The sequence below is a fragment of the Nelumbo nucifera genome, chromosome 5 (genome assembly GCF_055504915.1).
Source record: "Nelumbo nucifera cultivar China Antique chromosome 5, China Antique-T2T, whole genome shotgun sequence".
NCBI lineage: Eukaryota > Viridiplantae > Streptophyta > Magnoliopsida > Proteales > Nelumbonaceae > Nelumbo > Nelumbo nucifera.
The window spans coordinates 17,185,058-17,256,642 of NC_142653.1; the positions used below are offsets into that span (position 1 = coordinate 17,185,058).

The window sequence follows — 71,585 nt, forward strand, 5'->3', positions numbered from 1 at the left end:
GTCAAGCGGGATGAAGTCCTTGCCGCTACTCCAGAATGTGAGATCTGAAGGTAGAGGGGGGGGGGGGGGGGAGGGGGGAGAGGCACTCACAGATGAGGTCGCCGACGTAGAAGGTGTGGTTGGCCCAGAGTGTATAGTTGATTCCAGGGTCCCAGCCGCGGTTGGCTCCGACGATGTGGTCGGTTCGGATGACGAGGTTCAGGATGAATACAGACGCAGAAGTTTTCTTCCGTTAACGAAACCTCGAGCCGAGCACAGCCCCGTTTACATCACGTTTTTCTACTAACGGCTCTCGGCGATTATTGTTAACGTTGCGAGCAAAAGTTTGAAGCTCAAACGGGTCAGATCGTTTAACTGGTCGAGGGTGTTGTGCACTAATGAGGAACACATGTGATTACATTGTTTTGGACGGCTCCGTGCTTAGCTCTGATTCAGTTGTGAGGTTCAGGATGAATACAGACGCAGAGGAAGGCGATAAACAGTGTCATTGTCCACTTTTGTTATTTTATAAAAATATTATTTTTTATTGGTATTCAGGGCAAAAAAATTTCCTAAAACCCTGAGACTCGCCATGCATATGATGTGTGAGTACAGATGATGCTGAAATGTTCTTAGAAAGAATTTTCTTTTGTTCAACAAATTTTATCAAGACCTGATCATGGGCCGGGATTTGGGCCATACTTTACACTGTTATGTTCAGATTTTGGATTGCGTCTATTCAAATTTTGACAAAAGTTAAATCCTAGACTCCATGAACTCATTGGTGGGTATTAAATATCCCAATGTCTAAAATAAAGTCAATTCCACATCAGCATCACAAATGAGGATTTGCAGTTGGAATGTGAATCAAAATCTCTTTAAAATTGAAATCAGAATAGTCTATTCCATAATTTATTTGGTATAAATAGCCATTCCCTCAAATGGGATAATGCTATAGAATAGAAATGGGACTCCGATTCCACCCAAAAAAACACTGAAATCGAAATGACCTGATGATTTCAGACTTTATTCCCATGAACCAAACGGGGACTTGATGTTGCTGGACCAATTATTAAAGTCCACATCAGCCAGATACATGACATGACATGTATGATGTGTCTGAAGCTAGCTGACGCGGTTATCATATAGGCCCAGTATTATCACAGGAAGTAGAACTGTAGACGATTTGAACTCCACGCGTAAATTTTCAAGAATTGTCAACCACGACACGACCAGCTCCGTTGATTGGACTCGACGGCCAAGATTGATATCCACGATACCAATCAATTATTGGTGAGACACAGAGAGAAGAATCAGAATACGTGTCTGTCATCCATCGGTCGACGGCCGACGGTCCGAGTTAATGTAAAATGATCCCTTTTTTTCTTCGTTCCAACTCCGCCCACCGCTGCTTCTCCAGTGGATTTGTAAGTGCTTAGAACTTAGAAGATGTGTTTGGATCAGCAGCGATTTCTTTTACCCGAAGAATTCATCCCGTCGAGGGCTCGATCCGCGCAGGAGAACGCAGTAGTGGAAGCACTGAGAGATCGCTTGGCCGAGACCGAAGCCCGGCTTGAACGAGCAAGAGCTCGAGAGGCGGAGCTCAATCGCAGGTTGGAGGAAATGAAGCGCTTCATATCCGTCATGGAGATCCTCGAGACTTACCTCAAAAGGCGATTTCGCGAGCGACAGGCGCAGTTGTCTAGTCGGATTCTTTCGGTATCTAAGAGCTAACCATCCTGTTTCTGGTTTCGGCGATCATGTCTGTTCATACCCTTCCTCTTTTTTTCTTTTTCCTTATTTTCTCTTTTAACTTCAGTTTCGTGTCTCCCTGTCGTCCTCAATTGTTAATATTCAGAATTCCGATGAGTATCGTTGTTTTTCAGTGATTAATTTTCTTTCCTTTTTGTTATTGTTTCTGTATTCCTCTTTCAGTGATTGTTCTTCTTCATGAAGATTAGGTAATTGTAGAATCAAGTGAAGTTTTATCAATAAATATCAAAAGTGACCGACTTGTAGTGAAACAGCGACCTTTAGTGTCACTGCTAGTTTTGGTGGAAACGTGGCTTTTAATATTACATGCACTAGTTTGCTAATGCAAGATACTGTGAATGGTATTTTGGTTGTTGGTAGGTCTTTTGGGTTGGAGCAGCCATGGACCATGAGTTTGAATGAGGAAGAAATGGGTTTCGGCATGGGAGATAAAAGGTTGGTACTAGAGGACAAGCTGTGGGCAAGGTCTCTATTAGAGGTACTAGTCTGGTTTCAGTTAAAGGTTCTACTGCGGCTATCATGGTTTGGAAGAGAACTTAGGAGGTGTCTATGGCTATCATGGTTGCTGGGTTGAAGCAACCATGGACTGTGAAGTTTGAATGGGGAAGAAATGGGTTTGGTCATGGCAGATAAAAAGTCTGTACAAGATGACAAGCTATAGGAAAGGTGAAAGGTCTCTATAGAGGTACTATTCTGGTTTCAGTTAAAGGTTCTACTATGGCTATCATGGTTTGGAATACAGGTTAGGAGGTGCGTGGAGGGTCAACGATTGAAATCATTCTATTTTATGGTTTTTCATTTTTGAACCCACAAGTTCATCTTTGAAAATTAAGCTATCTTAAGATGATGCAGACACAAATTCATTTCTTGAAATCCTTCAGTGATCTCATTTCTGTTTCTACTAGCATTCCTCTAAGCAATAAATTTTAGATGGTGATGAACTCCTGTCCTCTGATGCAAAGAAATATGGAAGTAATATGGTTTTGATCCAATTGGTTTCCAAGGCCAGGGATTATAGAATATGCTGGACAAAGCAGAAGAGAAAATGCTACTGCAATTGCTCTAAGGGCAAGATTCTGTTAACTATTTTTCAAATATAATTCTAGATCTTTATTACCTTCTGGATTTTGGGTGTGAGCTCTATCTTGATATCTTGACTTTGGAGTTCCTGAACCAATGAAAAGATCTGTTTATGGTTCAGATGTTATCTTTTTTGTTGATAGTTGTGTTTTACAGTGATGAGCATTCTCAAGCATTTGGAAATCAAGTAGGAAACAATACCTGAAAAAGTTTTGAGAAACAAGATTCAAATGGGATTATTAAAGAAAGATGAGGTTTTATGACCCAACATTTGGGATAACATCCAGTGTCTTCAATAAGAAACCTTTAAAAGTAAAGAAAACAAAGATTTCCCACTATGATTCCCTAGAAAAGGTGCTATAGTCTTTACATATTCCAATAGAATGTTATAGTTAGCTCTGGCTAACCCATGTGGCTACTGAAAGCAAATAGAACAGTATGTGATATGTTAGGAAAGAATACTGAATGGCTGATAATTCATGGGAACAAGCAGTGCATGTGTAAATAGTGATTGGTGACAAACACTGAACTATGATTCCACCCTAGATGGATTTCAGGCAGTTGGGGAAGAAGACCAAATGATTGATGATTCATGTGAACATGCAATAAATTTACAGTGGTGATTGTTGAACACTGAACATGAGTCCACCTAGATGGATTAGGCACCACATATGCTTTTAACATGACAGAAAACAGTTCATTAATTCTGCTGAAGCTCATGGAGGCTTTATCATATCTATTCTATATATTTAAGACACAGCTGTCCACATCAGCTTATTCTCTCTCCCCCTTAAACCGCTTCCAACAATCTTAGGATTTTGTAGGTTTTTATTAAAAAAAATAAAAAAATCAAATATAAGGATATTTAAACTAATAACCAAGTCAGTTTCTTTTTATTAGGAAACTGAATGCAGTCACTTCACTATAGAACATGGGCATCTTTTAACACCAGTCCATGCATCACACAGGTCTCTTCTGGTTTTAATATAATCCCAATGATAAAAAAAAAAAACTATGGACTTAGAGATGATAAATATAAACAATTTGGCTGGTCAGAACGCTTTTATGCTAATAATTGTGTCTTTTTGGAATAAAGTTTTTAAATCCAGAGAATTTATGGCTGTACCATGAATTTTGTTAATACCACTTTAAGGGGCTAGATGTGCAAGTGGATGAGATAGTGCTTCCTAGTCACATCTTAGAAACAGAGGCAAGGTGCATCTTCAAGTAAAGAAGACAGATTTTCTACTATGATTCCCTAAAAAAGGTGCTGTAGTATTGACGTATTCCAATAGAATGTTATGGTTAACTCTAGCTAATCCATATGGTTACTGAAAGAAAATAGAACAGTATGTGATCTGTTAGGAAAGAAAACTGAATGGCTGTAATTCATGGGAACAAGTAGTGCATGTATAAATAGTGATTGGTGATGAACACTGAAAGATGATTCTACCCTAGATGGATTTCAGACAGTTGGGGAAGAAGACCAAGTGATTGATAATTCATGGGAACAAATAGTAAATGTATGACAGTGACCAGTGAACACTGAATATGAATGAGTCCACCTAGATGGATTAGGCATCACATATGCTGTTAACATGACAGAAGACAGTTCAGTGCTGCAACCATGAACATGAGCATGAGTTCGGCTGTATCATAGTTTAATATAATACTAATTATCATAAAAAAAAGGACATGGAAACAAGAAGTATAAACAGTTTGACTGGTGAGAAGGCTTTGTATGCCAATAATTGTGGCTTTTGAAATAAAGGCTCAGTTTGGAAGGAGTACAAATACAAATATGTAGAGTGCAAAACTTTATATTTTGTATGTATTTGTACTGTACATATTTGTATTTGCACTCTTTCCAAACTGAGCCAAAGTTTTTGAATTCAGAAAATTTATGACTGTACCATGAATTTTGTTAATACACTTTTAAGCACTTGGAATCTGCTGCTTGCCATGCTGTGTGTACAGTATGTAATCAGTCACGAGTGAACACACAAGTGTTCCATACACATGGCATCCACACACTCATGTGTACAGAACACTGGTGTGTTCACTCGTGATAGGTTACATAGCTTTTTACACAGTGCAGTGAGCAGTAGATCCAGGCTCACTTTTTAAGGGGCTGGATGCGCAAGTGGATGAGACAGTGCTTCCTATGTTGCAACTATTTGTTAAGCAAGATGCATCTTCGAATAAAGAGGGGAATGTTGATTTACCAAAAGATAAAGAAAAAAAAAGAAAGAAAGAAAAAGAGGAGGAGCATTGGAGTGATGCTTTGTAAAAGCGATCTTCATATAGCATCTTGTAAATGCTATTTCACAAAGAATGAGACCTTAACCAGTCCAAGTAACTCCAGATATTCTTTTTAATGTACCATAGATGTTCCATTGTTTTAAGGGTAACCCAATTACCCAATGAATGAAAAGAAAGAATAATCCTGCTAAAAGGTTGTGGCCATTTATCCCTTATTCTTGCATTGCAATATAAACACCAATGGTGGGTTCGACCTAAGAGATCAGCTACACAAAAGTTCTGTATGTTCAATTTTTTTTTTTTTCTTTTTGGTAGAGTATGATCAAATTGTTTGGGACCCATTGATCCGTATGAACGTTTAAAGCTCTTGGGGCTTTTTTTATTTGAGTTTTCTATCATACAAATAAAAAGGTTAAAACAGATGCTTGAGATCATCAAACCATGCTGATTTGCGACCTTAATGCTAGGTCCAAGCCCAGAATTTGTGGGTGGATCAGGCTGGTCTGAAAATGATCCCCTAGCCTTAACCCTTTAAGTCCCTTCAAGTTGCAACATATCACTTATTTTTTGGGTGCTACAGCCTACAGATAGTCTTCTATGCAAGTGATCAAACCATATTGGTCTATTCAAGCATTGAAATCGGATTTTCCTTCTCTTTTAGAAAAAGCAGTGTCATATGGGTAAAACAAAAGACTTCTACATTGCCAACTGATTTATTTCTACTGCCTACTGGGCTGCAACCTGTCGCATTGATTACATGGAGGTTGTTGCACCCTGCACTCTCCTAATACTAATACAAATACAGGGGAGGAGAAAAAATAATTGCAAAAGCAGAATTCTAAGTTTTATTTTCTGGAATCAATGAATGAATCTGGCCTCCTTAGAAACTAGAAGCTGCCGAAAAAAAAAAAAGCAGCAGACTATGAATCAATTCACTTGATCACTTGATGCAAAAGTATTACCCGCTAAAATTAGAATTGCTCCTTCACTATGATCGAGAAGTGGGGGCACATTACAAAATCTTGGATCAATATCACAAGTTTAATTAATGAAAAAACGATGCTAATGCTATATCGAATTTAGGTAACTGGATTCACGGATCAACCTGTGCTGCTGTAATTTATAATCTGGAAAGGACAATTGACCAGCAATCAAGTTGTACGTGAACGTAGCAACTTTGGAGTTGCCCTGGCTTGAATTACCGTTTGGAGTCGCTATAGCTCAGCTCCAGCTTGTTAATCCAGTTTAGTTCAAAATAACTCCGACTCGATATACACAAGAATGATTCGCCGGAGGCTTAGTTGACGTAGAAGGCGAGGCATGTGTGTTCTTCTAACTGAATCACCATCTCTGTCGCATCAATTGGACTTCTCTAACCCTACTTCATCTATTTTGCTTGGCACGAAGACTAGAAGGATCAATTTGCTTTCTCTCGCTCTCCCTCTCTTCTTTTTCGATTTTCACTGTTTTTGTCAAATGTTCTTTTCTCAGCTAGCTAGGGTTATCGATAGTTATAATTTTTTGTTTTTTTGACCCAAAAGGCCAAAAGAAACTAAACAATAAACCTTCTAATTTTTCCCCATCTGGTTTGTTTTTGTTTCCCGAATACTGTGAAGTGTGAATGGAAAAAAAAAAATGAAAATCTAATATCCCGAGTCGTGCCCCACCTCACTCACCAAGGTACTCGTCCGAGTTACTGTGTCAAGCGGTGAGTTTTAAAACTGCCCAACTAACGAGTCTCCAGAAACTTGAAATGTAAGAAATCGTTGGAGGTAAAGCAAAAAAGAAAGGATGACTGGATGAGAGTTCATACTCTGGTACAGCAGCAGCAGTAATCTTCCGGAGAATGGTTTCCGACGGGCTTCCATTGGCATTCTTGCAACTTAAATCACCTGGAAACTCCAGTTGATGGTAACCGGCGAGCTTACACCAAACCAGAGAGGCAAAGAAAACATACCTCACTCTCACTCTCACATCACTCCTACTTCAGAGACTAACCAATGATGCTCTCCACTCAAATCCTGTTTCACGACGTCGACTATAATATCTGTTCCTTTCAGATCTAACATCTAACCTTACCCTTTTTTGTTTCTAATATTATACTCCTTCGTTCCTGTCTTTTTCACATACAAGCTGACAAGCGCATCTTCAACCGACATTTTGATGACTTGGAGAGCTTCTTCTGTCTTCTTCTTCTTCTTGGTCTTAAGTGTGTGAAACACAGTGAAGTCCATTTTGTTTTATGTTTTGTTTCTTTTTGGGGAGTAAGAGACAGAGGAAAAACTTCAGTGGAAGATAGTTCGGGCTCAGCGGTACAGGTGAAGGATGATATGCAGAAGAAGGGCAGGTCGAAACCCAGGATTGAACCATTCGTACCAGGAACTGATCACAACCCAAAGGAGATGAAATCTTGGGTCAAGAGGACCGGGTTCAACACTTACTTCTCCGGAGAAATGACCATCAGTGTCAATGAGAGTGACCCGAATGAGAAGAATGATAATGCTGGATTTGATTTGGAGAAGGGTCTTAATTGGAGAGGTGGGTATTCTCTAAAAAATGAGTTTGATCCCATCTCGGGCCGTGCTCGAGGGAACAGGGAAGATGAGATTCAACCGGATTCTGTGTCTGGCAATGAGTTGCGGAAGAATGAAAGTAATGCTGACTCGGTTTTAAAGGATGCACCGGGAAGAACTGAAATTCAGAAGAAGAGAAATGAGGTTGACCCTGTTCTGGGGCCTAAGGATGACCACGGGAAAGTTGCTTTGAATGGAAATGGAATTTTACATGTAAACGGTGAGGCGACTCCAGCAGTTCCTCCAGCTGCTGAACCCAAGAAGGAAGATAAGAAGGCCAAAGGCGAAATGGAAATTGATGTGTATCCAGAGGCTGAGCAACCTAATCATCCAGTGTGGTGTAGACCATCAGTGATGAAGTACGGTCTGAGAGACAATCCTGGTTTTGGTTAGTATACTTTCACTTTCTCGAATGCAAATTTGCTATTGCTCTTCATTTACTACAGAGATTCAAACACATTTTTCCAGGATGCTTTCTTTTTATCGTATTATGGAAATTAACCTTCTTCTCATATTACTTGTCCAGGGAAACTGAGGACTTACAGAAAGCATAATGGAGACAATAAGCAAACTTGAATGAATTGATTGCTGAAAAATAAAGTAACTTGTATAAGTAAAAGTCCTAAATTGGAAACGCAAGCCAAAATAATAGTAATACATCCTATATTTCTTTTTCTTCTTTAGAAGATTCCTAAGCTTTAAACAGTTCAGCCTATATAACTGATCCTTCTAAAATACAATAACCTCTAAAAGCAAATAGATTTCCTATTGGCTTTAAATAATTGTAATAATTTACCTCGGATAGAAACAAAATACCTTTCTGTGCTTCCATTTTGTCAACCCCCATTGATTGACACCATATTTAACATATTTAAGTATCATATGCAATGACCTTCAATAATAAACCCTAGCTATCAATTGAAGTATACTGAAGCGCTCTTAGACTGTTATAGAGCAAGGCTATAATTTTACTTTGAAACCAAGGATGCTATTCTTCTCGATCTACAATCAGAAAGGAGGTGTGTTTAGAATTTTACAGATTTTGAAGAATTTCAGAATGATTTGTAAGAACACTTGTTTATTTTCTTGATTGTTTTCTGCATTTCCAACTGCAGTCCCCCTTCTTTATTACAGCCTGCAGCACTATTTATCATTGGCCGGTTCCCTTATTTTCATTCCATTGGTCATTGTGCCAGCCATGGGTGGAACTGATGTAAGCATTTTGTTTTATCATTTTTTTTTTATTTACGGCACCATTTAAAGAGGATGATCATGTTTAATTTGTTCGGGTAATGAATACAGGGGGATACTGCCACTGTGATTTCCACAATGTTGTTGATATCTGGTATTACAACAATATTGCACTCCTACTTCGGAACAAGACTCCCTTTAGTTCAAGGGAGCTCATTTGTATATTTGGCCCCAGTTTTAGTTATCATGAATTCTCGAGAGTACCGGAATCTTGCTGAAAATGTAAGTTGCATTAACTGGAAGTCTCGTTTCACCAGTCAACTTTAGCATGGATAGGCATTTTTTATTTGTCAATATACTTTGGACTTTCAAAACTGTTGCAGGTTGTTTTTATTCTTTTTGGAGATACAATCCTATGGCCTCCTTTGTTGCCCTGGACATTGTGGCATTACCTTTCTTCTGAAGGTTGAGAAAATCCAACCAGCCTAAACGTAGAATCTTCTCAATCAATCATCACTTTCTATAGTCTGTGCATGAATTAGTTTGAAATTGTCTCTAACTAGGAAACCCTGCTTTCTTTAATTGTAATTGTGCTCATTATGAGTTATGCAATGGACTCCTGGAAATTTGGAATTTAACATAAGGACCATTTTCTACTAGATTCTTTTAGAAAAAATCTGTTCACTCTTTCAATATTCCAAATAACTACCAAGTTCATACTATGATTCTTGTAGACATCGTGATGGAACCATGACACTAATAGAGTAATTAATAATAGTAAATGTTTTCTTAAAACAGAATAAGTTAAAAAAAAAGGCTTTGTCAGGGCATTTAGTTTCTAGCATTAGGAGTTTGATTTCTGCAATATGTGCATTTTGTCAACTTTCAGACAGTAGTTCCAAAATTTCTTCTACATCAGCCAAGCACTTTTCTGTACTCAATGAGCAAATCAAAACCAATAATTGCTTATCAAAAATGAACATAAAAATATAAAAAGAAAAATAGTTGCATAGTTTCAGATAATCTTGGGAAATTTTCTAAGATTTCATCAGAGTTTCATATGGTTCTATACTAGACAAATATTTACATTGTCCATATTCTAATATATGTTTTCCCTGGTTTTACTCACATAGAAAAATTCCTGATAGAACCAACTGAAGTTTAAAACCGGAATTTGTATTTTGACGAGAATGAACATTATAATAGCATATCCTAATAATCCTTGCAGATTATTTTTTTCTTTCAATTAATTAATCCTAACTCGTTGCATGACACATCTTATGCATTTAATTGATTGCAGAAATTTAAGGATATAATGAAGGAACTGCAAGGGGCCATTATTGTTGGTGCAATTTTCCAGAGCGTCTTGGGATGCAGTGGTCTCATGTCTCTTCTTTTGAGGTACTAGGTTATATATCCTTAGAAAGATTTTGCTAGATTATCTTTTTGTTCTATTTGTTGTTTCTTCACTTATATCTTCAACTCTACAAAGGTCTCTGTTAAGCACCCAAACATGTAATTGTGGCCTAGTGCATTTTCTAAATTTATTTATCATGAATATGTTTTAAAATGGGATATGAATCTCAATAGGTTTCTGTCAGAGGTGTTAGCAGAAAGTAACTTCATCTGGATATGCATCACTGTCCTCAAACTCTTGAGAATAAGATATTCAGAGTGTTTAGGTCACAATCTCCTTATAAGCTTCCATTTTTTCTATTACTTTCCCCCACTCCATGTCATTGCCAGGGCCTCCTGCACCCACCTTAGACAATTCAGCTCTTCTGTGAGGGAGGCTAGAGCTTTCTCTTTTAGGAACCACATACCCACTGAACTCCCAAAACAGAATAGTAACTTTACCACAACTGTATATAAAGAAGCCTCTGTTACACATGAACACAGGTTACTCAAAGTGTATCCATTAAACTGAGTATTCAGAGGGTGCCACTTAGCAGATTTACCATATCAAGTGACTTCTGGATGAATCATATATTTCATAGTACTTTGAATAGCTACTGTTCCATCCAATTTTAGTCGCATGAGCACCTTGATTCCATTTTCTAATATGTTTTGTTGCAGGTTGATAAACCCGATTGTTGTTGCACCAACGATTGCTACAGTAGGTTTAGCATTTCTCAGCTATGGTTTTCCTCAGGCCAGTAGTTGTGTGGAAATAAGCATTCCACAAATACTATTGCTTCTTATTTTCACCCTGGTAAGCAACTTCACAAAAAGACTTATACAAACCAAAATCTTTCAATTGTAGTTACAATATTTCTGTAATTCCATCTTAGCATGGTCATTGGCCTTGTTAAATTCTCTTGATTTTGTGTTCTTTTGGCTCCTGCAAAGGTGTTCATGATATGCTTGAAACAAACATAGTTTATTCTGTTTGTATTGGTTTCAGTACCTTCGAGGAGTCTCCTTTTCTGGGCATCGAATATTCCAAGTATATGCGGTACTGAATTTCTTTACCTTTCAAACCTTTAGTTGTTTACACTGTTGGACCTTTACATTTTGGAGCTCACTGTTGGACCTTTACCTTTTCAATGAGAAAAAGACTCTTCATTAATGGTTTTAATGATATTTATAGAATTTTCAATAAAAAGGAGTTCATTCTAAAATTCCTCAAAATTGGGACACTCTTTAACTTAATAAATATTGGGCCCTGCAATTCATGGTGTTCAGGTCAACTGAATGTGAGTTTTTTTAACCAAAATAAAAAAGAGTATGGTTGCCTGTCCCATATTGTTAGCATTTTTCATATATCAAAGATCCTCTAAGGCAAATGTCACAAATATTAGTGGATCTAGCACGTCTAAAAAAATTGAAATCTATAAGAATATCAAAAACTCAGAAAATCCTATGGGGGCATAATATATTCCCACCATAGGCCAGTTATTGCTTTACTGGCCCATGTCAGGCTCAACTTCTTAACCATTTTGATGCTCAACTGCAGGTCCAAATTGAGGAACATGAAGATCATCAGGAATTGGCTATTATCCATCTGTATCACCACATCTATTGGAAAATTGGAATATGTCTATTGCATGAAGTACCAATAGTGGGGACATTAGAGCTTAAAATTCCTTTTGGGAGCTCATAAAGTCTTCAGTTATATGAGAATGAAAATCAGAATAATCATTTTATGCTTAAGCAAATCACAATTGCCAATAGAATAAATGACATTAAAATGGTACAGACTTCCTTATTTCCCTGATTACCTTTGCATAATGGTAATAATATTATTTTTGACGGCTACATAACAATAGCAACATTTAACAATCTAATGTATATAAATTCACGTTTTAAGAATTGCATCATGCCCCCTGCCCCCTAAGAGAAGTCTCCCTCGAGCAAATTATCTTAATTTATTAATCCATCCAATTTGTCTCCATTATCTCCTAAAGTCTGACTTAAAAACACCTTGCACTAAGTCTCATTAGTTTATTTTATCTTGTTAAAACTATTGACATTGCAGGTTCCACTTAGCGTTGCAGTTGTATGGGCATATGCATTCTTTCTGACAGATGGTGGAGCATATGACTACAAAGGCTGTAATCCTGACATACCCAGTTCAAATATTCTATCTGATGCATGTAGAGAACATGCATTTACCATGAAGCATTGTCGAACAGATGCTTCCAGTGCATGGAGAACTGCTGCTTGGGTTAGAGTACCCTACCCTTTACAGTGGGGTATCCCTACGTTTCATTTGAAGACTTCCATTATCATGATCATTGTGTCGATGATTGCATCAGTAGATTCAGTGAGTAGCTTATTGTTCAGATGTGCCAGAACATTAACACTGACATATAAAGTCATTGTTTATAAATAATAGTAGAAAACTAAACATTAATACCACGAAAGTTTAACAACAGTGCATCTTCTGCAACTCACCCAGGTTGGAACCTATCACTCTGCATCTTTACTTGTTATTTCAAGGCCCCCAACACCAGGTATTGTCAGCAGAGGAATAGCAATGGAAGGTTTCTGCAGTATTCTGGCTGGACTATGGGGAACAGGATCTGGGTCAACAACCTTAACAGAAAATGTGCACACAATTGACATAACAAAGGTGGCAAGTCGAAGGGCTGTGGAACTTGGAGCATTATTGTTGATTCTTTTCTCTTTTTTTGGTAAGGAAATTCATTCAGAAGAAAGGTTTTATATATTATATTCTGAAATACACTATATTTGTATGCAAATCCATGCTTATCTACTTGGTGTTTTTTTTTTTGCATATTGAATTTATTACTTCCATTTGGTAGGGAAAGTTGGTGCTCTCCTTGCTTCAATACCTCAAGCCTTGGCTGTTTCTGTCCTGTGCTTCATCTGGGCCCTGATTGTGGCACTGGGTTTATCAACTTTGCAGTATGGCCAAACATCAACCTTTAGAAATATAACAATAGTTGGTCTTTCCTTGTTCTTCTCCTTGTCAATACCAGCATATTTCCAACAATATCAACCAGATTCCAGCTTCATACTGCCAAGCTACCTCGTCCCTTATGCAGCAGCATCAAATGGACCAGTCCACACTGGCAGTAAAGAAGTAAGTGGAAGATATCTGCATTTAATATTTATCTATAAATACACAGATAAACATATTAGCATATGCAGGGAGCAAGATATGGGGCTAGAAGATCCATACTAGGTGATGTAGGACAAGAAAGGGAAAGTCCTATAAATTTTTGATGGGAAGAATGGAAGATATTCGCAGGTTTTAGCTATATAAAAATTCAATCCTCATAATAACGTATCTGGATATGTACCATCAGTTGTACATCAAAAACATGAGTACATAACTGAAGGAGGTTTTTAATATTGAACAAATACCATGCAATACTCTATATGTGCTCCCCACAATCCAGATTAATCTAATTTCCTAGCCAACTGTTGGATCTATTAATGTGGATTGGGGAAGGAAGCTACGACAGCCATTTCCAATATGAAACTTATGCCATGCTTTGTGGACCTTTACTCATTACTGCCTAAAGGGTGACGGATTATGATATTAGACATAGGAATGCCTCCTCTCCACGGAATGGCATCTGCCATGACTCATGAGGATGAGTCTTTTCTAGTACCTTTCCCACATGTAGTGCTCAAGAGGTGCATCAGCATGAATCAATTTATTGTGTGGAGATGCCCCACATTCCACTCCATGGGTATTCGACAGTTTTAGTGAACTTATTGGTGTATACACATATCTTCTTCTTCTTCTCTATGGTAGAGAAATGCTGACTTGCTGCCATGTGTTATTTGAATGAATTGTGTTCAGGTTGATTTTGCAATAAATGGTCTTCTATCAATGAATATGGTGGTAGCGTTTTCAGTGGCATTTATTCTAGACAACACGGTTCCTGGAACCAGACAAGAACGGGGAGTGTACGTATGGTCAAATGTGTTAGACTTGGTAAATGACCCAACCCTTGTTGCAGATTTTTCACTTCCAAGAAAAGTTGCACTCTTCTTTGGCTGGGCTAAATGTATTGGAGCATGAAAATAAAATATATACATGGCCTGAGCGACTGTTTGGGAAAATGCTGATTTGGTACCCTTTGGAAGGGGGGAGAGAGGCTACAGCCATGGTTTTCAAAACCGGACCGGACTGGATGGTCGGACTGGAAAACTGGGAACCAGTCAGGTGATTGGTTCCATTTTTCCCCAAAACCGGATATTTGCAAAAAGAAAAACGTTGGTTTAGTCAACAAACCATTGATTTGGGTGGTTGAATCGTTCAAACCGTTCAACGATTTTGGCCATTTTTTATTTTTTTTATCAGAATAGGCCAACCATTTGGTTTGAACAATCGGACCGTTTGACTCAGAAACCAAACTCCTTTACCGGTTCGGCTTCGGGTCGGTTTTAAAAACCTTGGCTATAACTGTTCTTCACGTATTCGCACATCACTTGGAACTTTACCAAACAGGAGGGAAAATTGACATGGCCAACACAACATATAGAAATTATTTCTTTATTTGATATGTTTTGTATGCATGCATTTATGGGCCCCATTCATTGAGTAGATAGGTACCACTATCAATAGTGCAACATTATTAACATTTCCACTGGTCCAACGTATTCAATCTTTGGCACCAAAAAATCAACCCTCTAAAACTAAAACCAACTACAAGATTAAATAATTCTTCAAATGGTCAAAAAGAAAAGATTGTTTTATTTGCAAAGCAATGGTTAAAGGCATCCAAGCAAACTTTATTTGGACCCAAAAGACCTCTTACATCACGTCTACAGTAGTATGCATGGTTTTTAAAAAAGACCCGGAGACCGAATTGGTCAGGGTCCGGTTACCGGGTCGAATGGTTTGATTGTTCGAATTAAATGGTTGGCTTGTTCTGACAAAAAAATAAAAAAATTAAAAATCGTTAAAACCGTTTAAACAGTTAACTGCCTGAGTCAGCAATTTGTTGACCAAAATCAATGATTTTGGGCAAATTTCCGATTTTGGAGAAAACCGAAACCAATCACCTAACTGGTTCCCAGTTTTCTGGTCCGATTTGATTTTGAAAACCATGGTATTATGGAATGGTTCAGTTTGAAAACAACTGCAGTTTGCGGTCTCACATAAGCTAGGTACAGTTGTACCTATGCCTTATGGTACAGAAGAACTAGGGCTACCCAATACTTGTAGTACAGAGGTGCTAGGGAGGGTGCTCCACTATTAGAGAGTTTTAACTCAATTATAAGTTTCAATAATATACTAATTGTTATTGGTTATTAGGTACTAGCGAAGACCCTTCGATGCAAGGAAAAATCTGAAAAATTGAATCATTTTATTTACTATTAATTGTTTGATAAATTAATAATCAAAATTTGCTATTAATTAACTAAAAATATTTAAATCTATTGTTAAAATTTAAAATTTTAATAATTTTATTTTTTATTTAATGTTGATTTATAGAAAATAATTATTGTTAACTTAATATGAACAAATATTTTTAATAAATTTAATTTTATTAATCATTTTTAGTAATTTTAATAATTGTTATTATTTTTAAATGAAATTTTGATTGACTTTAAATAAATAAAAATAATTACAAAAACTAACATTTTTATTAATTTCACTAATAATTAACAATTATATAGGAATGGCAACAAGGCGGGTTTAGGGCACTCCATCCCTACCCCATTCCTAGTGTCAAGTGGGTTCAGGGCAAGGTTCCCACTCCCTATTAGGGATGGGGAATCCTTGAATTTCCTCACCTTGTCCTTAGTGTCAAGTGAGTTCAAGACAAGGCACCCATTCCTCATCAAGGATAGGGAATCCTCAAATTTTCATTGCCCCATCCCCAATGTCGGGCAGGTTCAAGCCAAGGCACCCACTTCTTGTCAACCTAATATTCAATTTGATGACAAAAAAGATCAAAAAGATATACTAGTATCGGCCACATGGTAAATTTCTAAAAGTACACTAAATTATCTTTAATTTTCAAAAATGTAAGTTTATGAAAACTATGGAAAATCTATTACATTTGTGTAATTTTGAAATTTTATTTAAATTTATTTTTAGATTGTTATTAAATAACTTATTGATGGTGTGCGATCTAGCTACTCCTAGCTGGAGAGCAACCCGAACCTCAAATGGGCGGCGAGCTGGACCGATCTACAAAATAGTGGATCAGAGAACCTAGGGTAGCTAACCCGACGAGGTCGCTCCGATGCTTAAGTCAGTAATTATACTGTGAATGTGAGTTGAATGCTTGAGAGCTTGAGTGCTAGTGAGTAGAATTATCATGCGTACCTTTGCCTTGAGATTTCAAGTCTTTATATACTAGAGTAGTCGTAGGCCTTATGAAAGAGCTCCGGGATCTCCGGGCTATGGAGATAAGTTGGTTCCATTTTTTAAGGAGAGCAGTATGTTGATAAGGTTTATCATCTACCTCCGATTCAGGCGGAACCGGGATGAGTTCTTAACGTGATCTTGCAAAATTTGGGATATGTTGGCTCATCGTGACCTCAAGAGATTCAGGATCTGTTGGGGAGGCCTTTGGAGTTTCATTAACTCCGAGCTGAAACTTCGATTCTTTAATCTTGAACTGGATTGGGTGTCGAGGTGCCTCTACACCGAGGCAGATTTTGGGCTGAGGTGGCTGAATACTCGAACTCCGAATGTTGTGAACTAGGCTTGCCTGGCTAAGTTGTCATCCATCGATCAGATCGTGCCTACATGTCCCCTTCTTGCTAGGTTGTGCCAAATCACCCTTCATCACTTATTTTTTAGGGTAATTGTCCAAAATTCACTGACTTTTCAGCATTTCTCTTAAACCCACCATAACTTTTTAAAAGGTCTAAAACTCACATGTTAGTGAGTTTTTCTTTCCAAAACTCACCTTCTATTAAAGCACCGTTAATATTCACCAACAGAAGTTGTCCACGTAGCATAAATACAGTTTGCATGACCAAATTGGCCCTGGCAAATTAGAGAAAAAAAATGCTCATTTAGGGTCTCTCTCTACCGATCTTCACTCTTCCTCTGTCGCTCAGAACTTCCTGCATGCCCTTCTGGGTAAGTACGATCTTGGGGTCAGGAATCCGACCAAAAACACTTTCGTCGACGTTGCCTTGGCTTTGCCCATGCCGGACTAGAATGATACGTCGAGGGTGAAGGTGTTAGGGTTAGCATATCAGTCTTGTCGGGGTAACCAGCCAACCCATTAAAGGAAGCAACTTGGGCTGCTCTGGACCGTCAGAGGGTGTCCTCACAGCAGCGAATCAGAAAAGAATGGAATAGTTTCGGGTGCAAAGTAGGGAGAGATGAGGGGCAAGTAGTAGGGCAGATGACATGTATAGGCGTAATGGTTGCCATTAACGCAATGGAGAAGCGGAAATGAGAGAATATGGCAAGGTGGGTGGTGGGTAAGCGAAAATGATGGAGTCATTTGTAGTCCAACTCCAGCATTAAGAAAACAAAAATAATGGTCGTTAACGTATTCGTCTGCTATTCAATAACTCTGTTTCTCAGTCTGGTGAGAGAGAGAGAGGCAGAGAGTAGTTCAATGAATGATACAGTCTTAAGAGCAAACGAACAGGATGAGTTTCGTACGTTTTTTATCAACCATCGTTACATAAACTATGCAAAGGATGGACCCTCCTCTTAAGTAAGACAAAGGAATTAGAGAAAGATTCATTGTACCATCCGCGTGGGTTCTAATCTATCATCTGTGCATTCAATCTACTCAATCACTCCAATTCCCAGCAATTATCAATTAATTTGTTTAGAGGATTAGTTGTTTAATTATCAATTCTCCCATTCAATCTCCGTCTGACGCCATGCCAGAGCAGAATGAAAGAAAATGGACAAAAACGAAGAGTGAACCAAATAAAAGAACATGGCAATACCAAGTTATAAAATCAGATAAAACATAGCCTTATTGCATGAGGATTCAGATTTCAGAAGAGATCGTACACATCAAGGAGGAGAGGAGGTTGGGAAAATGTTTGGTTGAGGCTGATTTCTCATTTCGTTTGGAGGAGAGAAAGAGGAAGCGAGGGTTTTGAATCCTTAACTTGTATGGCATCAACTGCTATTTTCTCCTCTTTGCGAAGAAGAAGAACACCGTCCTCAAAGGCTTTCTTGGCTCCGGTCCAGCTCAGCGACATCATGCTAGTTCAAATGCTCTCTGTCGTTGCTAATGAGATTGAGTTTCTAGAGGAGCGCGCATCTACAATAACGAAGGGGATGTTGAGCCAATTGTACCAGTACTCAATGGCTTTCTTGCGCTCACTAGATATTGCAGATTCTTGCTTTTTGGATATGTGGAAGAAGAAGAAATGAGTTCTGGGTAGGGTGGCAACGAGCCGAGCTTTTCACGAGCTGCTCAAGCTCGGCTCGTGAGGCTTGCGAGTTGGCTCGAATATATATATATATATATATATAATAAAATATAAAACGATCCGAGCTCGAGCTTATGAACTCTTGACTCGAGCCAAGCTCGAGCTTAAGGTTCTGGCTCGAATCGAGCTCGAGCCTGGTACTATTCGGCTCGGCTCAGCTCGAATCCACCCTTAGTTCTCGGAATCAAAAGAAGGCATGGAAGGGTCTTATTTATCAGGAAATTGGGGAGAACTTCCTTACAATTTCGAAGGATTTCTGTTGCCCAATCTGATTGGATTTGATGAGAGATCCAGTTATAATCTCTATTGGGCAGACACGATCGATCATTGATTTCTCGGTGGATGGAAGGTCACTGTACCTGCCCAAAGACAGGGTAGATGCTTTCTCATACGGGTATTGTATTATTTGTTATTTATTTAAAGGGTAAAATGGTAATATATTAACAACCGTTAGTTTGTTTAAGGTTAAGTTAGTGGCATGGTGAGTTTTAGACATTTTGAAAAGTTATGGTGGGTTTAAGAGAAATGTTGAAAAGTCTTGGTGAGTTTTGGACAATTACCCTATTTTTCAAATGCTTTGCTTACATAATTACATTAATTAAACTTATATTTTTTAATATAAACTAATCAATAATTTCATTTTTCCAATGTTATACTAATTTATCTTAATAATTTGTGTAATTATTGGTTCAAATTACAATTTTCCCTTTTCCACACTCATTTACCTTTAATAGTTTACAATAAAAATTACATAATTTTTCAATAGTTACTCAAAATCTATCAAATGTAATAAATTTTCCTAAAATTTCCAAAATATTCAAATAATTATTTAATACATTTTAAATAAATTTTCAAAATTTTTCCAAAAGTACAATATTATATCTTTTAATTTCCAAAATGTTAGTTTACAAAAATGTAGTTTTGCAAAAATTTTTGAAAAATGTATTACGTTTGTGTAATTATGGAGATTTATTAAAAAATATTTTAAATATTTATTTTTATTAAGTAATTTACTAACAAAATTACACTAATTTATCTTTTATTTTACAATTTAAATTAATTAATAATTTCATTTTCCAACGTATAATATTTTATTCCCTCATCTGCATTTGGTTATTAACTATAATAATAGCAATAACTAAAATTTTATAATTTTGATAATTGCTAAATATAATTCTCTATTTTATAGAAATTATTTAAAGAGGTTTCAATTTCTATAAAATGTTATTAGCATGAATATAGCAGTAATTATCCAAAATACTTTAAAAAGTAAATGATGAATTAATTAATAATAATATTTATTAATTTTTGATAATTTACCAACCGCATTTATTAGCTTTTGTTAATAACACCATTTAATACCCAACAAGTTCATTCGGACTATGATAGCAAGTTCATTTGGAATCCGAAAGTTGGCACTTGAAGAAGGGAGAGGCAAATGGGAACACATAATGGTGTTAATGCTGATAGGGCTGCAAGGGATTGGACGAAAGTTTTAGACGCAGTTGCTAAAATGCTGGGCTTAGAAGGTGATGCAGTAGTTCTGCCTTTTGATGAGAAGAAAGCCATCCTCGATACAGGTGATGAAAAACTGAGTTTCAATACAGTCCAAGTAGATGGAGGACTGATACAAATACAAAACTGGGTTCCGTTATGCAACGAAGTTGTGCTAAAGGACTGCAACTTCTGGATCAAACTCCTCATACTACCTTTTAATCTTTGGAATGAACAGACCTTAGGAGGAATCGTTAGAGCCCTAGGGGGTGTCCTTCTAGAGCTGAAGTTGAGAAGTTTGCGTGCAGCGGAGATTAGAATTGCAGGGCTGAAGCCTGAGAACTTGCCTCGTGCTCTCGAAATTCTTTCAGAGGGAGCCTGGTATAAGGTTTGGCTGGCGACGGAAGTTGAGGCATCTCTTTGGGAGAGACGACCAGAGGTAGGGGATGATGGTGTGGCAGTTGGCTGGAGCACACATGGCACCCAAGGATTAGAGAAGCAACCTGCTACGCGTGATAGAGTAAACGGAGAAAATGAACAGTCACAGGGTTTTTCCACCTCTCCAAGCCTTCCTTTAAAATCAATTAATTCAATTTTTTTTTAATTAAATTCAAGAGTTTTAGGTGGCCATTCCTATGCTGATGTGGCCAAAAGAGTTTGCAACTCGGTGCGTCTTAACAGGGTCACCACTTCTGAACCGGATGTTAGAATGGCCGAACCAATTTTTGGTCCATTCACCACCGTTAGTGGGCCACGTGATGACTTAAAATGTTTGTAGACGGAAATGTCCGCCAATCTTCTTCCAGAAAAGAGGAGGCTGATCAGTGTGATTCTCATGGCTATCAGAAAACGCGAACAGGTGGAGGAAAGCGTCCCCTAAGCTGGAACATTCGCCCGGACTGTGGCGAGCAGATTTCCAGTGTTGATGATCGCCCAAACCCACGTTACTGTAGGGGTAAATTAGAAGAGATAGAGGAAGAAGACAAAGGATGGATAAGTTGCGCCACGGAGAGTGATGAAGAGGGGGAGTTCAGAAGACTGTGCAAGTTTCGATGGCTAGGCAGAAGAAGGTCCCCAGGCTGGACAGATCAGAGAGGAGTTAAATCTAGAGCAGATCTTTCTTGAAAATCCGATGGGCGTACAAAAGACAGATTTGGAGACTCCGGTAAACTTAAACAGTGTAGACCAAAGCTCAATTTCGAACAAGCCTTTACCAAGGTTTAGCCCCTTGCAAATAGCCATTAAGGTGTTTGATTACGCTAACCCAGATCTGAACAAGGGTACATCACAGAGAGGTGAACAACCGGGTAAAGAAAAAGGCATTTGTGTAAACCATGTGATGGGGAATATTTCCCTCCAACCCGATGAGACAGAAAGCTCCAGTTGTTCTTTACAGGGTTTGAAAACCATCCACCCTCCTCTGCCCCTTTCCTACAACCCTCAGTTGAAACTAGGTAAATCTGACAACTCTGTCAATTCAGTTTTTGTTACCGATGAGTATTCTGTGTCCATTATTCTAGATTCCTTTTCAAGGCCCATGGACGGGAAGCCACAATGAGATTACAAGGGGAGGAGGGGGAGACAGTAGTGGGAATGCATGGTACGGATAAAAGGATATGGGGGATAATTGAGAGGATAATGGGTGAAGTGGAGAGGAATGAACTGCAAAAGGAGGGTATAAATGGGACAAAAAGAGTGCCTAGTGGAGTGAAAGGGAAAAGGAATGAGGAGAACTTGGAAAGCTAGACAAAAAAGGAGATTTGTAGGGAAGATTCAGTGACAGAATTTGTGAGAAAGCTGGGGTGTAAACTGAAAAACCCAAATGATTTAAAAGCATTTCTACAAAAAAAATGAGGATGGAAAGGTCAAGAAAAGAAAATTGAGCAAGGTTGAGAGATTAAAAAGAGATATTGAGGGGGATAAGAAGTTTGGGGCCAGAGGGGACAGAAGGAAAGGGCTCAAATAGATTTTGGTGGTGATAGGGCAGATTCTTGCAAAATTATAGTGAGAATCCTAAGTTGGAATGTGAGGGGGCTAGGTAGTGCTAGAAAGAGAACAACAATCAAAGATATGATTAAGAAGTTCAATCTGGATGTAGTATTACTTCAAGAATCCAAAAGAATGGATTTTGATTGTAAATGGGCAAGAAGTCTGGAGAGCTAAGGGGATTAAGTGGGTGGCTGCTCCGTCGTGGGGATCCTTAGGTTGTATTGTAACCTTGTGGAAAGAAGACGTGCTTATAAGATTGGAGGAGTTGATAGGTGATCATTCTGTTTCTTTGAAGTTCAAGCAGGTGGAAGATGGTTTCAAATGGGTACTAACAAATGTTTATGGCCCCAATGACTATAGGCAGAGAAAGAAACTATGGGAAGAGTTGAGTGATATTAGGGGCCTTTGGGAATGACCGTGGTGTTTAGGAGGAGATTTTAATGTAGTGAGATTCATAGAAGAAACCAACAACCCTAGACAGAGAGTGACAACAAGTATGAGGAGCTTCAATCAGTTTGTGGATACGCTTGAGCTCAAAGAACTTCAAATGCTTAACAATACCTTATCTGCTCCAACCTCCAATCAAGCCCAATTTGATCTAAGCTGAACAGGTTTCTCTTTTCAACAGATTGGGGGGAACATTGGGGTAACTTAACATCTAGGGTGCTTCCAATGCTTACCTCAGGCCACTGGCCTATTGAAATGTATAAGGAGGAATTGAGAGGCAATGGTCCTGCCCCGTTTAGGTTTGAAAACATGTGGTTGATCCACCTAGGATTCATTGAGAAAGTCAAGGAATGGTGGCAGCATTATAATCCACCAATACAGTGGGAATGAATGAGGTTTCATAAAAAACTTCAGTTCTTAAAATCCCAAATAAAGGAGTGGAACAGGTTAGAATTTGGGAGAGTAGAGAAAATGAAACAAGTGTTGGTAGAGCAGATAGAAGAGTTGGATATGAAGGAAGAAAGGGGTCTTGTTGGAGAAGAAGATAGAGAAAGGAGATGGAGATTAAGGAAGCGATTGGAGGATCTGTTGATTAAGGAAGGGGATAAAAACATCGGGTTCTTTCACTCAGTGGCAAATGGTAGAAAAAAGAAGAATTTCACTTCAAAATTGGAAGTTGAAGGAACAGTCATTTCCCACCCGATAGAAATAGCAGAAGCCTTCGTTAGCCACTTCAAATCTATTTTTAGAAGACGTTTAAATGAAAGGATTTGGTTGGAGGGTTTGGATTGGCCGATTCTAAGTCCAAAAAAAAAAAAAAAAGAGAATGGTTAGAAAGGAGATTTGAATTGGAGGAGATAAAGGAATCAGCATTTTCAATGGATAGAACAAAAGCTTCAGGTCCGAACGGATTCACAATGGCTTTTTATCAAGATTGTTGAAGTATTATAGAGAAAGATATTGGGTCAGTTTTTTAAGAGTTTCACAGAAGGGGAATAATCAACCCGGGCTTGAACTCCACTTTCATTGCTCTGGTTCCTAAGAAGAAAGAGGCATCACAACCAAGAGACTTTAAACCTATTAATTTGGTGAACAATTTGTACAAGATAATCACAAAAGTGTTGTCTCTATGATTAAAGAAGGTTCTTCCTTCCATAATTGCACCTAACCAATGTGCTTTTGTGATGGAAAGACAAATTATTGATCAAATCTTGATTGCTAATGAGAGTCTGGAGAGCTTTAAGAGGTCTAAGAAAAAGAGAGTGGTGTGTAAATTGGATTTAGAGAAGGCTTATGACATTGTTGATTGGTCTTTTTTGTTGGAGGTGTTGAAAAGTTTTGGCTTTGGAGACAGTTAGTGTAAGTGGATTTGGGGTTGTATTAGAATCTGCCACTACTCTATCTTGCTGAATGGAACTGTGGTGGATTTCTTCCCCGCCTCGAGAGGAATAAGACAAGGTAATCCACTATCCCCTTTCCTCTTCACTTTGATTGCTAATGTTATTGTGAGATTGATTCAGAGAGCGGATTCAAGGAATTTAATAAAAGGATGGAGAGTAGGAAGGGAGGAGATACCTCTTACTCATCTGGAACCTAAAATTGGCAATACAACTCTTTGAGCGGGTATCTAATCTCAAGATGAATTTGGATAAGAGTAGTTTGGCGGGTGTGAATTTGGAGGAGAGGGAGCTTAGAGAGTACGCAGATGTGTTAAGGTGTGCAATCTCGGATTGGCCGATGGCTTACCTAGGCCTTCCCTTGGGGGATAACCCTAAAAAGGTTAGCTTTTGGAACCCGATAGTAGAGAGATTTGGGAAAAGGCTTGCTTCTTTAAGGAAAATTTATTTTTCCATGAGGGGGAGAATCACTTTGATTAGATCAACCCTAGCTAATCTTCCTATGTATTTCCTATCAGTGTTTAAGATCCCCACAAAGGTCTCTAACACTTTGGAAAAGCTTATGAGGGATTTCTTGTGGAAGCCTGGAGAGGAGAAGCAGGACCATATGGTGAGTTGGGAGGTGGTTACTAGAGGTAAAAATCTAGGAGATCTAGGGATTGAGAATGTTAGGAAGAGGAACAGGGCTTTGTTAGGGAAATTGTTATGGAGATTTCCGTTGGAAAGAGACAAGTTGTGGACAAAGATTGTGACTAGCATACATGGGTTGGAAAACAATGGTTGGGAACCTGGAATCTTGGCAAGGACTACAGCCGCCTTTCCTTAGTCAGCCATACACAATTTGCTTCTAGTTTTTTTCCCTTGTATCAGGTATGGTCTTAACTCCGAAAATAAAATAAAATTTTGAGAACAACTTTGGGTCGGGGATTCACCTCTGGTGGACCAATTTCCCTCTTTGCTCTTTCTGATTTGAAAAATGAACTCATTTCTTCCTTATTAAGCCCCTCAAACTCTCCTTCAGGGTGGGTGGAACTTAGGTCTGGAAAGGGCAATTAGGGATGCAGACTTGGACCACCTTTTGTCTTTGTTAGCAATCCTTGAAAATGTGTTCTTGGATCCAATAAGGAGGACACCAGATTTTGGGTTCCCTCCTCTTCAGGTGTTTTCTCTTGTGCCTCATTTTTTGAGACTTTAACTCAGCCTTCTGATCCCATTGTATTGTCTTTCCCGGTTAAAGAAATTTGGAGTAAACTCATTCCTCCTCGGGTTGGTAGTTTTTGCTAGGAAATTTTTCTGAAAAGAATTAACACAAATAACCTACTTCAGAAGAAGAGACCCAACTCTTCTTTACTTCTTAATAGATGCAGTATCTGTAAAGCTGATGGGAAAATTGATTACCACCTTATGGTTACTTGTTCGGTTGCTAAATTAGTTTGGGAGTGGGTCTTTTCCCTTTTTGGGTGTGTTTGGATACTCCCTAGGAGTGTCCAAAGCTTGTTCTCTCCCTCCTTTTTCAGATGACCAAAGAAGAAATGGAAGACTATGTGGAGAAGCATCAGGACTGCAATGTATTGGACTCTATGGGAAGAAAGAAACTTATGAATATTTTCAGATAAGGAAAGAACCATTAGAAACTTATTAGATCTAATTATGTTAAGGGTGGCACATGATTTGGTGAGAAATTGGAAGGAGATAGCTTCCTCTGCCCTTTATAAGAGGAGTTGTAGTCCTTTGTGGTCTCCTCCTCCTTTTGGGTTCATAAAACTAAATTTTGATGGCAGTTGTTTAAGGAACCCAGGGCCTTCTGGGATTGGGGGAGTATTTAGGAATGAGGTGGAGGCTATTATCGCTATGTTTTCAAGCCCAATTGGAGGAGACTCTCTTAGGGTTGAAATCCTCGCAGCCCTAAAAGGCATCCAAAGAGCAAGGGAGCTGATTATCAGATGTTTGGTCCTTGAAGGTGACTCGGAGGTGGTGATTAGGTGGCTAAAAGGGGGAAACGACGGCTTATGGAGTTATAACAATGAGAATAAATTTAAATGGCTTTATAGGGATATGTTGGTTCATTACAAGTGGGTGAAGAGGACTACTAATTCCTTTAATGATGAGTTAGCAAAGCAAGGGGTGTGAATAAGGGATTCGATTTTTTTGGCTATTTTTTGATTTTTTCCTTGTACTCTTTGATGGGGAATTAAGTCTTTTTACCTCCCCTTTGTGCCTAAGCTTAACATAGTTTCACATCTTTAATAAAGTTTCTTGTTATTGATAAAAAAAAATATATGGGTTTGATTAAATATTAATTGTATTTAACTATTTATTAATTAATATGGATATTTTAAATAAGAGAGTGGATATAGATTGGGGGAGAGATTTCAGGAATTTATTGGGAAGTGGGGTAACATAATACATTCATAATGACTTGGAGGAGATATCTTAGGAGAGAGATTTAGGAATATTTTTAGGTAGTTGGGTTGGATTGAGAATGATGACATGGCTTAAAGGGAGTGGTGGGAAGGGGAGAGGAGAGAGAGTCAAGGATTATACACATTGGGGCAATGGAGCAAGGAGAAGCATGCTGATGTGGACTATCTTGATATATATACATGAACCATCTTGATACATATAGATAGATATACTCTAACACAAAACATGAAAACATGTACCTAGATTCGTTCCTAGATGCTATTACTCTTGAAAATCATACTCAGACAGAAATGGATTTACCAATAGCATGTTTTCCAGCTCTCCTCCCTCAGAAGTTGGAAAGCATAAACAAACTCCATTTTTTGTAAATTCAACGGGGGCTAGAAAGACAATACGCAAGGAACACTGGCCAATAAAATTATCAGCTGAGCCATCCCTTATTTCAAAGGCCCCATTCGCTTTTCAATTACTTGCTCGGGTGCATTTACCAATGTTATTTTATTTCCCAAGTAAACAAGGAAATGATCATTTTAGCCATAAAAATCTATTATTGAAAGGGACATTTTTGTCTCATTCAAGTGTTGCCAACTTTTCCCCTAGGTGGGAAAGTAAAATTCTTTACCCACCTAGAATATGGGTATCAGAAAAATGAAGTTTCCATAGTCCTCACATAAATCTGAAAAAATAACATGGATTTCTTGGTCAATGGGAACCAAAATCCCATTGATCAACTTTGCCCCTCTCAAGATCCAAAAAAAGAATGCCTCCTAAAATCTAAAAACCATATGACTTTAGTCTAGAGCAGAAAGAAGGCTTCAAAGGCAAGGGATTTTTTATCTCAGAAAGCACAATTGTTGAAACCTGAAACCACCAAAGAATGGCAGAAAGAATTCTGAGAGTATCAACAGAATCATTCCAGCAATCATCTTTATTCCATACCTTGTACCTAACAACACAGTACAAACATTACTATTCTTACAAAACTAACTATTCTTACAAAACTACCCTGTATAATGTCAACAGCAGGCTGAGATCTAAGCCTCAGCAGTCAGCTGGCAACTACCTGTGAGACCTAAAGTCGGTTTAACATCTTTTGTTACCTCAGACGCTTTCTCATACGAACTGAGATAATAAAGTACATTGACTGCAAACATGACCTTTCGCATCTGAAAAGAGCACAGAAACGCCAAGTGCATATATCATTGGCAGATACTTGTTTGTTCTTCTCCAGTAAACCAAATTTCTGTTTCTGCAATCAGCACATCTGCTAAAGAACTTGTGTAGGCAGTGAGGCTTACAAACACATTCTGACGAAGATGATTAACAGCTCACCTCCATTACAGCAGGCAGCTATTTAAAGAAATAATAATACCAAAAAAATCACCAGACATCCCTTAGATACCGTCCATCCATCTGAAGTTTCTTCACTGTAGCTTCAGCCTTGGATGAATCCATACTTCCCTGAAATGGAATCCAAGTTTACATGGGTAATGTAGATCAATCTTGTTTGTTCTTTTATAGGGGTTGATTATAAGATAAGAATAAGGCATAAACCAACCCTAGTGAGTGGATATAACTGCCAATATGAAAAAGTTCATAAACATCAAAGCCTATCCAGACTGGAACTGGATTTCTTCATCAGCACAAACAGAGTTGAACATGTAGAATCCAAAAGCTAATAAATAATGGGGTTTGCTAGGGTCAGGAGATACAGGACAGCAAGTTGTGGTCTGGGCTTCATAACATACCACATAGCAGATATTCAGAAGATCAGGACCCATCATTGGATGAACCCCAACTAAGAAGGGCCCAAAACAAAAGGTCAGCATGATCAGATATCTTCCTTTCAGAGTCCTGGTCATCCTGATATAGGACAGATGACAAATTATAGGTCCTGCGTCCCCAATCTAAGCAGGTTATTTATGCAACAAGAAATGGAAAAACAATCGATTAAATCAATGGCAGTAAAAGGTGAATATGTCATGCATCTAGAAATATTCCAGTTCAGGTTCGGCATGTTCCATGTTGCAGATGTTAGATCATCCTTTCTGAAAAGACAAAAGAGAAGTTGTACTCTTGGTACAGAATTAGCCTTCAAGGAACCAACAAGATGGAAATTTTAAACATGATATGGGCAGAAAATTTTCGATGAGAACAAGTAGTCACTTAAACCATGTTCTAACTTCTAAGCGGTCCCCGTGGCTTTTAAATCAGTCAAGTCTCAAAATGGCTGGGGGCAAAAGTTGTAGATGCTACATGCTAGTTTAAACATGGTTTGGACCACAAAATTTCAATGAGAACAAGTAGCAGCTTAATCATGATCCAAGCATTCCCACTGCATTTACATCAGGTAAGTCCCAATTAGATCGGGAAAGGGGTGGAAATAAAAAAGAAAAAGCAGTTACAAATGTTGGATCATCTTTTCATAAAAGCCTAAAGAAGAACTTTTTCGAAGTTTTTTTTTTCAATGAGAACAGTTAGCCTAAAGAAGAGTAGTTACAAATGCTGGCCAAACAAGAATACTCTTTCCAGAAACGCTATTCCATCAAATAGCACCAACTTATATGCATTTGGAATTATTTTCATGTATATGTGTCTGTCCCACTAGAAAGGGCAAGATAGTAACCATGAGAATAGTACTTCATACCTGCTCTTGAACAATGGTATGCAAAGTCCGGTGGACATCTCTAGCCATTCCCTTTGCATCTCCACATACATAGAGATATCCATTCTTGGATATTATATTCCATATGTCTGCTGCCTGCAAGCAGAGCATGCATTATACAATTGGTAGAGCAGCCAAAGAGCACTGCAAGCTATTATATATTTACCATCAACTTACTTTGTCCATCATCTTATGTTGAACATATTGCTTATTTGGCCCTTCACGTGAAAAGGCAACAATCAACTCAGACAACACTCCTTGTTCCACAAAGCTATTAAGTTCATCCTCATAAATAAAATCCTACAAACAAAGAGAATATTATGGCCAGAAAAAGGGATAAAAGAGAGAGACTATAAAACTAGATTTCATATAAAATAATGACTGATGAACAATTACCATTCTGCGGTTCCTACATCCGAAAAAGAGGAGAGCAGGACCAAGTTGGACACCATTTTCTTTCAGGGCTAGTCTTTCCTGAAAAGTAACTATGTGGATTATATATGCTGTTCTCATGAAATAACAAGAAAACTAGATAAACCAGATAACTCCTTCCTGACCTGTAAAAATCCTCTGAAAGGTGCTAAGCCAGTACCAGGTCCCACCATGATAAATGGTACTGAAGGGTCAGCCGGTAACTTAAAATTTGATGGTCTAACAAAAATAGGAGCCCAGCTACAATCATGACTTTTCTCTAAAGGAACTGCAGACTGTTATATTCAATACAAGTGTATAAGAAACTTTTTTTGATAGCTTGGTGTACCATAAACTTCCTTTTTAAAATAACTACTATGCAGGGCCTTACAAGAACTTCTGCAAAAATAACTATTACATTCAATATAAAAAGAAGAAAGATAATTCCGTAGCATGTAAATGGTCAACTCCTACCTTCATCCATGTTGAACACACTCCCTTATGAATCCTCCCAGTGGGGCTTGGACCATAAACCACAGCACATGTCACATGAATTCTAGAAGGTGCCAATCTACGCAAAATACAGAAGACAACAAACTTCACTGAAAAAAATCCCCACATAATGATAAAAGTGCTTCGGGTTATTACATTTAGGAAAAGCAAATCACCTTGGAGAGGATGAAATTGAATAGTATCGTGGTTGTAAACGAGGGGATATTGCGGCAAAAAATACACCCAGGGGAGGTTTTGCTGATGGGAATTCAGCCATTACTTCCAGTAGACTCCTCTGACTCCCAACAACCCACTGTGAATACTCATCCTGAATATAAGAACATAAAGGAAATTAAATAAACAATGCAAAGGCACACAGAAATGCACTAAGCAATGAAAACAAGTAAACAAGCATAACAAATTATTTGGACTACAAGAAACAAAAAAATGAAGTAAATTTTGAACCTTCCCCTCAGGTGATGCTAAAAATCTTAGTTTTTCTGATTCACTGGGTTCAGATGCATGAGCAGCCAAAGCAACCAGACTGGCCTGAAAGTTCAATGTATAGAACCAAATAGTTTAATATTCAAGAATAGCAACTAAAAATTCAAGAATAATGTGAACAGTGAAGATAAAAGAAAAAAATACAAGGATCAGGACTTGATAAACAACCTTTCTAGGAGGATTCAAGAGATCAGCATAGCGTGCTAGTGCATTGCGCAAGGTACATGGCCCAGGGAAGGGAGGAGGCAATGAGCTTGGCAGTGAAGTGCCATCTTCTCTGTCGGTGTGAATTGAAAACAGTAAATCCAAGGGTTGAGCCAATAAGTTCCCTGCTTCTTCAATGGTTTCATCACAATTCTCAGCATAAACACCAACATGGTCTCCAGTTTCATATCTAATAAGAGCAACAAAACCGAATTTCAAATTAGAGTGTTCTAATCTGAAGTTTGGAAAAAAAAAATGTAGTTTAACTGAACCAATGGTGATGAACCAAATGAATGGCAACTGAAGACACAGGACAAAGAAAATGGAAATACAGATGAACAAACTAGATTTTGCTAACAAAAAATGACATCTCAGAGCTCATTTGAAGTTTTAAACTCCATGGTTTTATTATAAATAATATAAAATGTAGTAGACAAAAAGCTCTATGCCTCGTAATAATCCTTGTTTTCTTCACATATTTGCTTAGTAAAAGTACTTTTTCACTTGTTGTCAAAGGGAAGATACAATTAGTACTACAAAATTGCCATAATAATGACTAATCAATCTGAACTTCAAAGGGAATGGAAAAATTAGGAATGAACTCACGTAAGACAAGTGCCTGATATGTCAAACTCCAGATGTATGCAAGAGCGGTCAGAGTCCGGTTTGTGAAGCTCTCTTTGAACATATGCGTTGGCTCTTTATGTGTCCAAAGAAAATGATTTCAGTCAATTATAAAAGATGAACATTTTTCAGGGGTTGGGGTGGGGAAATACAACATGCATGTGTTCAGAAGTACCTGCAAGGATGATGAATATCAAAGATAGCATTCCCATTTGCCATGCTCAAGTATTTGTCCTCCCAGGCTGTAACAGTGGGATCATGAATAACAACCCGATATTCAGGAATAGTTGCAGTATATGGAGTAGATACTGTATTAGCATCATCCTCATTACGGAGTAATTGATCCAATTCTGGCCACAACAACTCTCGCCTGGAATAAAAACTATATGATTAATGCCAATAATCTATAATGATGTTATCAATGATGCTCCCATCTAGGGCTCACAATATTCTCCAGGATTATGTTACAATTTGCTACAACTATAAGGCATACCATGCAGTAAAATCATCCTCAATGCACTGATCATCATCACCAAGACCAACTGGAAGAAGACGCTTTGCACCTACCAAATGATCCACATGAATAGAACTTTTTGCCAAGTTATTCAAAAAGATGTATCCATGAACAGCCAGAAAACATACAGGACTTTAGCAAATAATTACAGGTATGTTACATCATACTATGTTCTTAAAGCATGTAACCTCAATAATAGTCATTTAAGATTTCGCAGCAGAAACAATAGACAACTTCAGGAATGTTAACACTTGACATCTGGCAGATCAGCTCAAGTTTTCACAAAATTTTGCCCAGAGTTTATTTTTGGAAAATCACGTTGACTATATTTTTCATTGGAGAAGCTGCACATCACAAACAGAAACTAACAACTACTCACTCTTCGCACTACAAACAGGCTCATATCAGGGCCAAACCCTAGGTAAGTTTGTGTTTTTAGAGCCGGCTATATTTTTTGGTTTATGATTGTCTCTTTAAAGTTGCTTTCTCTCCTCTCTCATTTTTTAATAATAGTGATAAACAATTGCTTTGGTATGTGGGATAAGTACCAAGCATTGAAGTGTTTGTAGGTATCCCATCAAGTCAATTTCCAAAAAACATTCACACGGATATAGCAATTAACAATATTTAGTTACATAAATAATTTAACAATACATTTTAAATCAGAAAATTGAAGCATAGACTCCTTATTACACATGCCTTTTCATGTGATATCTTGTTGAATGCTAACTGTCAAAGTCATTGTTATGGGCACACCATCCGGCAGCGCACTGCGGAGAAGTCATAGGCAGCAGCACGCACGGCAGGCCGCACAGCAGCAGGCACCGCCTGGCAGCGCCACACAGCAACACGCACCAATAGCGCGCAACACGCACCGCCAGGCAGCAGTGCGCACCGCACGCACCGCGCACCCACCCGGCACCGCACAGCAGCGGCACCATGGCGCGCAGCACGCACTGCCAGGCAGCAGCGGCACCATGGCGCGCAGCACGCACCGCCAGGCAGCAGCGGCACCATGAGCCGCGCGCACGCACCGCGCAGCAGCGGCACCATGAGCCACGCGCATGCACCCGGCAGCAGCAGCAGAGCAGGGCCCACACGACAGCTCATAGGGGTGGGACCACCCTTATCTGGACACGTCAAGCCAGCTTGCCGCCAACCTACCTTATCCTTATCTTATCCCTTATCCCTTTCTAATCTTATCTTTATCTTTATCTTAAGTAAGAGTGAGTTACCATTAGGAGTTTGAGTTCAAATTGGAGTTTGAGTTTAATTAGGAATTCCCTTCTGTAATCTCCTATTTAAGGAGCTACGAATTGAAATAAAGGATTGAGTTTTTCCAGCCAAGAAAATAGTGAGGAGAGTTCGGGTGGTCTCTTGGACAAATCACCCCAAGGGAGAGTTCGGGTGGTCTCTTGGACAAATCACCCATTCAGTCCCGCAATAGGGTCTGCATGCAAGGGAAGACGCAAGGGAAGGCAGGGCATTCGCACCGTGGACCGACCCGTGACGAGATCCTACGCGCGGGACCATAACAGTCATTGCTTAATTCAACTTGGAGCATCATTGAGATGGTATAAGTGTTGAGCAAAGCACCAAGTGTTGGCAATGTGGCAGTCTCGTAAAAAGGATAAAATGGTTTATTTGCACTATATACCAATTTTATGGTAAAAGGTAAATTCATCAAGAATAAAATCTTATAACTTGACAAATGAGGAGACCAATTCCTCAAGTTTGGTGCAGACCAATTCCTCCTAGGGTTGGTAGTTTTTGTTGGAAAACCTATCTGGAAAGATTCAACACTGGTGATCTGCTCCAAAAGAAGAGACCCAATACTTGCTTGTCACTTCATTGGTGTGTTCTTTGCAAAGCGGATGGAGAGACTGGTTTTCACTTACTGGTGTCTTGCCAATTTGCAAAGTCAATTTGGGAGTGGGCTTTTTCTCTCTTTGGGTGTACCTGGAACCCTCCACCAGACTTGCAGAGTCTTTTCTCCCCTTCTTTTTTTACGTGGCATATGAAAAGGGGAAGGACTATGTGGAAAGGACTGAGGGCTGCAGTATGCTGGTCATTATAGGAAGAAAGAAATTCTAGGATCTTCTCATAAATTGAGAGAGGAGTTGAAGAATTGAGGGCTATAATCCATATAAGGGTTGTACAGTGGCTGAAATCTTTAGAGCTATTCACAGATTACACAGTGGATGAAATGTTGAGGAAGTGGGGTGAGATTGCAAACTGTACACAAACCAAATCAATAATGAGTGTGTCTTGGACCCCCCCCCCACCTGCTGGTTTCTTAAAATTAAACTTTGATGGGAGTAGTAGGGGGAAACCTAGACAATCAGAGATTGGGGTGTTTTTAGGGATGAAAATGGGATCATTTCTGCCCTGTTCTCAGGCCCAATTGGAGTGGGTGACTCCCTTAGAGCTGAGAAATTGGCAGCTATGGAAGGGGTCTAGAAAGCGAAGGAGATGGGTATCAAAACACTCATAACTGAAGGGAACCCGAAGGTGGTGATAGGGTGGCTGAATAAAGACAACAGTGGTTTATGGAACTACAACAATGAGAGGAGGAAATTTAAGTGGTTGGTGCGGGAGATGGAAGTCAAGATGAGTTGGATTAAAAGATCAACTAATTCTATAGCTGATGGATTAGCTAAACAAGGGGTAGAAAGGGAATCAATGTTTTGGGCCAAGTTGTAATTTAATTGTTCCTTCCTTTCCTTTTCTTTTCTTTTCTTGAGAGCTTAAGTTGTATTTGGAAGATAAAGAGTGTTTGTCTTCCTTGTAATTATTCTTATGTTGTTCTAGGTCTGCGGAGGGTTGTAAGGGACTCAGAGCTCCACAGTATTTTGAGCTTCCTTGACCTTCTTGATAATGTTTTTTTAGACCCCTCTAAGGTGAACTCTAGAATTTGGACCCCTACCCCCAGGAGCACTTTTTTTTGTGCTTCCTTCTTCAAAGTCTTATGCCGATCCACCAGTCCTGCAACCTCCCCTTTCCCGGTTAATGAGGTTTGGTGTAGACCAATTCCTCCTAGGGTTGGTAGTTTTTGTTGGAAAGCCTATCTAGAAAGATTCAACACTGGTGATTTGCTCCAAAAGAAGAGACCCAATACGTGCTTGTCACCTCATTGGTGTGCTCTGTGCAAAGCGGATGGGGAGACTGGTTTTCACTTACTGGTGTCTTGCCAATTTGCAAAGTCAATTTGGGAATGGGCTTTTTCTCTCTTTGGGCGTAGGTGGAACCCTCCATCAGATTTGCAGAGCCTATTCTCCCCTTCTTTTTTCAGGTGGCGCATGAAAAGGGGAAGGACTATGTGGAGAGGACTGAGGGCTGCAGTATGCTGGTCATTATGGGAAGAAAGAAATCTTAGAATCTTCTCAGAAGATGAGAGAGGGGCTACAGAATTGAGGGTTGTGATCCATATAAGGGTTGTACAATGGCTGAAATCTTTAGAGTTATTCACAGACTACACAGTGGATGACATGTTGAGGAAGTGGGGTGAGATTGCAAACTGCACACAGACCAAATCAGTAGTGAGGGTGTCCTGGACCCCCCACCTGTTGGTTTTCTAAAATTAAACTTTGATGGGAGTCGTAGGGGGAATCCTAGACAATTAGGGATTGGGGGTGTTTTTAGGGATGAGAACAAAACCATTTCTGCCATGTTCTCAGGTACAATTGGAGTGGGGGATATCCTTAGAGCTAAGATCTTGGCAATATGGAAGGAGTCCAGAAAGCTAAGGAGATGAATGTCAGAAAACTCATAATTGAAGGGGACTCGGAGGTGGTGATAGGGTGGCTGATGAAAGACAACTGTGGATTATGGAACTACAGTAATGAGAGGAGGAAATTCAAGTGGCTGGTGTGGGAAATGAAAGTTAGGATGAGTTTGGTTAGAAGAACAGCTAACTCTATAGCTGATGGATTAGCTAAACAGGGGATAGAAAGGGATGCAATGTTCTTGGGCCTTGTAACTAAACTGTTTCTTCTTTTCTTTTTCTTTCATTTGAGGATTTAAGTTGTATTTGGAAGATAAGAGTGTTTGTCTTCCTTGTTGTAATTATTCTTATGCTATTTTAATGAATTTGCTGAATCTATTATTGATAAAAAAAAAATTATTCTTATGTTGTTTCAAGGAAACTGTTTAGTAAGCTAGAAAAGTAAGGGTGAATGGAAGAGAATCGGGAGTTTGATTTTGAGAATCATGAATCTCTGAAGGATTTAATTTAGGTGCGGAGGTGGCTCTAGATAAATTAAGGGCTGCAGGCTGCTGGAGCACTTGGTTCCGTTGAGAAGGGTGTTAGCATGGGGGAAGAAGTTAAGATATTTGAGAAAAATGTAGATCGAAATTTGGAGAGGATTATTGCTGGCTCAAATGAGCTGTTGTGGTTGTTGGCTTGGGAGTGTTTTTTTACTTTCTTCTCTTGGGTCACTTCCTGTTGTCTTTCTTGACATTCTCTTTTTCCTGTTTATAAAATTCTTAGTTTACTTACGAAAAAATTTGTCGAAAGACAAGGTGTGACCAATACAATCAAGCAAAAAAAACAACAGAAACATTACACTTTCCAACACTTTACAAAACATGTATTATAGTTTAACTATATAGTGCATACAAACGCATTTCTTAATTGTGATTGCAATTTGCAAAACCCCAATCACCAACCATTATCCCAAAGGTCTAATGCTATCCTACAGCGCAATTCCATTCATCAATGCTCAAACTAATGGTAGTTGCCCTCTGCTTTCATACCAAACATCCAAAAAAGGAACCCGCATGCTAAAATACTAGGGATTGGGTTACCACTATGACCATTATGTATATCTGGAGAACATTATGAAACCATAAAAAAAAAAGCATGTCAACATCAACAGCTCATGAAATACATGATCTGTAAAAGTAATTGCAAAAACACAGATTCTGTACATAGCTAATTTGCAATATCAATTAGAAAAATCTAGCTAATTGTCCAGTAATCAAAGATTATGCAATCAAAGCACTAGATTGCAGAGCCAATAACAATTTATCATGGCAAGGCTACTTAATGCCACTGCTCCAACCATTTCAGCTAGTCTCATGTCCAAGTCCACTATAAAAGAAATGTGAAACTTGTATCCATAGTGGAAAACATTAGTTGCTTTGTATCATCCTTGAGGGCATGAAGATTGACAACATGGACTGAAAGTGCAATGTCACAAAATTCTTAATCAATGTATCACCAATGTGCAATATTTGCATCGGGACCAGCATCTCTTACAGACCAAACAATCAAGGGGACCAATATGAAAAACTTCAAGTGACATCGACTTGTCTTAAAATAAGAGAACCAGATCGCATTATATGGGTCTATTCCATTGACTTTGCATATCCAGTAGTTAAATTTATCTCCCTCCATAAAAACTATTCTTAACCTTAAACCAAGGGTTGCCCAGGAAGAAATTAAAAATTTGCTGTATTCCGCCTAATTTATGTGGACAAAAGCAGTTAGTAAACACTCAAGTACATGTTGCAATTGCTTTTATTTCTTCAAGAAACAAAAGCATGACAGCCAATCTTCAAGAAAATAGAAATCCCAATTTTCAACACTGGTTGTACAATACAATCAAGAATGAATCTGTCTGGATGTTATCCATGCTCATGATAGGGAGCTTCTACTACTGCATATTGATGGATAACTTGATAGTGCATATTGGTGTAATGGCTGCAAGTTCCAAATATCTTTTGCAGTGGACATGAACATGAGACCAGCTGAAATGGTAGGACCAAATGCAACAAGCAGCCAATGTCATGATAACTAGTTATTAGCACTGCAATCTGGTGCTTTGATGGCATAACCTCAACCTCTAGACCATGGGTTAGAAACTGAACAACCAACATAATCTCACCATTAACTCCAATAAGATATCTTTTTTTAGTTGTATATTTCCAATAAAGACTTGAGCCATTTGCATTCAAAAAGGCAACCAAATCCAGAACAGCTTAGCATTAGCCACCATTAAACTTCTGGAAACCTATTATCCAATACACTGCACAAAAGGAATCTAACAAAATGGTTTGGGTTTGAACTACACCTACACCTAAAGACCTTTGGATTTTTATAGGTCCTAAAGGCTTTGGGTTTGATAACAAATTATCAGTGACTTGTTTTTCCCTTTTCTTTTTTGTCTTTAGTTTTTATGGTAATCATGCCTTTAGTTAAATCAAGACTGCATACGACAACAGACAGCACCAGAGTAGATACACAATACACGCACACTACACACATACAAATCATATAACCAAACAAAGATACAAGGTAACCCATTCATATGGTTCTTTGAAGCCACATGGAATGTAATCGTTCCATTTTGTTTTTCTATTCATAACATTAAAACACACAAGTTCATCATCTATAAATGGGTCATCACCAAAATATTAAATGGACACTGACATTGCCTCACAGAATTCTGAAATGACCTCAATTACATATATCTCTATATTTTTATGCAAAGGTTGGCCATTTTAAACCAGATAAATCTTTACAAGCCAAGGCTCAGTCCATAAGAGAACTGTTTCAAAGTAGCACATAAAGTTCTCTGACATCTATCAAAAAATCTTATAACTTTTTTCCTTCCAAATACTCCAACAGGCCATAAAAGATACCATATTCCAAAATTTTTACCCCTATTATCTACCGATACTTATAGCCAAACTGAGATAACATCCTGGACAGAACATGGAACTAAAAAAAGAGGCAACAAAAATACTCCCACAAGATAGATGTCCCCTTACTCTTATTTAATCCCCTTTTAAGGCTAGTAAGAAGGTAATTTATTGATATAAGTAAATATAAGTAGACACAAAATAAGCAAGTTGACAGACCCACTCTATCAGCAAAGATTTCTTAAATAGTATGTCATGCTTTACAATGTCAATCTCAAAGATTTCTCTGATCAGTGGTGGTCCATCATTTTTTGAGTTTTCTTTCTTTTGGTTTTTTAGAGCTCTCTCTGTACATGATCTGTGCATATTAAAGGCACACTTCTTTTGTATATGATTGAGGGCTTCTCGCTCTCTTTTCATTAATACAATACTTTCCTATTATCTATCAAAAGAAAAATCTCACACAATGTCGGTCAAATGATTTTTATATTGATCCTTCGCATCTCTTTGAACTCATTCAAATCAGCACCCAATCCATGAATTTTCTCTTAAAATATCTTTCTAATCCCCCCCATATTCCAAAAATGGGAACGATTCTCCATAACATCTTTCCTTCTTATTTCTTAACATTTGATCATTAAAAGTATACTAATAGTGGTGAAGGTAACAGATGCAATCTATTTTGAAGAATGGTAGGAAAAGGCTCCGTACATCCTTGGGCAGCTGACAAATTAATAGATATATCATACAGGGAAAAAAACTAAAGAAGCCAGTCATTTTTAGTAACAATTATGGAGAAGACTCACTAAAATCACGTTTTAAATTTCTGATCATATAATAAAGTAATGCAATTCAAAGAAGCATATAAGATGGACACATACCTTGCCCACTGAGCTGTTCATCCACTACTTTGGCAACCTGTTTTGGAATTTGTGCCACTTAAATTATACCTAAAGACAGAACCTTTAAATTCAACAAAGTAGATATTTACCTTATTGAAATGCTCATATTGTCGATTACCCAGACCAAAAACACCATATGTCAGGTGCTGAAGCCAGGCACCACTTTCTTCTCCCTGAAAAGAAAGATATATCCGTCCTCATCATCAGTAAGTCTTAAACCTTAACACTATTTGGCTTGACGCTTTTTCTATCTAAGATTTCTTGAGAATCACCTCAGTAAACCACTTATAAAATCTTGCTGCATTGTCAGTTGGCTCTCCATCACCATAGCTACAATTTTAGATCAGATTATCTGAATAAACAACAGCTTCTTGGGAAAACTCATAATTAATTCAAAGGGTTCGTATAGTTTGCTACTAAGAGTAAGGAATATAATTTACGTAGCTACAATGAAAAAGGCCAAAGTCTCTTTCTTCAGTTTCTCCCCATATTGATCATCATCAGCTGCATAATCATCCTACACACAAGTTCATGACTTCATAGTCATGGTATAGGCATCCCAATATAAAGCCTAAAAGAAGCAATGTCCAATTCAAAACCATATTTTATTTCCTTTATACATACCAGGTCAACAACTTTGACGACTGCTTTATCGTACCTAGCCCTAATTTCTTCTGCCAAAGCCTGTCACAAAAAGGAGTCTCAAATCCAGTTAGAATACTAAATAGACCACAAATATCTTCCAAAAAATCGCCTCTCCAATTCAAACTGCCAAGAGTAGCTATTACAAATTTAACAATTAAGTAAAAAAAATACTATTTCTTTGGACCTAAATGGTCCAAATAAGAACAAATGGATAGGAGATGTAAACTAATACAATAAGTACAATAGTTTCTTTTTTGCAATATGAAAATGTGCGATAAACCGGAAGCCTACGAAAAGAACTGAAACTAGAAGTACGAAAAAAAAAAAGATTGGATATTTAATCCAAATATCCCACTTTCTAGCATTTATAACAAAAAAGTGAAACCAAAATAGACAGATAGAGCTCATTTTCATTCCAAATTTCTAGCATTTACTAGCCAAACTTCAGCAATGATATTGTTAGAAGCCAAAACCACTATAAAATGCAATTACTTCAACTTGAACAGAAAAATCACAAGTTCCGCCAATAAAAAGGTGAAAAGTATTGAAGAAAAGAAAAGAGCATGAAGTTCTTTGAAATTTCCTAATTCCACGGGACTACCTTCGCAAATCCCTCGGCAGTGCCTGTCTGGGTACCGAAGAAGATCGTGACTTTAGTCTTCCCCGGATCGACTTCGACTTCGTCTTCTTCCTCAAGCGACGACGGCTTCAGGACCACGACGGGCTTCGCGGGTTTCTCGGGAGCAGAAGATCTTTTCCATATAAAGAAAACAAGACCAACAAGCACTGCGACCGAGGTAGTGAATATCAGAATAAACGAATCAGACACCGATTCCGATCCGAGCGAAATCCCCAAAATCGACTGGAGCGAGTTCGTTTTGAAGATCGAATTAGAATTCATGGTAGCACGAATGTAGAGACTAGAGAAAGTACTGGATAGACCAAATCTCGAAATAATCGAAAAGTATAACGGAAGAATTATAAGAACAAATGCTTCTCTCTAACCTTCTCTAACCCTATAAATGAAAAGAGAAGTAGGAGAAGAGTCGAGATTCGAGACAAGAGCAGACTGCTATAGTAATCGAGACGTATCTTCCTCCTCCTCCTCCTCCTCTCTCTCTCTCTCTGACCAGGGAGATCTTTGACCCAGTTAGAGTTGAGCATTTATTGCGAGACGAGAAGCCAACTTTCTCCGTTGGACTTGTTTGCCCTTGACTCCCCAAACAGTCCCATTCTATATCCCTGAACTTTTGGGAATTGGGTTGAAATCCTGGAATCTAGGGAGGACCTCCCAGGCTCCCACCACCATAAATCCAGCTTTTCCAATTTCCACACATGCATTTTTTCCCTAGTGTTTGGTTGCACGTCTGAAACTTTCCCGAGCTGACTTGGACCGGCTGATCGGTTCCACGTGTTATAGCGACTGGCGTGTTTATTTATAATTGGTACGTCAAAACAAAAGTTGCCAATTTGATCACCCATTCTGGTATTGACTTTCGCTATTTCTTCTTTTTTAAAAGCAAAAGAAAAGCCCCAAATCGGAAGGGCCCATTCTTCCACCTGTCTGGTTCACCTCATAATTAATCGGAATCATAGTTAGTTAGAAACTTAGAATGTATTTTCATTTCCAAGAGAGAGGGGGAGGAAATGGCAAGTGGCCATTTCCTAAAATGGGAGAATATCATTTCACCAAAAAATTCGAAATGAAATTCCGATTCCGACCAATCAAATGGCTAAATTTCAATTCCCCCTTTGTTTCTGCAAAATCAAACGGATCCTAAAATTTCTTTTATTCTGCAAATAATTAAAAAATTAAATATTTTATATATTATTTAAATAACTAAATATTTTAAATAGTTAAAATAAGAAAATTATATAATAAATTAAAAAAAATAACTTAAAAGTATAAAAATAATTACAACATAATATTCAAATTAATAAAAATTTAATATTTTATAAAACTAATAACAAAATTATATAATAATATTATAAATTATAATTCTATAGATTATTAAATTCAATAAATAATTAGCATATTAAAATTTAAAATTTAATGACAAGACATGCTTATACGTTGAGATTTACAATAATTTATAATATGAGATTAATATATTTAACTAATTTTTTATTTTTTCATTTTTCACTTTAGTAATTATTTATTTTTAATTTTTCACATATGTGAAGAAAGAGAGAATGAGAGACTACATATGAGACATATGATAGTAAGGCACCTTTCACCTCCCCCACACTTCTCGGTCTTATCTCAGTTTGGAAGGAATACAAATACAAATTTGAAGAGTGCAAAACTTTATATTTTATATTATTTTATATACATTTACATTATATATCTATGTTAACGGGGACCAGTGCAGAGCTATGCATGAGATTTATTAAATTTGTACTCCTATCAATTTGACCCTTATTGGAGCGTCACAGGAAAATGCCACAACGAAGGTAGCGCGGCACGTGATGAGTCATGACTCATGAGTGAGAGGTGTAAAAATTGTGCCAAGAAGAATAAGGACTAAAGAAATAGCACAAATATTTTGTGATCGTGAATGAGAGAATCAAGTCAATCAACACAAACTTGTGCCTCATGGGGATATTCATTAAATAATGTTTGGCCCATATTTTCATCTCGATACTTCCAATTAGTTTCACCACAATAAAACCCCTTGTCGTGGTGCTCGTGGTGGCTGCCATTTCATGTTGTAAACTGCTTCAGTGGATCAACTGGACCAAAGGGCCTAAACTAGGTTGAACCCATCAACCCAACACCGATAGCCTACCAAAGGGCTGGGCCTGAGTTAGACCTTGATTCTTGGGATATTATCATCTCTTAAATAACAGTAGCTATGAATGATCATGGGCCGGTTAGGGCTGTTCATGGGTCGGGTTGAGTCGGTTTATTGACGTTTTTTCAACTGACCCGATTTGGTCGGTTTACCTAGAAATGAAATCGAAACCGACCCAATACTAAGTAAAACCGACCTAGTCGGTTTGGGTCGGTTTTGTGAATGATTCTCCCGGTGTGAACGATAAAGATTCAAGTCTAAGAAGCGAAGGTTGGATGCCTGGAAATTAAAAATAATTTGATGGATTAAAGCTGAAATTTTATATATAATATGTATATTTCCGAAATAAAGCTGATATTTCCACCAATATATATATTAAAACTGAAATATATCAAATATATATAATATATCTAAGTCGGTTCGGTTTTGGTTTACACACACAAAAACCGAAACCGAACCGAACCATCGGTTTATGTTTTTTGTAACCCAAAACCGACCGGTGCTAAAGAAAAGCTGGCCAACTCAGGTTGGATCGGACCGGGTTGGTCAGTTTAGTCGGTTTGGGTCTTGTTATGAATAGCCCTAGGGCCGACCTTTTTTTTGAAAAAAAAAATAAATATTTTTGAAAAATTATGAAAAACCTGGTTTTTCGAGTTTATGGCTTTTATGCATAAAATATTAAATATATATAGCATCTTATATTATATGGCATATATTATGTGTATAAAATTAAGCAAAGTAGCTCATGTCAGCATGTCTCTCCTTTCTTTTTCTTACCGAGTTGTCTCATATAGCCACATGGGCACCCTCTTCTTCCCTTATTTCTCATTCTTCCCAATACCATTTTGAAGTCTCCATTAAACTTTGCAAAATGAAATATTTTCCAATATCAAAATCCTTCCCTTTTGTTTTGTATCAGCCCCTTTCCTTCCTTTTCTATTGATCCTCCTCTTCTTCCTTCTCTTAATCCCTTGTTTTGCTCAAAGCATCAATTGGTCCCCCTCTTTGGTCTAATCTCCCACCCTGCCACCCATCGACAGAAGCAAAGTGGCAATTGAAGGATAAATTGCAATCATCAATAATATGCAAACAATAAGCTAGTGACAATGATTAGGGTTTGTCCCTTTCTTATAAAAAATTGGTGTCTAAAATTGTTTCTAGTTCTCTTTGATTGTTGGCAAAAGGTATTATCATTCTAATAATCTTTGTATTTGATTATTTGTGTCCTTTTTTAAAAGTTTTTTTTAGTTATGCATTTATTTTGTAATATATAGTGTTTGTGCACATTATTTTAGTATGCATTCATCATCTAATTGGTTTTCTATATTATATTCTTTGTGTTTGGAGCGAGAAAGCTATGGGAAAGACCAATCTTTGATTAACCTTGGTATTTGAGGGCAATCTTGTTGATTTCACAATCCACAATATGATGATTTCAATTAGGGGGCATTCTTTTTTTGGATTCTTAGATGGGTAAAGTTGGTCAATGGGATTTTGATTTCCATTGACCAAAAAATCCATATTCTTTTTTCACATTAATGTGGGGATCAGAAAAGGACAAATAATTTTTCCACTTGGGGGAACAGTTGACAACACTTGAACAGGACAAAAATGCACATTTTAGTATTAGATTTTTATGGCTAAGATGACCATTACCTTATTTACATGAAAAATAAAAGAACATGGGTAAATGCACTTACCCGGATAAGTCTTTTATGGGAAACACTTATTTAGGTAAATGCATTTACCTGGATTAGTAACTTACTAAAAAGCGAACAGAGCCTTAATGCTATGCAATATTTGAGACCTTAGATAACCTCCACCATTCAAGCAATATAAATCAATTTTACAAAGACATAAACATCGTTCATGCATAAAATAAATGCATTTGGGGGCAAAAGAAGTGTCATTCACATCATTAATGCATGATAACAATGAAGAACATTTTCATGTTTCAGAAAGATTAGAAAAAAGGGAGAGATTCCATGGCCACATTGTATCTAGAGTGCTCGTAAAAGCTAATCCTCCCTTGATAACTTACCTTGTTTTCTTAGGAAACACCGTGAGATTGAATGCACTAGTTCTTGATCAATTTCTTTTTCTTCATCCTCATATTGTTATTCTTAGTTGAAAGTTTCGGTTTCAAAGCTAAAATTCATATATGAATCAACGCCATTTACACTGGATGTCGTTAATGCTTTGTTATGGGGTTGGAACGACAATATGAAGGTAAAAGCAATCATGAGTTGTTCATTCGCCTCTACATGGGTGAATTTGTGAATGACCCATTTTTGTGACACCCGATTCCTCCTCTTCATCCTTTGATGAAATCTTGACTTCAGCCTCATTGGTCTCCTCGACCTTGGCCCCCCTGGCCTCGACCGTTCCCACACAACCTAGTTCCTTGTTGACCTTGGCCACATTAGCGTTGGTCTCTAGGACCCTAACCTTAGTGACCTATTGTTGAGGTCACGACTCATCCCCTCCCAAGTGAAACATCTAGAAGCCAAAGAAAAGGATGAAGTAGAAGACATCTTACAAAAGTAAAAAAGAGTACAAAACACCTGAAGCACCAAGCAATGATGAAGTCTAATCGAGCACCAGCTGAACTCTAAAAGCACGCTATTGCTTAAAATGATAAAGTAAATGGCTCACCCCCTCCTCTTTATATAGAGGCAACCAATGGTCTAGGTCAAACCTAATGGACAGTCCAAATGCATCACTGCACTCCGCATGGACATAAGCTCGATAAGAAGAAATGGTGATTTTTGGACTATACAATCAACAATAAAATACCCAGAACCAATACAACGGTTCTTTGACCCGATTCAACCATGCTTCAACCGATAAAAAAAAAACTACCAAATTCCACTCCAAGCATTATATGAGCCATTCCACTCCACCGTAGCCGAGCACCTCACTCCTCAACTTCAGAACTGGGGAACTAGCATTCGAGCAGTATTTCTAGCCAATCGAAGCTACCACATGGATGCCTTCATGGTTGATGTTCTCGGACCATGTTAACACATTGTCCATCGAGAAGCGTGGATAATCACATAGTTGAAGATCTTGAAGAGAAGTGGAATCTCTCACGGATAAGGATAAGCACCACCTCCCAATGATAAGCGCCCTCGACAAGGAAGTCGAAGCCTTCAGAAGACCTCGATGGGTGGCCTCGTCATACTCATGGTTTTCAAAACCAGACCGGACCAGAAAAACCGGGATGACCGGTTCTGTTTTCCCCAAAAATCGGATTTCCTCCCAAATACGTTGATTTTGGTCAGCGAACCACTAAACCGGGCGGTTAACCATTTGAACCGTTCGAACGGTTCTGACCATTTTTATTTTTTTGAACTTTTTTGTCATAACAGGTCGAGCGTTTGGTTCAAATGGTCGGACCATTTGGCTCTGTAACCGGACCCCTAACCGGTTCGATCACCGGGTCAATTTTAAAAACCATGCTCATACTCCCTCAACTTGACCAATTTGTCCTCAATAGCTCGGCATGACCGACTTCGTCACCTTGTTACTGATTTGAGCGTCATAATGCCTTTCCCGGGGACCTCATCCTTGGGCCTCTGCTTTCTCCTGCTTACAAATCCACTTGGTGCATGATTTCACACTTTTACCCCAATTTCGTCCAAGTTAGTAGCACTATTTGCCACGTATTTGGATCACTTCGGGTCGAACAACATCAATTTATGCATGATAATGTTTATTTATTTATTTTTAATTTTTAATATATTTACAATTTTTTTACTAAATAGTGAATACACGACCAATCCAGTTCGGGTGGGCAATCTGGTCCAAGATTTTATTTTTAAGGATAAATTGTAGATAACTATTCTAGGTATAGTCTCACCGTAGGACTTGAATTTTCAAATGTATTGCTTTAATACCTGAAATAAAATTAGAGAATATACGTTTAAATCCAAATATGTTCATCTAATGTTATGGTGATAGGTAAAATTATATAAACACCCATGTTCTAGTTGTATTGTTTCACTATTGCAGAAATATACATTTAAAATAAAGTGGCACATTGGACTTTTTCTTACGGTAAGGGAAAATTCATGATTAATACCATGTATTTTGGGCCTAGTGCCACTTTGGTCTCCAAACTTTAAAACATGACAATTCAGTTCCAGTATCTATCATTAACCAATCTGTTAACAAGCCATTAAGTAATATTTGAAAAGACACAAATACCCTTTGAGTGCCATCTAATTTTCTCTATTAACCATCCACATATTAAAAAAATGAACAGTCTCAAATCCTTGCATCTTCTATTCAAGAAAGTAGGGGTTAGGTCATAGTAGACATTCTGATGACCCCAACTTTATTGAACAGAAGAGGCAAGGATTTGAGATTATTCATTTTTTATTAATGTTTGGGTGATTGATAAAGAGAATTACATAACACTCGAAGAATATTTGTATCTTTTCAAATGACACTTAACGATTGATTAACAGGTTGGGTTAATTAATGGTAGGTACTAGATTGATACGTTTTAAAAATTCAGATATGAATTATAGTGAATTATAGCGTTTCAAAATTCGGGGACCAAAATAGCACCAAACCCAAAGTACAGGTTATTAATCTGAAATTTTCCCTTTTTTTAAGGGTAAATTACAAAGACCCCCCTTATACTATGGGGTCTGTGACAAAGACCCCCTATACTTTGTTTTGCGACAAAACCCCCCTTACTATGACCGTGAGACAAAGACCCACCTTAACTATTAAGTCAATGACATAATATATTAAATTACCAAAATACCCCACTAAACCTTTTCTATTTTCTTCTTTTTGCCCTTTTTTTCTCTTAAAATCTTTTTAACCTATTGTTTTCCTTTCTTCTCTTCATTTCCCTTTCTTCTCATTAGTCCAGACGAGAAGAAACAAAAAAAAAAAAAAAGAAAATGTATTTAGACTACGAATGATGAAGAATTGATGAGATAATTGAAAGAAACGTCAAAGGGAAAGAAACGCATCGATCCGAACTCCAAAGATTCAAAACAACGTTGACACCATCGGCCGGTATACTTTGATCGGCAGTCGACGCATCTTGTGTTTTTCCACGCTGTTTAGTTTCAAAGCAAGAAATGATGGGAAGAAAGCTAGGGCCAGGCCAACAACATGCATGACTCCAAGGACTCCCCCTCCGCAATGCAGAGTTGCTTCCACCTGCTGCACTGACAACTGCCCCCCACCCACTGAACTGTTCGCCACAGTCAACTTCTGTTCTGTTTGTCTTACTCTTAAACTACTTGTAATTGCATCATACAACAATGATTTTTGTCAAAATAATGTAAAGGAGCAATAGTTCAGTGGGTGCTACTGTATTGGCTCAAGTTCATGGCTGAACCATCGAAGCAAATTTCGCTAACTCTGTTGTAAGAATGGCCTGCCGGCATCTCCTCCTACGCCTAGGAAATCTCTCGTAAGACTGTGTTCCACTTCATTTGCTGTCGGGAGGAACTTTTGTGGAACTGGAACTGATTGGCCTTGTTTTCCACCCTGCGGGATCATTAGACGGTCGAGATTGTTTACTGTGCTTAAATTCAACCCACCCATCATTCCATCACCAACCCCGGTGGTGGTGGTTGCCGTGGATATCGATTCATCAGCTCGTTTATGTTATCTGGTTGCTTTGTAGCTTGCCTCGTTAACTGGTGGAACTCGTTTCTGTTCCGGGCGTGAGGATTGAAGCTTGTTATATCTGAGGAAGACGAACTCACCACTCCGAAGCTACCGAGAAATGAGGGGTTGCTCCTAGTCGATCCCATTTGAGCTGCCTTCTGTAAAAGTACAGTCGCTGACGTGTGGGCTGAGTTTGCTTGCTGGTTTTAGTGGTTGTTGGAATACAAAGGCGCTAAGCTTTCTATCAACTGACCTTTGTTTTCATTCTCCTCTTTTAATCCACATGGGGATGTTGATAAAGACAGATTCCCACCCGTTGACGCCAATGCGGATGAACGCATCCTCCCTAATCGACCAAGAAGAGGAGGATTAAATGGGTTCAATCCCGATGTTGTAGAATTTTCAATTCTCATCTTCAAGGGTAGTATGTAGTATGGGAATTAAAAAATATTATAACGGCTATTTTGGACGAAAGACTAACAGAAAAGATATTTGTCTCACGGTCATAGGAGACTTTATCTCAAAACAAAGTATAGGGGGTCTTTGTCACAGATTCCATAGTACAAGAAGGTCTTTGTAATTTAACTCAGCGCGTTATCTCTCGGCTCGGCCCATTTCGATCTCGTTCTCTACACTCACTTTCACCACGTGTCCACAGCGTTCACGGGTGGTTTACAGTCTACTAGCCTTAGGGCTGTTCATGGATCGGGTTGGGTCGGTTTACTGTGATTTTTCCAACCGACCCGACCTGATTGGATTACCTGACATAGAAACCGAAACCGACCTAGTCGGTTTGAGTCAGGTTGGGTCGGTTTCAGTTCTAAGTTCATCCCTGTGATAAAATCTTGCTAATTTTAAAAACAGTCATAAATTGAACATCATTTCAGCCATCTCCTATGATAAAATTTAAATGAAAAATTAATCATAAAAGTTGTTCATTAATCACTATTCACTAATCTAAAGTTTCTTGCAACCATTCAAAAACTAGGTGGCCTAATGGGCTTTGGAAATTCATGTTTGAACTAGGAACTAAGTCGGTTCGGTTCAAATCGATTTCGGTTTTCTTGTGTGAAAACCGAAACTGACCCAAATCATCGGTTTAAGAATTTGCACAACCCAAAACCGACCCGATGAAAACCCGACCGAGTCGGGTTGGGCCTTCTTATGACGAATGTTTCAAGCTAATCTCCTCGAATGATTTTTATCAAACTTTACCAGAAAAGAAATTGAAGGAAAGAGGAAAGACCATGACTCAATTCATCATCTTATCTCCTCTTCATCTCTTCAGTGCCACTCCTCATCATCCCTGTTCAGAGTCGGAGAAGTAATGCAATCATCCACTCTCTTATTGAACTCCAACCTGAATTTCCCGCCAAAGTTGCCCCGTCTCGTGCCATCTAATCAAGTCATTCTCGGTGGCTCTCTTCATCGTCCTCGAATGTCGTCTTTTGCCAGTTTCAGGGCCAAATCAGAGATGGGTGGCCCTCAGAGCAGCGGAGAATCTGGTGGAGATGGTCTTCGGACTCTGATAGATTATGTTGGAAAGGGAGGGGCTGACGTCGGAGATGACCTTGTGGTGCTGTTCTCTCATCTACAGTACGCCAGCAAGAAAATAGCTGCTCTTGTGGCTTCTCCCGTCAATTCGGTGCTCGGGAAAAAGATGGGTCTCGCTGGTGGCAGCTTATCATCCGTCGCCGGCAGGGATGCTCCGAAGCCGTTGGATATCGTTTCGGTACTCTTACTTCCCACTCTTCGATTGAATTTTTGGAGGTATATTAATTGTTTTAGGAGTGTTTAACTCTTTAATTTCTTGTTCTTGTTTTCTTCCTCGGTCGAGGTCTTTAATTGTTTTTTGTGCGCCTTAATTGCGCATAAAGATTCGTGTTTCCTTTTGGAAAGAAAACTTGCAAATATGTGCTCGTATCTAGTCGACATTCTAGTAGAGGTTCCTTCTTAATATCAGAAATTGTTCTTCTAGTTGAGGATCTGGCCCATTCATAATGATTAAACCAACAAATGCACCCATGAACTGGACTTTGCCATGTCACTTTTTAATTCTATTCGACAATTAATCAGCGTCTGGGCTCACATACGATGGATCCAACCCTGCAGTTTAATGCTTGCCTAATCAAGAGTTATTCTGTGTATGAACTTGTTCATATAAGACAAGATTGATAGACGACCATTCATGACAATTCAGTCACATGCTTGTTGGATCATGGGATGTTTTTCGGTAGATCATCCAATATAAAGTTTGTTTATTGGATGTTGGAATGTTTTCATTGAGGTATAAGTAGTGGTTTTTGGAGGATGACCAGAGTTCTTGTGTTCCAAAAAATTGAGAACCTCAAATGAGCTCCCCTCTGTTAGCTGTAAATATATAAGAAGCCTATAAAAGGAAAGATATGTGTCTTATATGCAAATCCTCCTTTTTTATTGTAGAACGAAATCATCTTGTCATCACTCCGAAATTCTGGTAAAGTTGCAGTAATGGCTTCAGAGGAAGATGATCTTCCAGTTTGGATAACTGATGATGGTCCATTTGTTGTGGTCACTGATCCTCTGGATGGTTCTCGCAATATTGATGCTTCAATTCCCACTGGAACAATGTTTGGGATTTATAACCGCCTCATGGAATTAGATCATCTACCAATAAAAGAAAAGGCACTGTTGAATTCACTTCAGAGTGGGAGCAGGCTTGTGGCAGCTGGTTATGTTCTTTATTCATCTGCTACCATATTCTGTGTTAGCTTTGGTTCAGGAACACATGCATTCACGCTGGATCATTCAACTGGAGACTTTGTTCTTACACACCAAAGCATAAAAGTTCCTCCTCGGGGTAATATTTCATATTGTACTTTGGCCTACCATTAAGTTAAAAAGATCATGGTGATTGCATGACAATGCACATGACCATAACTATTCTGGCATTCTTTTCTGGATTATTGAGTTTTTTCCCTGCCCAAAAAATATAGTTTTTTCATCTTGTTTTGTAAATGGTTATAAACTTATAATTGCCCATTTGTGTCAGATTATTGTTGCATGATCTTGTTGGCTCCATTGATTGGTAGGTTTCACCCTCCAATATGAAGTAGATGTTTACAGTTCAGAAGAGAGTAATTTAGGATATTTGATAACTTGAAGGAATTCTATAGGCATTGCAATGTTGGTCAGGCTCAAACCATTCCCAATGGACCCACTCAATTTCCAGTTGCATTTAAGTTGCGTTTAGCAGTGTTCTTTCTGCAATTCAATTTGGCTTCTGTTGGAAATCACATCTCATTTCTGAATTCTGGTAAGAGTTGGATTGAGGACTTTGAGGGATAGATCCAACCAAAACCTGACCTTGCTTGTTGATGTTAAATAACCATGCAGTATCTAGACTGGAGTTGGAACAGTTTAATTTTCTGATCAATTATCTGGTTCACATCTTGACACTACATTAAATTTTTGTATTCATATTTTGTATCATAAGGTTGCAACAGACTGGCTTGATTTGAATCAGATCGAAACTGACTCAGTTTAGGCATCTAAGTTGTGTCTCTTAGGTCAATGTTGGAGTTTGGTTGTGCTATATTTGTGTTTAGTGCTTCTTTTTGGGCTTGGGTAATTGGGAAGTTTCAACTAAGTAGATAATTGATGGCAACTGGTATCAATGCTTATGATTAATTGGTTATCCATTTATGTCAGGGCAAATCTATTCCGTAAATGATGCACGGTATTTTGACTGGCCCGAAGGTTTAAGGCAATATATTGACACAATCAGACAAGGAAAGGGTAAGTACCCAAAGAAATACTCAGCTCGTTATATCTGTTCTCTGGTTGCTGATCTCCATCGGACCCTTATGTATGGTGGGGTGGCAATGAATCCAAGGGACCATCTTCGTCTAGTATATGAAGCAAACCCTCTAAGTTTTCTTGTGGAACAAGCTGGTGGTAGGGGTTCTGATGGTAAAAATAGAATTCTTTCAATTCAACCAGTTGAGCTGCACCAGAGGCTTCCTCTCTTCCTAGGTAGCCTGGAGGATATGGAAGAATTAGAAAGTTATGGAGATGTTCAACAGAAGATAAATCCGGGATATGAAGTCTGATGCTGTGCTGATCTCTAGTGATTGCTATCACTCTCCAAATATATGTAGTTTCCTTATCATGGAGAATCAAGGGGTCACCTGATATCTCTATTTGTTTCTTAACCTTTCCAGTTAACACTAGTGATCTGACCCCCCTCCCTCCGTTTGTTGTAATTGAAGGCTTTTGTGTATGAAAAGAACTTAAAAAGCCTATAAAATCTTCTCTTTCCCCAATATTTTGTGTTTTACAGTCTGAATGTAGGAACAATTATTCCATTCTGTCTTCATCATTCAAAGCCTTATCCCAACTATATGGGGTGTTGGCTACATGAACCCTGTTTTCACCATTCCATTCTATTTAATGCTATATCTATTGTTAAATTATGGTCACTTAAATCCATTTTGCATTGTTCCCTAATTTCTATATGACATAAATGTTCTGTACTGATGGTGTAGCAAAAGAACCCCTTGGTGATTTGTATTAAAGAATGATTTCCATTTGCATTCCTATCGTTTTCTTAGATATTTTGGTGGTGGGAATTGACATGCAGTGATCAAGACATGGTGGATCAATGTTGAAGAAAGCACCACAGAAATTTCGGTTTAGCTGGTGGTTACAGGAGGTCATAAACTTTTGCTGGCATAGGCATTTAAATTTGGTAAAAATAACATAAGTTATGGGGAAGTGGTACTAACCCTCACTAAATAAAATAAAAAAATGGCTTCAATCAGATAAATGTGATTTAAAAACAACAGTAGGCCCCATTAAATTAAAAAAATAAAGTCATGGGCCTAACAATTAATATCGATGGAAACCCTTTCTACACTTCATAGATTTGACATTTGCTTCTCACCTTTGGAGCACATTACAGGAAACCTCTAATACTTTCCTTGATCAAAAACCCTCTCTTAATTGATCGGGTTGTGCCTATTTCTCTTAAACTCACAATTTTTTTACTCTCATATGGGAGATGTGCTGTTCATGGCAAACTTTCCTGTCTTCTTTCTATCTAGGGCTTCATCTCTCTTCTGCAGGACCACAGTTTTGTAGGTGATGACATAAGAGACTGGCCAAGCTTGATATTCTAGTTACTTCATTGAGTTTTTCTGCGGTGACAGATAGGCAGGAGGTTGAGGTTGAGAGAGATGGATTCTACATAAGTACTTTTCTTTTGGAGTGATGTGGACTTTTACCTACAATGGGAAATTTCTTAGATGATGATTAATGATGCTTCCTTTTTTATCCATTTTCAGATCAACTACATATTATCATTTGAAGAGATCACATTGAAGTTTATTGGTGTCGAGGAACAGGTATATAATATAACCATATATTGTGCACCTTTGCTTCTTTATGTTTAAGCAATGATGTTTGCTATTATTTTGTTATAGATACACAAAAATTGATAATTTTCTTTGCTGCTAAAGGATCCTATTAGAAAGGTTATCCTTAAGTTTCAGGTAGAGCAAAATTATCTACATGTTAAACACTTTTGCTGTAAGTGTTATAGGAATGTCCAATTGGTAAATGGAACTGAAATTTTCAAGTTTTTAGTGCAATTGGAACTGAAATGGAATCTGAAGTTGTAGCAAATTTATTTGGTTTGATGTGGATGGAACCCTACAAACTCCTACTTTTCTCTTTCAAATTCAATTACAAGATGGTTTAACCTTTACCTGGTCATGGGATCATTCTAGCTTCAAACCCAGAATGACATCAATGACTTTGTGTTCTGCTGTTGGTTTTATAACCCAGACAGTATTTCATGAACTGTATGGCCTTTGTATATTAAGTTTACAAGTTTTAAGAAGTTTACTTTGTTTCCTCCGAGAATTTTTGCTTGATGAAGTGCCCTTGTAAATTTCTTACAAACTCTTAATATAACTGTGATCAGATTTGAATTATATAGACATTTGCCCTGCCTATTTACTTGCACATGGTGCTGCTGCAATTCTAAGTTGCTTCAAATTGCACCATGCAATGGTTTCTTTCCTTTTCTTATACTCCGGCTCTTTTGGTCAATAATGAAGACATTATCCTGCTGAAATTTCTAGAATCATGGAAGTATTCCTTCTTCCACAAATTCAAAGCTTTACCTCTTCCACCTAAACCTGCAGATTTAACTATGTTTATGGTGTAATACTGCAACATTTGATTTACCTCTTGATATAGAAAATATGAGTGCAATTTTAAGCAATGTGAAGAAATAAATGATATGCGCTATGTTGTGTTTTCCATAAGCATAAGCTTCATTTGCTGTATTGATCTTTTGCATAAATTCAGGGTTTGAAAAAGCAGGAGCTGCAAACTAAGAAGACTGAATTGAGGAAGAGATAAATTTATATATCTATTAATTCATAAATTGCTGTATTCACGAAAGCAATTGATAAATTTATATATTTAGTAAATCCTAATTGATATTTCTCACAACTTCCACTTGTGTTGTTAAAAATAAAGATACTATAATATAGATGGAAGGGAGATGCCAGAATACAGATAATAAACTAATGTAATGTTCTAAAAATCAATGGGAACCGCATTTCGTTCCTAATCCAGCAAGTCACCATAGAAAATTTTTATAAAAATTATAGAAAATTAGAGCAAGCCTTTAGCAATATATATTCGTCATGTTTAACAAAAATGTGTGAAAATGAGAATTATTATTACTAATGATGGAAATGACTAAAGATACAAAACAAAAAAGAAAAAGAGAATTAATACTTGCCCATGTCCCATTGGCCTGGTCAAATAGGTCAGCAGTTCAACCAACAAAGTTACCTCTAAGTCAATGGTTTGGATTAAAACATATTTATAAATATATCTAGATGATAGGTCAATCAACTTGACTATCCAATTCAACCGCAAACTAAAAACACTGATATAAACTATAATAAGCAGATTTGAAACCAGATCTTTATGTTGAAAGGCAACAAATCCACTGATACATCATGCTTTGATTATTATTATTTGAAATTACCACGTGCATACATTTGCTAGTACCAATAAGAATATTTAAACCAACATTATCATCTCAGTTCAAACTGCAGAAAGTAATGCATCATTCTTTCTTGAGCTCTTTTTTTTCAGCTGGGAGACCTGATTTTTTGGTAGTGTTACAGTCACCGTTCTCCCTCCTGTGCATTCCTCATCAACAGTGCTTGATCCTGGGCCTAGAAGCACCAAAACGATTCATCACCGATGCCACCAACTGAATAATTCGCATAGATGGGTTTGCCCTTTAATCTCCAATCCAAAAAGCTCAATGTCTTCCAGATTAACAAAAGTCAGGTTTACGCCTAGTGTGATGAAGTCCGATAGCCCCCGGCTGTTCTCCTCCACCGATCGTTGAGCCAATAGTGTTGCCAACTCCGATGGGTTGGCATCTGCAACAGAGAAGTCTGCTTTCACTATGCTCAACATCTGGCTGTTGCTCAAAATCCAATCTTCTTTGTCATGGTAACCTTTTCGACAGACGGTTACCATCCTTGGCTCTGGATTTTCTCTAACCCTTGCCAAACATTGCCAGATTACAGCGCAGAGAGATTCAAATGGAGGGGTTTTGCTAGTTTGATTTTGGTTTGGTATCTTTGAGCACAGGTGGGTCAATTGGGTAGAACTGACCTGGAAAGAGAATGTTTCCATTTGGCAGTTATTAGCAGTTAGCCAATAGTCTCCAACTGGTTCTATCTGTTTTATGGAGAGGGGTTCGGAGACAGCAGTGGAAGGGGCTTTTTGCTTCTGGGCTTTGGGATCTAGCTTTGGTATGTGCAGCAACTTGGGTGGAAGACGGTCAGCCAACATATGGGCCCAGATGTTGATGAATCTGGAAGCTGAGAATGCATCTCCGAGGACATGGGCCCAGCTGAGCCCCACACATATTCCTCCACACTTGAACCGAGTAAACTGATACAAATCATAGGCCAAATGCAAATTTAGAAAAGTTGAGTCAAAAATACATTGGAAAATTTTATTAGACGAGAAGAGGAGAATAGATGTTTATTTCTTCAATCAAGACTGGAAGTCTTTAAGAATTGGAAAATTTGATATGGTTATCTGAAATGCGAAGTCCTTTGTAGTTTGTACAAATAATGTGGTGTTCGTTTAGGTAGAATAGGTTTGCCGATGTGTTGGGTCCGGGTAGAACCGGCCCTGAACCAATAAGAAAGCACCTGAACCCAGTCCCGATACAGATCCGACTTACAAATAGGGTTGCAAATCAGCAAATGGATCGAACCGGATTGGATATATCTAAGATCTGACTCAATCGGAGAAATGGATATGCCATTTGTAGCCCTAATAAGCAATATACACAGAATTAATCGTATTGTTTTTTTTTTTTTTTTACGCCTAATTAAGTTGCATTTGGCATTACTTATTTTATAAGGACTTCTCTCCTTTTCGTGTTAAAATGCCCTTGTAGAAACTAAGTTTTTAACTTTAAAAAAGGAGATAAGTCCTTAAAATAAGGAATGCCAAATGCATCCATTGACAAATAAAAACATGGTTTTCAAAACTGGATTGGACCGGAAAAACCGGGATCCGGTCAGGTGATCAGTTATGTTTTTCACTAAAACTGGATTTTGGCAAAAAAACGTTGATTTGGTCAGTAAACCGAAGACCCAGGCAATCGAATCGTTTGAACTATTTAACAGTTTTGACTGTTTTTTATTTTTTTAAATTTTTTATTTTATTTTTGTCAGAATGGGCTGACCGTTCAACCCAGGAACCAAACTCCCGACCAGTTCGTTCTCCAAATCGGTTTTAAAAACCTTAAATAAAAGCATGCCTTAAAATAGACAATCTTATGCTTTGGAGCTTTGGATGGGCTAGCCAACTTTGTCAATTGTTAAGATAATGCATATTTACATAAAAATAGACCATTGAAAAAATGACAACCCAGACCAGGACAGACCTGATCCTATTTATGATCTGGACTCAAAATACAGAGGAGTGCAACTTGGGCAGGCTTGGGTTGAGGTCAAATGAATTTGGATTGACCCAGATCATTAGCAACCCAGAGAGAGGGAGAAAGATCAAATTGGTGTTGTTGTTGAGGGGTGTTCATGGTTAGGTTAACTGAACCATGAACTTATTTTCCATACTGAACCAGTAGTACTGGTTTTTGGAGAATGGGTAATTGAAATTGAACTGAAGCCAGATTGATCGGTTTGATTCGTTAGTTTTTCAGTTTTAAATTTTTATAATATATATTATAAATAAATATATAATAAAAATCAGAAATATATATATATATATATATATATTCATTATTGTAGAGAGAGAAAGAAATAGAGATAGAATAGCGTTGAGGGTTAATACCTTGGAGCTCACATTTTCTGTCCCACCCAATAGAGATATTTTCACGGAGTCAAAAAGGTAGCGTCATTGTGGACCCTAAAAAAATTTAAATTCTCTTAACTTGCGTGAATTCTTTCCCCCTTAACCCACCCCAAATATTTTCCAATTCCGTCCTAAAAAATTGCGAAGATGATCAATGGGAGAAGGGAGAGAAACCTAATATTTTCGAATCTCTGGAAGATGAAGCAGACCAAGACTCCATAGACGGTCCCTAAAACTGTCCCATGCCGAACTGGATTGGGTGGTTAGTCGCTCGGCCAGTCAGCTTTCTTTATAACAGTGGCCATTCCAGGCTGAGGCTGTGCTGCCCATCTGGGAATTAGACATTCGGTTACGGTGACGGTGGATCCATTGGCCTAAAATGGAGGAGAGATAAGTACGTACATTAGCCAATGAATTGAAGGGTGACCATTGGTTATTAACTCAGGGCCCGTTTGGTTTACGAGAATAGGGACCTGGAATCGTGATGGGTTATTCGAATTCCAGCTGATTGGTTGGACAGAATTGAAATTCCATTTTCATTTATAGTGGATTGGCATGACATTCTCCTATTTGAGGGAATGGCCAATGCCATTCCTTCTTCATCCCTTGGGAATGAAATCCCATTCTTGCTGATTTCAATTTCCATTCCCATTCCTGTTTGAATCTGATGGTATACAGAGTTAGGGAGTTGTGAATGTTAAATCGTGCATACCTTTCTTAGAAAATGGGGGTGCCTTTATATAGGCGTCAGTTGGTGTGAGCTTTACACACCGTGTCCAAGATCCCCGAGAAGATGTGATTTACTGGTCCAAAGTCCACGGAGGTAGTTTCGCATGCGGAATAGGCTTATGTGCCTTATCCGATTGCCTCTGGAACGATAGGTGCGGGAGCTGACTTTCGAAGGACCCGGGAGTGATAAGACGCACGCAGAGAAGGTTGGCGAGCACATCTCGTAGGTCGCCGCCTGGACTTCAGTCAAGTCGGTAAGTCCTTTGAGGGAGGTCGTTCCTCACGCCGATGTCCCTTGGACCGGTATTGACAAGGTACCACAGGTCGGCCCTAGACAAGGTGCTGCTAACTGCTCTCTTGAGGTGCCCAAGCTATGTACGAGATGCTCAGATTAGTTCCAAGGTGCACCTCCTTGACTTAGTGAGATTCGTAGTTGTTCGTGTGGCGTTGGGGTCATGTGATAATCCTATTGTGCCACGTGTCACAATGTCATTGGATGGCAAAATCACCCTTCATCATAACCAAATAGACTATGGGAATAAACCATTCCAAGATTTTGATTCCGATTGTAAAGCAAGATCTTGATTCCATTTTCTTTGTTAGGAAAATGGAAAATCAGAAGATTTGAATTTGAAAGTTAGAATGAGTAAAGAATGCCAACTCAAATTAATTGGTGAGGGCTTAAATTTGACAAGGTGCCTTACCAACCACTACCACTGTTGTTCGTTGGTATTTAGGGCATGTTGGTTTGTTTTGAATTTTGAGAATTGAAAGTGTAATAATTATATTAAAAGGTATATTGATATTGGTCAAACTTTTTTTATTTAAATTTTAAATACAAAGAATATTATTCTGAATTCTAAATTATAAATTTTGAAAAATATTAAATATCCATTTTAATCCAATGATGATTTTCGTTTGTCTTTTTTAAAAGGTATAATTAAAAAACAATGTTGTATGATTACATGTGGTTACACGGTACTTAAAATATAAACAAAGTAATTGATGAAGATAGCGGTCAAGTTAAGCCGATTATTGGGGAGTGGAGAACAGGAGATCCATGCTTTATGATATCATGCACTTTGTGAATTTACATCTGTGCCCTACCGACGGGCCACACGGCACATCTCAAACGTGTGTTGGGTGCATCTTCCGATGACAACTACGGAAACATACTCAAGTATTGTTTATTTGTTTTTACCACATCACATCATGAAGCTAGATCAGATTGGCGCCCGACATGTGGGGCATCCCACATGTATATCTAAGGCCTATTTGTCGTGGGGTGTGGGGCGCACTCGTGGGGTGTTGATGTGAATTCCAATGAAGCTAAGGCCTATTTGTCGTCGTGTCATCAGCTTTTACTATTACTTATCTAAAGCTTACTGGTTGACTGATTCATTTTTTTTCTGAATTTTAAATATTAAGTGATAATAATATATATCACAAAAACAATAGACAGAACATTGTTTGTAGGACAAAAAAGTTGAATATTGGTGATATATCCAGATGATCAATACTCTTTTTTTTTTTTTTTATTTTGTAATCATTAGAGGGTTTGGATAATCTTGAAATGTTTCAAAAATTTGTGTATCAGTGTACGTCTTGATATTTTAATCTTTGAGAATCCCCAACACACAATCAGCGTACAACATGGCTGTGTTTTATTATTGACAGAAAATAGGAGAAATAGTTTCTTAGGGACTTCCTTAGGCTTTAAACATTCTGTTTCTCTCTTATTTATTTATTTTGTTTTTTTTTTTATCAAAACAAAAATAGCATAAATGTATTTAGGCACACTATGTGCTCATCAGGCATGCCCATACGGACTTGACATAAGTAGGCCTTAAAAAGATATGGTAGGCATATTTAACGTACATGATATAAGATTTCATCCCTACAAAAACTCTGCAGGCACCATGAAAACACTGGTATCTACTTGCATATTGAAAATATCTCTCATATATGTGTGTTAAATTTATGAGGAGATATTTTTAATAAATTCACATCAGTGCCCCCAATGCCCCACTGTACATCCCAACCGTCTATTAGAAACATCTCCCGATGACAATGTGATGTAGGGCATTGTGGGGGCCTCCTTGTGAAGCACTGATGTAAGCTTACTTTCAATCTATGGATGTGGATGGATGCTAATGCTTTTAAAGTACGTACAGAGTTTTGTGGGGAGGGAATCTGGGCTTACTGCACATTGGAAATATCTCTCCATGTGTGGCTTAAAGGTTATGTTCTCAGAGTGTTTACATGGGTTTTTTGCTTTGAACATATCTAGGCTCTTTGCTGACACCTGGACCTTAAATGCTAATGAACCGGTAGCAGGATGGTCAATCGGTGTTGTTGCAAATATGGAGACAAGTGATCAGACTGGGGATGTCAACAGGTTGGGTTCAGCATGGGTTTGTCTCAACCCTAACCTCACCTGACTCAAAAGTACATAATTTCAAAACTAGACGCGACCCTATAAGGTCAAATATGATATGGATCCAATTTGACTCGTAGCATTTTAATTGTATTTTTTAATACATTTTGTAAATCTTGAAGTCGTTAATTTAAGTTAGGAATTTGTTTTATAGATTATAAGGTGTCACTTTTTCCATTTGAAAAAAAAGAAAACTAAAATCAACATATAAGAAAAATCCTAAACTTAAAGGTTATAGAGTTAGAAGTCAAAAAGTTACAAGAATACTATGTATATATGTAGGGGTATCATGACCTAATAGGTTGCAGGACTGATCAGCCAAAACCCGAATTTGACTCGAGCCAAAGAAGCAAAACCCTAACTCAAACCTAAAACCGAATAGCTTAACCCTAACCCAACCCTGTAAGATCAGCTCAACCTGGATTTACCATTTAACCTAACCCATTGACATCCCTAGATCAAACCCATATAACTACAGGCTCTCCATGGAAAAATCTTGGACCTCATATGCACCCTGCTCTATTCCACACCTTAACCTTCTATAATTTCTAATATGTAATACCTAAAAAAATAAAATAAAATAACTATGGAACCATAAGTCCTAGTTTTATGACTAATCTTGAAGATAAATGGCTTGCTAACTGATGATTGAAGGCCAATACATGTGAATTCCGAAATGTGAACAGCAATGCAAAAATCTTGACAGTCGGAACCAACATCAATCAAGCAATTAATTTTATTCTAATTCTCAAGAATAACTTTGCTCATTTTATGTGGTAATTACGATTTAACTTATATTTTTTATTAAAATATAAAAAAGTTGTGATATTGGCACTTAAACATAGCACAATAATCTATACTATATTTAAAAGTGGGAATGCAATGTGGAACTTTTTTTAGACTAAAATTACCTTCTACTTCTTTGTTTGAGAAAGGGTGTAAAAGTCATTTTATTATAGTTTTAATATTAGCTTTTATGGCTACTAAAATGCCCATAATTGTGTATTTAGTCCGTATTAATGGCAAGGGTTGAAAATGTAACTTCAATTATTACTTCTCACCTCATTTAATCATCTCTCATTAAGTCTTATATTTAAATTATTAACTTCTATTTTCTCTTATTAAATCCTATATTTTAAGTTATTTTTTTACTAATAAATACTACTAATTAGATGTTTATCAATATTTTTAACAACATAAACACATATATTTTAACACTGACTCAAAAATAAAACCATTCTTTGTCCAAGTGGTGGCTAAGAAATTCAACCATCCGAATCAAATTGATCAACCTATGAAGTCATAGTTAGGTAATAAAACTTTTAAAATAGGAATAAATATAGAAAATTACAAAAATGTAGAAAACAGTAGACACATTTATCATATTTTTATTAATCAAATTAAAACAATAAGTGTAATAAACAATAATTATTTTTATTGATAACGAAATGAAATACATAATTTATAATTGACCAAAAAATAAAATAATTTACTGTCTGGTAAACATCGATAATTCAACTTTTGGGTCAAATGTGTTAACATTTAATGTCATAAATAAATAATAAAAATTAATAAAATATAAAATACATAAATGAAAAAAAATAAATTTTGCAAAAAGAAAAAAGATTAAGACACATGTACAATATCATATAATTATCATATTAAACAAAAAGTAAGTGTGACATCAAAATTATTTCTACATACAAAAATATAGAAAAATATATAAAAATTGAATGTCAAAATTATTTCTACTCATTTTTGGATTTAGTCCCTATTTAATTGTAACGTTTAAATTGTAAATTGAACTACTATTGTTCCCATCATTATCTTTTATTTAAATCTTACATTTTTTTGATAAATGAACAAAATAAGATACACAAAAAAAATAAAACATTACAAAAAGAAAAATCTAATGAAGCAGATAGGCCTATCAATGATACTTGGAACTTCATAACTCGATCCAATTATCACATATTTGGATAAGGTGTTTATGTAATTATATTTTGATATTGCAATTTGCATCCGATTAATAATAAAAAACAAAATAAAAAATATATATTTATAAAAATTTATAGATATATTATTACTATCATTATCATCATCTAGAATTGTCATGTGTAAAACAAGTGCACGCTTACTAGTATTCTAAAAGAAGATAAAGATAAACAAGGGATGTAATTTCCACTAGGCCTGGAAATCGTATCCCACCTTAAAACTTCTCCAGCTCACCTCTAAGGGGTGATCATGGGATGGGCCTAAATGGCCCACGCTCAGCCTACAAATTTCAGAGCCTGATACAAGTTGGGCCTGAATATAATACCCGGGCCCAAGCCCAGAAATAGTTAGATTTTAGACGGGACTGGGCCGGGTTAGAAATAGAAATGATCGCCTCTCTGCTCTAGCTAGTGCTCTCTAAAAGAAATTCCTAATTAGAAATGGATCTGGCAGGTCTGGTGGGATAGGCCCAAATCAGTTCTTTGTGAAGTAGAAATGATGATTCTGCTTCAACTCAGTGATGGGCTATGCCTGGTTAAAGAATTTAATTAAACCCATAGTCTCACTTTGCTATGGAACAGATCATCAGCCCGTTTGCAGTTATACACTGAGAAACAGGAGCTTTGTATTTCAGTTGTTGAAATCAGTTGAGGAAAACTCAGAAATCTTGGAATTGGAATGTGATTGCGACAAATAGTGTGGAAAAGTGGTAGAGGGGTTAAAAGAAAGCAAGAAAGCAACCCCCTAAATTGGACTGTGAAGCTCTGTTTTACAGAAGGAACAAGAAGGCCTCCAACACTGTTTTGATAATCGGAGGGAATCAGGTTTAATTGAGCCAGTCATGAATGAGTGAACGAAGGGTGTGGTTTGGGGTGAGGAGCTTGTGGTTGAGCCTTAGGTTGGTCATGGGTGATGTCTCGTGCCCTGTTCTCAGCCACTCTTCTATGGCTTCCCACTCGTACGAGAAACCATCTGCTGCTACATGTGGGTTTTTCATCACTTCCTGCACCCAGAACATTAGAATTACAGCAACTGAGACTCTGAGAGTATCAGAATCAGACAGACAGACAGAGTATGTATATAGTTATATACCATTACCAACCTGCAAAATTGGGCAGAGGAAAACACTAGGCACATCGCGATCGTCCTCCTGGTCCAGGCCTCCTTCCGTCGTCTGGCTTCCTCTCCACCCCTTGACATCGCTTGCCTTTCTCTTCAGTTCCTCAAGTTCTCTCATTACTGTAGCCCTCCTCGTCTCCATCCTCTGCTTCCCACCGACGTCCACGCACCTCAACGCTATCCCAGCAAACTCCTCTGCCAACTCCAGCGGCCATTCTCTCGCCGTCGTCTCATCCAAAACCCCAATCAAGGCCCCGCATTTCATCGCTCTCGTCACCTCCTCAACCAACCCAGCACCTTGTCTCCCCGTCAGAAGTTGCAGCATTATGATTCCAAACGCATGTGCATCGGACCGTTTCTCTGACTCCTCGGATGATCGACCCAGTCGGAACCCAGCGAGTTTGGCTACGAGGTGGCGATCCAGGAGGACCTTGGATGGGTTCAGGTCACCGTGGACGATGGACCTTGGCTCCGCCATGTGAAGGAAGCTCAGGCCTGAACAGATCTCGGCCGCGATGCGGATGCGAGCGTGCCAAGGGAGAGTCCTGTTTCTGCTACGATTGGACTTGGAGTTGGAGGAAAAGAAGAGAATGTCCTGTAAGCTACCGTTGTGCATGTATTCCAAGATGATGCATCTCCGCTCGGTGCAGGCTCCGATCATGCTAATCAGATGGGGGTGCCGGATTTTGCACAGTAGCTCCATCTGCATGGAGTTAAATTGATGCAATTGACCAGTTATGATCGTTACAAGTTAATACCAGTAAAATGCATTGGCCCGACCTGTTACCTTAGTTCGGAACTCTTCTTGAGACTGTCGACAGAGAGAATCCTGCAGTTTGATGGCAACTGTTGTATGGTTGAGCCTTCCTCTGTAGACGTTCGTCCCAACGCCTCCCGATTTCAACCTCATTCGTTCGGAGAAATCATCGGTTGCCACTCTGATCTCGTCGGCCGTGAACTCTCTGTAAGCGTAGTTCAAGCTATTCGATGATGCCGTCGCCGCTGCTATTGCTTCCTTTTCTCTACAGAACTCGACTCTCCGGCGCAACAAGTCCCGCTCACGGCGCAACTCGTCGATCTCTAGGAGCATCTCAGTTCTTGCCGCCATCGCATTCTGTAGTTGGCTTTCAGCATGGAATTTTGCCAAGGAGGACGAGTGCAGCTTACGGGTGAGCTCTGCTTGGAGCTCCATTATTGAGCTGAGCTTGCTCTTGGTCTCTTCGATGTCACTCGAGACTTCATAGATGTATTCCCTTGCTGCCTCCAAATCTTTCTTTAGATCATTCTGAGTGGTGCTCTCTTCATTTATACGAGCATCTAGTTCTTCAACCTACAGTAGATGAATTAATTGTATCAAACTTCGTGATCTGGTTAATCTCATGATTCTCATCAAGGTCTGCACGAGACCCTGTTGGGTTTTACGAATTCGGTGTGTAGGAAACAAAGAAATACCCTACGATTGCAGAGAGAAATGATCCGTTCAGCCCGTCTCTGTCTCTCAACGTGGATTTTGACTTCTTTTCTTTTCTCCTCTGTCATCTTACGGGCTTCCTCTGTTTTAGCTCTCATGGCACCAATTCTATCCGAAGCATTCTGAGATTGCACCAAAAAAAAGAGAGAAATTTCAAGCAGAATCCATGGTCATGTAAGTCAAAGATAGTGAGACAATAGACCCAAAAACAGGGTGTTTGGGCAATAATGAGACAGTAAACTGTAAATTTAAACCGGCTTGCTTTAGTACTCTACTGCTCTTGTTTGTTTGCTCATGGGAAATGGAAGAGAGAGGGACCAGCCCTGGAAGTCTGTCGGGTTATAACCTTGCATCCAAACAACCCCATCTATGATCAACTTTACATAATAATGTGTAGCTTGATTAGAGAGATTTTGTTCTTTGTTTTCAACTTTTGGTGTAAAATAAAGGTAGTGTGGTTGGTAATTAAGTGGCAACCCATCTTATCATTCTATGTCTGTCGTTATCTCACTGGTTTCAAAAATCAAAAAATGAGGACAGAGGACCCAATCAAGAAAGCTACATTGAAGAACCAATGCTGGATTCTTTATATAATAGACAATTAATTCAAATGATTTCTAATACCAAGAAAGCTACATGTTTAATCTGCAACCACAAAGAACAGAAATGGTTCAGAGGTTACCATTTTTGTACTAGCTTGTTGAAACTTCTCCAGCTCTTTCTCAAGACTAAGTTGGGAAGCAGCAGGACCATTTTCTTCTTCATGAAATTCTTCACCTACTTCTGAAATTGACAACCACTGAAGGTAATTTTCTACTTCTTCAGCATAATTTTCCCACCTATCATGAGAATTGAGCGATAATTCGATGCCCATCGAAGCGGCAGCCGAGGTGCAATGGGAATCATCTCTCACACAAGACTGATGAATAGCTGTGCTATCTGTGAACACTCTACCTAGCCAACCTTTGAAACTACCTTTGTTCCTCAACTTAGCAACCATGAGTCCCTGGTCATCCTCCACAAACCCCTCTTCATTCCCTTCTCCAAGAAAAATCAATTCCCCTCCACATATTATGAATGACTCACAAAAATTAGGCTTGTTCTTATGTACATAAAACGCTGCACTGATTGCACTCTTTGTTTTCCTTAGAAAGAAAAGTAGGAACTCATTTTAATATACCATATGCATATATTAAAATGAAAAACTCAAAAAGCAGGGTTAAGAAACTGAACTTGATAAGAAGATGATGACATAAACAGAAACAATTACCAACACTGGGATTTCATGAGTGTAATGCCCATGACAAATTTGGTCACCCGAAGCCTTGATATCAGTCCAACAATAACCTTGTAAATGGGTTCTTCAGTTTTTTCTACTTTTAGAACTCCAGTTCTCACCTATGAATGAATGAGTAAAACTGAATATGATTTAATTATAAATCAACCAAAATTTAAAAGGTGTTTCTTAGAGATATAAATTTAAAATTCTTAAAAATAAAGACATCATAACAAGAATGAGTGGTGCCTCAAAAACTGCCAGGTCTCAACTTAGAAGACCAGAGACCACCATCAGATAGGTCCCACTCTAAAAAATACTTAGACACTCATGGCTGGAACTTGTCTGATCCTTCTGATTTTTTAGATAAGTGGTCTTTTAGGTGAGGCTTATTTAATGGTGGGTCCAGATGCTCAATTCATAGGGCACATGGTTACACATTGTGATTGAAAGAAAGGCATTTCATTGCAGCTATGATAAGGCTGTTCTGTTTTCATCATATTCTGGCTCAAAACCCCTCATTCTAAAACTGATTTAAATCTTCCTTCTAAATTCAAATAATATAATTTCTGAAGTTAGAAGACCAGAGACCACCATCAGATAGGTCCCACTCTAAAAAATACTTAGACACTCATGGCTGGAGCTTGTCTGATCCTTCTGATTTTTAAGTGGTCTTTTAGGTGAGACTTATTTAATGGTGGGCCCAGATGCTCAATTCATAGGGTATGGTTACACATTGTGATTGAAAGAAGGCATTTTATTGCAGCTATGATAAGACTGTTCTGTTTTCATCACATTCTGGCTCAAAACCCCTCATTCTAAAACTGATTTAAATCTTCCTTCTAAATTCAAATAATATAATTTCTGAAGAAGTTAACACAGAAAAATAATTTGATATTGAGAAGATATTTAAATGTCACTGATGAGTTTTGTACAAGTGGGTCGAATAGCAGGGGGTTAGCAGAGCAAAGTAATTTTTAATTCAAACCACTTTTGCAGTACTGCTCTTCTACAGAATGCAGATTTTCAGCATAGAAACTTTTAAAGAGCATTCAGAGAAGCAAATCAACCAAACCTTGGCACAGAAATCTATGTACTTCGACAGCAGCTTGTCGGTCTTCTCCTGTTCATACATCCTAAATATCCGCAACTTCTCATCATTTACAGAGCTTGCAGGAAGCTTTCCAACTGAGACAAAATTAATAAAGCCCATCTGAGTTCCAGTCAAAAGGGAGGGAAAACTGTAGTCTAGAACAGATATTCAATGGGAAATATAGTATAACTTACATGGGGTGTAAACAAAATCCTTGTTATTATTGTTGAAATGGATGATAACTATGGAAATCGTTTGCCCAGACCATTTTCTCAGTGCCCACTCCAAAGTCCCTATCCCTTCCTGCAAATCGTTCCCGACGGCAACATAGACCTTCTCCGACTTGGTATCCATCGATGGTTTGCTCGAAACAAACAAACTTGAGCTGAAACTATATACTTCGGATTTATATAGCCTACAAAGGATGGTGAGAACGATGACAGGAAGGTATCAAGGCATGGATCGATCGGAATTCCTATTTTTCCGGCAAGATATTTAACCAAGGCTAATTCGACTGTAAACAGAGGTGGCCGCTGAGAATCGATTGTGAAATAGAAGAAGAAAGAAAAGTAAAGGAAGGGTACTAGAGTCTAAGAAGTTTGGTTTTCTTCTGAAATGTTTTCAAAGATTTGTTGTTGGAAAATTTGTAAGGGATTGAGACAGATTGCCTTTCTTTACGAGGCTAAGACGGCCAAGCTTGGAAATCACCGTGGCTAAGCAGACGTTGCTTAGTTGGGTCCTCTTCTTTACTTTTTAATTATTTGATTTGATTTTTCTTGTTTCTTTGTTCTTGACTCTACATTCCATCGTTCGTGTATTGTGTATGTATTGACATATACTACAACCTTCACCCTTGGTTGCCGTTCTTCCAGGTCTAAGCTATTGAACTGGGACCAAAGAATTCCGTGAAAGTGATTTCTAGTTCCAACTTCCAACCTAAAGAAAAACAAAAGAAATCTCCTCCAGGTATTGTAATACAAAGATGTGTTTGGTTTGTAAAAAACAAGATATTTTATCCCTTTCTATCATTTATCATACCTATTATTATATTCTAAAATGCAGTTGTGAATGTCAACAAAACCTCTTTTGCTTTGTTGCTTCCTTCGAACTTTACGTTTTTAATTAAACCAACTGGTATGCATATATTTATATTATATTATTATATATATTTTATATTATTAATATATTGTAAATGAATATATATATATGCATTATATTATATATTTATAATATATAATATATTACTTATATGTATTTCTAATTTTTTATATTATTTATTATATATAAATATTATAAAAATAAAATAAAACAAAAACCGATAAACCAAACCGTCAATTGATTAACTGGTCGGCTTCGATTATCAGTTTTTCTGGTTCAGTTTAAAAAAAAAGGTCCATGATTTGGTTAACCGAACCATTACCCTACTATGCATCACTTGGGGCTATTCTAATATGGAGTCTAGATAAGTTATTCGGAGTGCTCCTCACTCCAATATCAGTGTGAGGTGCACTCTATGAGGATCAAATCCCGATTCTCGATTCTCTAGTATGATCTATGTGAAAACTTTGCTGTCCATAGGCTCTCTCTCCATGGTCCATACCTCCACACCACACGTTAGTTCATACAGCCCCGTCTCCACAAGGAGTAAGGGTGCAATTTGGACAGGTTAAGGTTAGGCTTTTGTCAAAATTTATACTAATTTGGGCCAACCTAAGTTGGACACCCTAACAGGGAGAGTCCTGTGGACAGCATAGGTTGTAAGATGTAGACAGCCAAGTTTTTTCAATGATCTATTAACCACTTTTTATCCCCAAGGCTCTGTTTGTTCGCAATGCAATCAGTATTGCATCCATTTGTTTGCAACTATATTTTGCATTATTAATTGATACAAAATATGCATAACATTCCTTTCACCATAGTGCTGTCTGGCCTTCCTCTTGCCTCCATTGTTTTATTTATTTATTTATTTTGAAAGCATAAACCAAATTTCATTCATCAACCAAAGATGAATTGATGAATGAAACTACCTTCCATTTTCCAATTCACATAAAGTTATTGCAATCAATCATTTTACTCTCCATATCTCATTTGCACTTATGGCTCAGTTTGGAAGGAGTACAAATACAAATATGTAGAGGGCAAAACCTTGTATATCTACATATTTGCATTTGTACTCCTTCCAAACTGAGCTTATGCATTTACTCCAATTGCAATGAAAACAAATGAAGACCTCCTTGAGTTTAGTTTCGCCAAGGAAAACCATTATCATATACCATGATGTAACTCATGTTGTTATGAGAAATTTAAGACTTTCTCAAACATGTATGGGGGCCAAAGTTATTTTAAACCTCTTTATCCGGAGCCAAACACGGCAGATGATTGCACAAATTGACAAAGGAATAAAGTCATATTACACATAGATGGACATGGACAAGTTATAAGTACAAATTTGTTCCTATCAGGCTATCAATTGATTGTTAGTGTCCAAGTTCTAAAATTGAAAATTTGTTATACTCTGGATTCTGATTAAAGAAGATTTGGCCCGACCTTGTAATCACTCAACACGTGGCAAAGGCAAATAGCTCAGTACAACAGCGCACCTAGAGCACGAGCACCAAAGGGAGGAAACCAGCAGTCCGAACTCCCTACAAGGAGCCCGAACTCCCTACGAGGAGCCCAAACTCCCTACTAGGAGCCTGAACGCCCTATGAGGAGCCCGATCTCCCTACTAAGAGCCCGAACTCCCTACGAGGAGCCCGAACTCTCCCTTAGGCCCCGAGCCACACAAGGCAATGACCCGAACTGGCCCGCCTCATGGCAATTCGGGACACTCCCCTATCCGAACTCAAGACTTCACCTCGCTCACCACTCCAGCACTTCGCCTCCGGGACGCTGAACTGAACAAACGTACCATACCTGACACCGAGGAGGTCCTATCCAAGGGCGGCGCACCTGACTGACTTGGGATCTAACGCTTGACAACCACACTTCAACGGTCACTTGCCACCGTCACCTGCCACCGTCATCGCCAGTCGCAGAGACGGCTCCGACGAAAGGGAGTAGTGGCGGTTCTGTCTAGCAGAGGGGATGACACCCGAACTGGCAGGAGCCCAGAGGTAATCATACCCGACCTGACATAAGCTTAGGAGTGAGTGCATGAGATGGTTATAAAAGGCTCCCTACCCCCCAAGAACAAAGTATGTGAACTTTGCGCCATCTGGTTTTATCTTGCCTTTGAAAGAATTCCAATTTGAGATTTGGAGTATTCATACCGGGTTCCCCTCGGAGTTTCCTCATCTTCTCTGTTTCAGGCTCCCTGTAGCTCCGTTCAGAGGCAAGGTCGTTGACAGCTAGGACCAGCCGGATTGCGCACCATCAATTGGCGTCGTCTGTGGGAAACGCTTCTAAAAGCCTCCCTTTAAACTCTCATAACCTCTTTTCTCCAAAAACCCCAACACTCATGGCTTCTTCCAGCAACGCCAGACGTGGCACGAAGACCAACACCACCAGGGAACAACTTCAAGTCCCCGTGGTGTGTGTCGGACAGTTCAC

The 71,585-nt window shown here is 38.2% G+C and overlaps 4 protein-coding genes and 1 pseudogene across 5 annotated transcripts; 2 read left to right on the top strand and 3 right to left on the bottom strand.

The window, feature by feature from the left end:
- Window positions 1-894: 894 nt before the first annotated feature.
- On the top strand, window positions 895-14,878 carry LOC104595500 (nucleobase-ascorbate transporter 11). The gene is made up of 10 exons (XM_010256250.3): window positions 895-8,055; window positions 8,783-8,880; window positions 8,970-9,140; window positions 10,159-10,259; window positions 10,935-11,070; window positions 11,263-11,313; window positions 12,337-12,624; window positions 12,760-12,994; window positions 13,127-13,407; window positions 14,137-14,878. Exons 1-10 carry the CDS (start codon window positions 7,425-7,427, stop codon window positions 14,356-14,358), a joined length of 2,214 nt encoding a protein of 737 aa, XP_010254552.1. The 5' UTR covers window positions 895-7,424; the 3' UTR covers window positions 14,359-14,878.
- A 12,484-nt stretch (window positions 14,879-27,362) lies between these two features.
- Window positions 27,363-41,205, bottom strand: LOC104595501 (NADPH--cytochrome P450 reductase-like). Of its 2 annotated transcripts, none has more exons than XM_010256253.3 (18): window positions 40,669-41,205; window positions 40,047-40,106; window positions 39,863-39,939; window positions 39,695-39,752; window positions 39,512-39,595; window positions 39,402-39,438; window positions 31,855-31,924; window positions 31,537-31,731; window positions 31,344-31,436; window positions 30,702-30,927; window positions 30,495-30,578; window positions 30,206-30,357; window positions 30,012-30,108; window positions 29,684-29,833; window positions 29,523-29,600; window positions 29,304-29,426; window positions 29,109-29,222; window positions 27,363-27,922 (listed from the first exon to the last, which is right to left on the bottom strand). In XM_010256253.3, exons 1-18 carry the CDS (start codon window positions 40,966-40,968, stop codon window positions 27,842-27,844), a joined length of 2,079 nt encoding a protein of 692 aa, XP_010254555.1. In that variant the 5' UTR covers window positions 40,969-41,205; the 3' UTR covers window positions 27,363-27,841. The 2 variants fall into 2 exon arrangements, with proteins under 2 accessions (XP_010254555.1, XP_088743481.1); XM_088887355.1 differs by having other exon boundaries at window positions 29,109-29,218; window positions 29,300-29,426.
- Window positions 41,206-49,699: 8,494 nt separating this feature from the next.
- Window positions 49,700-52,968, top strand: LOC104595502 (Inositol monophosphatase family protein). The gene is made up of 3 exons (XM_010256254.3): window positions 49,700-50,234; window positions 50,945-51,341; window positions 52,193-52,968. The coding sequence occupies exons 1-3, from the start codon at window positions 49,830-49,832 to the stop codon at window positions 52,591-52,593; spliced, it is 1,203 nt and encodes a 400-aa protein (XP_010254556.1). The 5' UTR covers window positions 49,700-49,829; the 3' UTR covers window positions 52,594-52,968.
- A 133-nt stretch (window positions 52,969-53,101) lies between these two features.
- On the bottom strand, window positions 53,102-56,569 carry LOC104595911 (protein ECERIFERUM 26-like; annotated as a pseudogene).
- Window positions 56,570-63,137: 6,568 nt separating this feature from the next.
- On the bottom strand, window positions 63,138-68,769 carry LOC104595503 (U-box domain-containing protein kinase family protein). Its single transcript, XM_010256255.3, has 8 exons — window positions 68,228-68,769; window positions 68,016-68,128; window positions 66,935-67,062; window positions 66,347-66,809; window positions 65,646-65,786; window positions 64,981-65,523; window positions 64,177-64,896; window positions 63,138-64,077 (listed from the first exon to the last, which is right to left on the bottom strand). The coding sequence occupies exons 1-8, from the start codon at window positions 68,385-68,387 to the stop codon at window positions 63,901-63,903; spliced, it is 2,445 nt and encodes an 814-aa protein (XP_010254557.1). The 5' UTR covers window positions 68,388-68,769; the 3' UTR covers window positions 63,138-63,900.
- Window positions 68,770-71,585: the final 2,816 nt, after the last annotated feature.

Bases quoted from the DNA above. Each gene is read 5' to 3' on its own strand.
- LOC104595503 (XM_010256255.3), bottom strand. From the start codon at position 68,387: ATGGATACCAAGTCGGAGAAGGTCTATGTTGCCGTCGGGAACGATTTG. The intron at 68,129-68,227 runs GTAAGTTATACT...ATTTTGTCTCAG, and splicing joins GGATTTTGTTTACACCCCAT to TTGGAAAGCTTCCTGCAAGC. The intron at 65,524-65,645 runs GTATTTCTTTGT...CATCTACTGTAG, and splicing joins TTTCTCTCTGCAATCGTAGG to GTTGAAGAACTAGATGCTCG.
- LOC104595502 (XM_010256254.3), top strand. From the start codon at position 49,830: ATGCAATCATCCACTCTCTTATTGAACTCCAACCTGAATTTCCCGCCA. The intron at 50,235-50,944 runs GTACTCTTACTT...TTTTTATTGTAG, and splicing joins AGCCGTTGGATATCGTTTCG to AACGAAATCATCTTGTCATC. The intron at 51,342-52,192 runs GTAATATTTCAT...CATTTATGTCAG, and splicing joins CATAAAAGTTCCTCCTCGGG to GGCAAATCTATTCCGTAAAT.
- LOC104595500 (XM_010256250.3), top strand. From the start codon at position 7,425: ATGCAGAAGAAGGGCAGGTCGAAACCCAGGATTGAACCATTCGTACCA. The intron at 11,071-11,262 runs GTAAGCAACTTC...TATTGGTTTCAG, and splicing joins TGCTTCTTATTTTCACCCTG to TACCTTCGAGGAGTCTCCTT. The intron at 12,995-13,126 runs GTAAGGAAATTC...TCCATTTGGTAG, and splicing joins GATTCTTTTCTCTTTTTTTG to GGAAAGTTGGTGCTCTCCTT.
- LOC104595501 (XM_010256253.3), bottom strand. From the start codon at position 40,968: ATGAATTCTAATTCGATCTTCAAAACGAACTCGCTCCAGTCGATTTTG. The intron at 39,439-39,511 runs GTAAATATCTAC...ATTCCAAAACAG, and splicing joins AATATGAGCATTTCAATAAG to GTTGCCAAAGTAGTGGATGA. The intron at 29,601-29,683 runs GTCAGGAAGGAG...GTTACTTTTCAG, and splicing joins CTTTCAGAGGATTTTTACAG to GAAAGACTAGCCCTGAAAGA.